General features: G+C 44.2%; 1 protein-coding gene across 1 annotated transcript; it reads left to right on the top strand.

The window, feature by feature from the left end:
* The first annotated feature begins 664 nt into the window (after window positions 1-664).
* On the top strand, window positions 665-49,767 carry SIAH3 (siah E3 ubiquitin protein ligase family member 3). Its single transcript, XM_009682790.2, has 2 exons — window positions 665-1,051; window positions 47,553-49,767. Exons 1-2 carry the CDS (start codon window positions 917-919, stop codon window positions 48,144-48,146), a joined length of 729 nt encoding a protein of 242 aa, XP_009681085.1. The 5' UTR covers window positions 665-916; the 3' UTR covers window positions 48,147-49,767.
* The last annotated feature ends 837 nt before the right edge of the window (window positions 49,768-50,604 follow it).

Genomic DNA, 50,604 nt, shown 5'->3' with positions numbered 1-50,604 from the left:
ATTATTTTTAGAAGCATGCTCTGCGCCTTTTTATGCTCTCATATTTCCAGTATCCAGTAATTACTGTGTTTTGTGTCCAATGGACCTGATCCATCAACGAGTGTAAATCAGGAAAACACTGCTGACTTTAAATGGAGTTATTCCAAGTTACACCAGACCTGAGATCTGACCTCTCCTGATTCTAGGGGGGATGTTATTTGTGTGCTGGGAATGTCTCTCTTGTGAAGTAGCTGAATATGAAATTTAGAAAACAGCAGAGCGGTAAAAAAACAAATTGAAGCCCACAAAATGCAGAGACGTGAATCTATTTATATAGTGAGATCTACTTCTGCTTAACCCCTGGAAGAAACTGTAACTCTCTTGGCATATTTGATTCTTCTGCTGGGCTGCTTCCCTCAGTAAAATACAGCCCATTTAATCTATTTTGCTACTTTCCAGCAGTTTCACTGGTGGGCTTCTTTTCTGTGCTTTACATTTAGACTTCTTCTTAGAGAGCTCTGTTGTTAAATTAAGTCAATTAATAAATGGAGACATTAAGCAATCAATTTTGCCTGCATATCTCCACAGCCTTACGTACGACTGGCTGTAATCACAAGATAAATGCAACGTGCTGATGTATGGTAATGTTCAATAATACATTCTCCACCAGGCTCAATTCATCAGGGAGTTTCTGGAGGGGAGGCATTCGTTATTGGCTGTCTCCGGACCTCAAGGATAACATTTCTGTCCTTTCCATTGGCCGACCCGGTGCTGCAAGCCTCTTCCCGTCTTATTTTGATGATGAATATGAAGGCATGCTAAGCCGTGCCGGAGCGTAGTGCTCGCCGGCTGCACTCCCTCCCCGGGCTCAAGGACTACGGGGCTCTGCCGCTGCTTCCCCTGCCCGCCGCCAGCAGCAGCGACAACAAAAGTTGGGATGCTTTTCTTCACCCAGTGCTTTGGGGCTGTGTTAGATCTTATTCACCTGCGGTTTCAACACTACAAGGCAAAGAGGGTTTTCTCAGCTGCCGGGCAACTCGTCTGCGTTGTCAACCCCACGCACAGCCTAAAGGTGAGTTACAAATATTTGTCCCTTCTTGATCTGGGCTCACCCTCCCCCAGCTGGTGTTTCTCCGCAGGGAATGAAACGATGCTCGAGCGAGAAAGGGAGAGCGCTGTTAACACATTGCAGCCCTGGCAAAGAGGGGGTTCCTAGTGTCTTCCTGCAAGATCTTCTTCAGAGCTAACGGAAAGCAAGCAGCTGCTAAAAGCGGTCTTGGGAAGTCACTGCTCCCCCCCTCTCCCCCAGTCAGCAAAGTTTCCTGGTTCCTTGCATTTGTGTAGCAAATACCCAAATTGCAAGTTTCTAGGAAAAAAAAAAAAAGATGACGAAAAAGTTAGTTTGCTGAATAAACAGTGCTTTTTGTGGAAGGACACCAGCCCGGCACCTGGACCGTCCCTCAGCCCAACACCCAAGCACAGGGTGCTGCTGATTAGAAAACCGGAGGGAGGAGAGATGGGGAGGCAAAAGTGTGTGTGTGGGGGGGGCGGTCTGTGGCTGTTGATCCTGTTTGCCTTTTGGTGGAAAAGGCTGCTTTTGTCTCCTGGTGGGTGTCTGAAGGTATCCCTCCGGCGCTGAAAGCGTCCTTAGCCATTTGCAAGGTGAAACTATTTTAGGCAGGAGAATACATTTGCCTTAATGCAAAACTATTTATAGACCCCATAAAACATTTCTCTTATTTGCACATTTCTAGATTTTCACTGGCAAAGTGGCAAACACCTCTGCCTATGCCAAAGCCCTAATGTTTTTAACCACATGTAGCGAAGGACCAGCAGGGGAAGAAAGCAACCGGGACACTTTAATTACTTTATCACGGTAATGAATGACCAACTTTAATGAAATGAATCTTGTTGTGCTGGAAGTCCTTGCAGACCTGATTTGTGGTGCTGCTCCACTAGCCTTATGCAAGCTCAGAAATGATTTACTCTCAGGACAACTCATCCTGGATTCTGCTGAAGTCCCCACGGGGAATTTGAAGGGGTTACAGGGGGGATCTTCTCCGAGCTACAGGGAGATCCACTGGTGGGGTAGGTCCCTCCTCAGAGCATGGAAACAGCATCCCGGCTCTTCCACCTTCATATCCAAAAAACAACACCCCAAAAAGGGCAGATATCTCAGAGGTATTTTTCCAGTATCAGGCAGTGCTAATGGATCGAGACCATTTCTAACACAGTGGCAGCTCCGGCAGGGTTTCCCTCCGTGCCTGCTCTCAGCCCGGCGGCGGTGCAGAGGAGCCAGGGCAGGCGCTCCAAGGGGACTGCTCGGATGCCGCCTCACTTCTCATGTCAGCACTCTCAGCGCACTCCTCTGCCGCCACCAGCACAAGCTATTTAAAAAACCAGCAGCCCTATTATTATCTTAAGGGATCTGGCCATCCAAATGGATAAGCACTTTGCTGAAAGAAATAGCCGCGTTCTTAAGTGCATAAAGAGATTTTTTAAACAAATGCTTCTGTACTTGACCCCTTTTATGTGATTGTCTCCTGCTACTTTCATCTATCATTTCAATTATTAAAAAAAAAAAAACCTAAGCAGAAAATGGTCATCATAGTCATTACAATTTCAGAGTCAGTGGCACTGTCTGATGAGGCCCCACAAGCAGAGAAAAGGATACCCACTAACTGCTCTCCTGGTATCTACTCTTAGACCTGATTTTAATCAGTTCAATTTCTCTCAGGTTGCAAATTCTGTATACTAGGAGATGCAGGATTTTATCTTCAGATGTACTGAAATAAAATGATGCTTCAGTGCCTCTCTGTTAAATACATAGGGCATTTCACTATAAGGGCAAATCCCTTGTGACCAAACTCTTCCCTGCTCAGATCCAAAACTCAGTAGACAGAAGAACAGTGTCCGTACTGACTTTGCTGTTCTTGAGACCAGGCTCTGGAGGCAAAATTCTCTTGGAAATAAATGGGAGCTTCTAGGAAAGGGTCCTACCTGTAAGTGAGGTATCTGAGGGAATCTTCTCCCTCATGTGATAAGGTTTCAGTGGGAAGCCCGTTGCACATGTTTTCCCATATGTGCCTGTTGTGACACCAGGCAGATGTGAACGTGGACAAGAAACCTCCACGGATTGAAAAAGAAAATAAAGTGTGAAGTAAAATACGTTTTGAAGGTGCTTCTCAGTTACACAGTTCACATCCAACCTGGTAAATAAGGAGGGCTTTAGGACAGGTTCACTCTTGCAATGTCTTGCTCGGTTTCCCAGCAGCTTTCACTGTTTCACCGTTGTTTTGTGAAACTAGCTGTGAAAGGTTTTGTGAAAGGTGGTTGGATTCCTTTGTGCTGAGCGCCATGCAAAAGTCACCCATTAAAATCCCTCACGTACCAGTGCCAGAGAGCGGTAGGAGCCTGTGGCTAACTCTAGATATCTCCAAGTAAGACACCGAAGTCTGAACTAGTCACCCTGCCTTCTCTTCCCTGGCAATAGAGAGGTAATCATCTCTGGCAGGCAAGGTGTCCTGTCCTAAAACTGGTATCTGAGACAAGGCAGGTGAATCTGCTTCTCGTAGTGCCCACTTCTCCCCAGGGATCACACAGGCAGGAGGCTGTGGTCAGTCCTTCAGATGCAGTGGACTGGCATGGAGACATCTCAAGTTGGGGCAGAGGAATCCTCCCCAGACAGTCCCGTTGGACTGAACAACATATGAGGAGCCACGAAAAAGGAAAAGTCTGAATGTTTGCCTATGTGGTGGTTTTCAGTATTATGACTACTTTGATGTTTCATAGTCTATTATTTCTAGCTGGGTCATTTCAACTGTAACATTTTGTTGACAGCCCCCAAATCTATCTTCACAATTGACAAGCGAAGTAAAAACTATATTAGGGTATGTGGTCGATGAATACAAGCCTGCTAGGAAACAAGAGCTAGGAACAATGTTATTTCTCTCCCTTCCCTCCAAGGGAACACAACCACAGTTTTGTGCTTGCACTAAAATTGTAAGCCCTTTGCAAAGGGATTATTTTATTATATACCCTCACAGCACCCAAATGAGCAGGTTCCTGGCTGAGTAGAACAAATAATAAATGACAGGCATTATATTTTTGTGAGTGCTTATGCACGCTGACATCCCTCACAGAGGTCAGGTCTTCAGTCAGTGCCAATGTTCATAACTCCATTAAAGTCAAATTGCACCAAGACCTCTATTCTCACCCCTGTCCGTCAAAGGGAGCATTCAGTGGCAACGGTAGGATCCAGCCCTTGCTAAGGGACTGTGGTTGCCGATTATATGTGTGAATCAGCAATCTGGCATCACACAAAATGTTCACAGAGCAGCACTGGGCAGGGGAACCCTAGTACCTTCCAGAGAAACGTCGTGCATGGTGTCGCTCTCACGGTCGTGAAGTGAAATCAAGAGGAGCCTCAAGTAGAGTTAAAGGAGTCGTTGAAAGCCCATGCCAACCTGCCGCCACTGAGATCACCACCTGGGCCCATGACCGAGACAAGAGCCCTGCCTTACCTCTTCCTTTAGGAAAGGCCCAGAAGTTGGCAGAGAAACACACGGTTAAAAAGAAACTTATGTCTTTCTTCACACAGCAAGGCTCATTAACTGAGAAGGCTTATGAGCGATCCAGTGTATTTTAAGAGAGAAAACTGTAAGAATGTCAGTGCAGATATCTGTATTGATCTGCTGCTATTTTCCCTTTGTACGACAGGCTGACACAGGCGGCTCTAAACAAGGAGAGACATTTTTGCAACCATCACCCTCGATTTTGCATGCTTGGCTTTGGTGCAAATAGGGTTGAGGTTTTTTTGGTTTTTTTTTTGGAGCTTCTTTTGTCCTTCTTGCCGCTTTTGGCACGTTGTCCTTTCACGATCTTTCCCAAGAATGCTAACAGCACCTTGAGACCTGGCACTAAGCTGTAATCAAAATGCGCTTGCTGAGCAGAGAAAATCGTGTATTTACTGCACTTCTATAGGTCACCTTCATCCTCAATCATATTATATGTATTATCTTGTAACCTGGGTTTCCTTGAGGCGTGCAGTCACCCTGAAGTCTCTTCTCGGAGAGGCAAGGCAAGGCAACGTGAGCTCAGCAGCTCAAAGACTGCTCTCTTGGAGGCTATCACAGCTAGAGGGAGCTGCTCAGAGGAGCGGCGTCCTGATGGCTGAAGGCTTCAGCTTGCTGGGAAAGTTTTACGCGCTCTCAGTGCGTGGAAGGAATGGGTAATATTTGTTGGGCCGCACGTACAGATGGCACAGTGAATGGCTCTCTGTTTTTCCCCTGTTAATAACAGTCCCCCCAAGCACTGCTAGTTGCACCCCGAACGAAGGCGGGTGCCTGTGTCCAACACGTCGGTTCCCAGCACCGCGGAGCAGGAAACCCTGGGGATGGCAAAGTGCAGCGCACTGGCCGGTGGCCACACCAGGGCTCTGAGCTCCTCCGTGAGGCATCTCGCACTTTCGGGAAGCTGGTTGCACATGTCGCTGTGCCAGAAGCCCTCTTCCACCTTCCTTCCTTCTAGGGCCAGGTTACACCACTGGCTTTTTGTGTTAAGCCAGCCCTTTGGCTTAAACTGCTCTTTCACCACTCTGATACTTGTCAGAAGAGTATTTACCAGGAATATTGATTCCTCTTATACATTATAGGCAATAACTTTATCTCCCCTTAGCCTTTTCTGATAGGCAGAACAGACTAAGTCCTTTAGTTTTCTCCACCATCCTCTGATCTTCCTTTTTCTTTCTTTTTCTTTAGTTGGCTTCTTCCCTTGCCCCAGGTCAGGGCAGTCTTACATAATACATTATTGTAGTGTAATCACACCCTAGCCAGGCCCTGACATTTTGCTAGGTGCTGTGTATGGCTATGTAAAAAATATTGTCTTTACTCAAGGAGTTACTAGCTTTGTGCACCCAACCTAAACTCTTTTGAATGTATGAGAAAATGCAGCTTTGTTTTAAAAGCACCCTTCCCGGTCTCTGCGGGACTTCAAGGAGCTCATTAAATTACGAAAAGAACCATGTTTAAAGGAGAACATAAAAAGTTTTCAGCCTTGCATTCAAAAAGTGTCATAGCTCAATTGGTTGGGCCAATTTGTGTTACAGCCACTTTTTAAAGCAACACGCAAATAAATCTGCTCTGAGTTAGGGAAGGGCTTTGAATCCTCTTATAACAATTTGCCTCTGTGTGCAGTGGCCAGCCAAATAGCATTGTAATCCACTTTATTCCCGGCAGACCTTAGCGCGGGATTAAAGTGCTATGGTGCATTATACCCCCACGAGATTTGTTTATTTGTCTGGTGTGAGGGAAGAGAGGGCCTCTGAAACGTACTGCTGACCATCCCTAGCCGCCCTCCACCACCATCTCAGCAGAGACACCCAGCATAGCTGGACCACCGCTGTGTTAATGTTGAGCACAGCAAAAGCCGCAGCAGACTTTAAAAATCCTTCTGTAAGGGCACAGCGTCCCCGCAGAAGGCGGTGAGCAGCGCTGATTTGCTGCCTCTCCTTCGACGCTGCCTCCGCCAAAACGGGCTGCAGAAGCTAAAGCTGGAAATCAGCTTAACAGCAGACACTCAGGAAGCCTCTGTGCATTTGTCCACAGCCATCTGCAAATGTGGCCGTAACGACTCACGCGCAGCCCTTTTCCTGCACCGAAGGGATGCGAGAGGACGCTCCGGCGGCTCTCCCGGGGACGGCAGTCTGCTCATGCCGCTGCCTCGTCCCGGCCGCTCTCCTCTGCTGCAACCCATTAACCTTGAGTTTAGAGACCCGTGCGCGCACACGTGTGCATGCACGCCCCGCGGAGGGTGCAAGCGGGGCAGCGTGGGCTTCGTTTTAAGCGTGTCACACAGAGGCTACAGTCGAAAATGAGGGCAGCTGGGGGCTTAAATTTGGTCTCCCTGAATGACAATTGCGACGTCTCCTCGGAGCAAAAGAGAGGAAGGGGACGGATCGCCGCCTCAGAAGTTTCCACCTTAATATTCGGAAGGTTCCTTCTCCCCCCAACCCCCCCACCCCAACCTGCCGTGGAAAATTAATTACCTCTCTTAACTGACACCGCCTGTCATGATGTGGCTCTGCAGATGGGACTAGAGTGGCTAAGTATTGAGTTCGTTCCTACCTAGGGATGACACGTTTGATTTTGAGGGTGGAATGGCTGGTATGAATTTTGATAACAAACGCAGCCTGATTGCAGGACATTTCGAGTCAGATGTTATCAATGGGAGACAGTGCGGTTATTATAATGTTAGAGAAATACCTCTCCCCTCAACAGGGCGTTTGACAGCAGGGGTTAGAAGCAGCTATCAGACACAGCCACATATTGCTGTCTGATCCACCCACTCTGATATGGCTCGGTATATCGAGAATTTCTCAGTGCAGTGCTCTGAGTTGTACATAACGGCCCAAATACCTCCCTCAGGAGAAATGCTGCCCCAAAATAATCGCTGTTGCTAACGCGCGGGGTGCAGAGGAAAGAGAGATGTTTTAATAAAAACCTTGATTATGTGAAATGAGTCGTGAGGACTCGGTGTGGTTCCCAGCAGACGTAAGTCACACCCAGAAATCTCCACAATTGACATTAATTAGCACACTTTGTTGCTTGCCTCAGTAGAGAAGCCATGCATTGAATATGGCATTGCGAGCCCCAGACATTAAAAAATCCTGGGTCAGGTTCCCAAGCATCATGAAATTTGCTTAAAATTGCAATTTACAAATAAAATATTTTTGGTTTATTTGTTAAGATTCTCTTCTAGTGTCAAAGGCGTCACAGCTCACTTTTTTTCTCCGTAGTTGGGGGCACTTAGAAACTTCTCAGATTCCATCTGAGCTGCTGCAGTAACCAGAGGAATCTGGAAATCAGGGAAATTAAAGGAAACACAGCAGATCCCAAGAACTTTAGTAAAGGAGCTGCTGCTGTGCCCTATCGCCCCTACATCAGGGATAAGGCTCACTCCTGGCGGGAGGCAAGAAACATCTGCACTTGAAAAAGGATAGGGGCTTTTTCATGAAAGACTGTGGTGATTCTGGTACTGGAAAATGCCAACTCCTCATAACTGAATGCTTCTGTGTGAACGTACCATTTTTGGGGACGGTAGCACTGGAGAAGGCTTCACCCATCAAGCGGAAGCGGAGCTGCCAACTCTGTTCTTCCTATGCTGCGGAAAGCCCAAAGTGATGATCCCTGTCCTACTTGGCTCAGAGCTGAGACTTTGGATCTCCCCCCGGTGCTCCAACACCTTCCCCACCCAATGGACAATCAGTGTCCCTTGGCCAGGCACAGAACAGGGTACACAAAGCTGAAAGACGTTTGGGCAATATGCTGGCCCCATATCAGGTGTGATTTTTTGAAAGGAGGCCATAAGGCGATTAGAGCTGGGCAGGTAAATTCAGCTGATCTGGGTCTAATGCCAACTTTTGGTGGAGCTGGGGGGGGTGCCTGGGTCTGAGCTCTTCGTCCGGATCCTTCTGAAAATGGGAGCAACTTCCCAGCCTATCGCTGTGTGCGCTTTATTTGGAAATGAAAAGCTTGAACGTTGAGACATTAAACACCTTATCAGACTGCTTTATTTTTTCTTTCTTTTCATAGCTTGTCTCTTTTTGTTAAGTGTCTTTTCTCTGGAGCTATTGTTCCTCCTCACCCTGCTTGTTCCCAGTCATAAGAAATTCTTAAAGCAAAAGAGTCTCCTTGTCAGCCTGTCACTTACCTAATTTTGGCCTTTTTCACTCCCGCTGAAGGAAAGCATCACTAACTTCACTGCAACTTTGGATCCCTTATTTGCCTTTAAGCTCTTTCCAAAGAAATCACGATTGTTCAGTCCTCAAATTGCTCAATGACATCAATTTACCTATTGACAGATGAAGTCCCCTTACAAAGCAATTGCCAGCAGACAAGGAGAGCTACAAAGAGCAGAGAAATCTTGCTGTCACCACTTGTTGATGCAGATGGCAAGGAAGCAAAGTGCTTTATGTGCCTGGAAAACTTTTATCATTATAGTGATATCACGACAGTGGTGATTAGGTCAGGTCTTGCTGAAGGTGTGACTGCTGCCTGTTGTCCACCCAGCGCTGTGAGACGTGATTACAACTTACTCACCAGAGTAGGCAAAAGAGAATATTTCTCCTCCTCTTTGGTGTGGTGGCTCAGATCTCCTTTCAGCGGGGATTTCAGCCAGTAGTCTGGACTGTGCATTGTGAAGGTGGGCACACGTCCCTTCTGCTTCCCATCTGACCGGAGCAAACAGCTGGCCGCAGTTGGTTTTTGTGACCTCACATGAAGCTTTTACCCCTAAGGATTTTCGAGCACAGGGCTGTAGGGCTGTGCTGAATGGTAAAATTTCAGTGGTGCGTGGAGACCTCCTAAAAATGGCTGGGTGGTCTGCTGCTGGTAGCCACCTGCAGCAGCCATCTCAGCTCTCCCACAGTCATCTCATTTAGAGTGGGGAAGAGTGTCCTGGCGCTGCAGATGAATGGCCTGACACATATGCAGTGTACAACTTGAAGCCATTTTATTTATTTAGAGGCATTTCAGAGCATCTTATACAACACTAATGGATTTATCTTTAGCTCTCCCTTTTAGTGCCAGCAACAACAAAAAAATGGCATTGGGGGAGAGTGCCAAACACCTCCAAATGCTTTGTATGCTTATTTTGGTGTAATTTTTTTTTAAGTAGAAAAATTTTTGAAAAAACTCCGCAAATGAATTAACCAGCTATTTTCACACCAAATTATGTGCTTTAGGTTCTATTCTTTTCTTCTGAAGAAATTCATTCCAAACTGATCCAAACTGAATTTCTTTTTTCTTCCTGTTTGGCCTCCCCACTGAAAAATAAATCACTTGCACAGTTTTAATGGCGTTACTGGTATTTTGCACAGGAAAATATTGAGCTAGAAAGTGGTTGGAGAATTGCCCATCATCCCCCAGAAAATGTGTGGCAGAGACACAGATCCTTGTGACTATCTTAAAAAGAGGATCACACTCTCTCTTGCATGAAGTGTCAGCTGAAATGGAAAGAGAATCAGAGAAATGGAGCACAAATGAGACAGTAAAAGATGAAATCAGTAACCTCCCCTTGCACAGAAAACAAATAAACACTACAGACAAGCAGGGAGGCGGCTGCTATGGAGCAGAACAACACATCAGCAGAGGATGAAAATGTTCTTCCACTATTAGGGACTACCATGTGGAAAATAAGCAAAGTAATAAGTGTGAAAATGGAGTAAATCACTACCACAAAGGGATTACATATGGCAGCTGGGACAGACGAAGGTTAAGGTCACCTTCAGGTTTTTGCGGAAATGAGAGTTTGAAGTGGAAGGAGTACGATGGCAGAACTAGCAGTGTCAGACTGCATAATATTGCAAGCTATCCCTATCAACACGTGTATGCGGGGCCAGGTATCGGAGTAGTACCGTAAACTCTGCATGATCGCTCCTGGCTTCAGTGTTAAGCATGTGCACAGATTCAAAAATATGTATGTTTTGCAGGATCAGAGTCTTATTCAGATATATTTATTCTAAAGACACTCAAGCCAAATCCAGCTAAAGATTGTATGAAAAATCTGCAGGAGTCCAGCAAACTCATCCACTTCATTTGAAGAGAGCAGAGGGGATTCAAGACATTTTCCTCTGTAATATGGAAATGCAGCCTGGAAGAAGTACTATCTCCCTGCTGCCCTGCATCATCTGCTCGGAAGAAGATGCCTTTTGCATGCAGGGTTCTGTTATGTCGGCTGTTTGGAGCTCTGTGGCACAAAAAGGCAGATACAAATCGCATTAACAGATCAATGAGTACCAGGCTTTGCCTGTGGGGCCATACTGTGAGTTCTCCATTGGTGCTGCTTGAGAGCTCCTCTGAGAGCATGTCCGACTGAGACACAACAACTTGTGGAGTATAAGGCCAGAGGGATGAATTGTCCTTAAAGGAAGCCTGCCTTTCTTGTCACGGACTATCAAGGAAGCTCAGAAGACTAGCTTGGGATAGATACTTCATTTTCACATTGCTGAAGCTCGGTGAAATGAGTTACATCCACGCCCTATAGTTCCTTTGACTGATCCAGAAGAAAATTTGATCAGGATAGCAATGTCTCCTCCTACCCAGAAAATGTTGTTCTTATACCACCAAATATATTCACTATCAGTTTACACAGGTGCAGATAAGACAACCTACTTTCCATTCTCTGAAAGCAAGCTTTGAGGGAAGTTTCACATACTGCAAAAAAAGTTCTGCAACACAACTGAAGGGTGAGGGCTTTTAATTTCTTTCTATCAGAAGGAATTTGTACTCAAGAAAAAAGTAGGGAATAACATTCTGGATTAACTGACAATGGAGGTTTCAGGCAAAACAGCTGGATAGACCATGGATGCTTTCACCATTGCCAGGCAAAGCAGAGAAACAAAGGTAAATGTAGACTCCTTCATCTGGCATAGAATAATCCTTTGCAAATGTGCAGGCTGGGGATTGAATGGATAGCAAGCAGCTTTGCAGAGAAGGCCCTGGGGGTCCTGGTGGGAGAACAAGTTGAACATGTCAGCAGTGTGCCCTTGCAGCAAAGGCCAACCACACTCTGGTCTATGTGACCAGCAGGTCCAGGAATGATTATTACCCTCTGTTCAGCACTTGTGAGACCACATCCAGAGTATTGAGTCTGTTTTGGGCCCCCCCCCCCCCAATACAAGAAAAGCAGTAATATAGTGGAGTAAGCCCGGTGGAGGGCCACCAAGCTGGTCAGGGACTTGGGAGGTTCAAGAACAGACTGAGAGAACTGGGCTTGTTCAGCCTGAGGAAGAGAAGGGTAAGGGGATACAAAGACTGTTCACAGCTATCTAATGGGATGGTATAGAGAAGACAGAGCCAGACTCTTCCCAGAGATACACACTGAAAGGACAAGAAGGACCAAGTATAGGCTGAAGCAAGGGATATTTTGACTAGATATGAGGAAAAAATACTTTCCCGCAGGAGCAGTGAGGCATTTGCACAAGTTGCCCAGAGAGGATGTGGCATTACCATCCTTGAAGATTTTCAGAACTCGACTGGATAAGGCCCTGAGCAACCTGACCTAACTTTGCAGTTGACCCTGCTTTGAGCAGGGGGTTGGACCATGGGTTGCTCGGAAGTCCCTTCCAACCTGAACTGTTCTGACTTTTTAACCCTAAATATAAACAGAGCCTGGCATGCAGGCAAGGCTGCCCAGGTACGAGGGTCTCAAGAGCAATCATTGGACATTTACATCAGCAATGACTGGGACAAACTGTGGGAAATATCTGAAGAAGATGAAGACGGAAGACTGATAGACAGGTGGGACACAGACAGGAGTCTGCAGAGTAACGCGGGAGGCTGACACCAGTGAAAAAGCATTGAGATATTCCAATTTTACAAGCATCTAGTAATTTAGAACTAGTCAGAAATACAAATCCTTACAGTATATCCAAAGCCCAAGGAGATTACTAGCTAATGAATTCAATCTGGATTGGAAGGAGGGGGTCACTGTCACAGAAGAAGGATGGTAAAAGAATAAGTTGCATTTCCAAATATGCTTTGGGATAAGCACCGTTATTGATGCTTAAAAGCAATATGAAATAGATTCTGAAGGGGAGAAATTAGACTGTTCAACAGCTAGCTACAAAGACTTTGCACCGTGGCACAACGGTAAACATGTTCCCGAAGAGCGTTCTGTGAATAATGTGAAGCAAATCACCCACTCAACCACGTTTGCCTTTCATTCTCCTTATGGAACGGAACAGAATAAACTTTCGCTGGGTTTATTCAATTAACTTCTTCATGATTACTTTTCCGCTACTTTTTCCCTAATGCTTCAGACCTACTTCTCGACGTGTGAGCTCTGTTAATTAGCTGTACAAAGAGGTACAAGGCAGAGCGGCTGCTTAGGTGGTGTCGTTTCTGTTCCCTGACTAGATTCTGGGTCTGTTCCCAGGCTTGATGAAGTTTATTTCCTATGCTTTTCTTTTAACAGTGAAGGGGCCATGGGTGCTGTCCAGGTGTTGGCAACTTAGAATGGGATAGCAGCATTCAGAATCAGAAAATAAGAATTTATCTGGCCTTTTTAGACTAGTTCCTTGCTTGCAGGATGGAAGTCTGTGAGTAGCATGCATTTTCTTGTGGCAGCTTAAAATGTTACCCTTCCTACATGACTCTCCTGGCCCTCTGCAAGCTGTCATTGCCCTGGGTTGTATGCCTGCTCCTCACACCATCCCCAGACCAGTTCCTTGGTGCGTTGACCAGAAGAATTTGCATTAGTTTACCGGACTGAAGAGGCAGTTGAAATGCAGGTGCGTGCTGCTTGGCCGTGGAGACATAACTCCCAGCAGAGTGGTGATGCAGGCGCCAGGATCTGTCATGCCTGAGACCACCCTAGCAAGTTTCACCAGAGGATATCTGACAGGAGCCTTGAGGCATTGGTCCTTGAAGAATGTTATGATGGTTTTTAAGATTCGTTGGCCTGGGTGAGGAGTTCACATTTCATTTTCTCTCCTCACGGTCTTGCAAAATGGTTGTGATGTGGTCAGATGCCTGTCTAGCTAATTTTCTCTCCGTCTTTGCTCTAATGAATGTTTTCTTGGGATTCTCTTTCTCTCTGTTGCGTCAAGCAGTATCCTGTGCCTCTATTAACGTCTGTCTCAAGATACATAGTTGGCTTAGACATCTCATTGTGTGTATGAGAGTGGGTGCAAAGACGTGTTTCCCACAAGCACACGCCAACATTGGTAGAGCACAAACACAAAGAGGACAGCAAGGTGGCAGACACCTAGTCCTTAAATAGGGGTGTATTTACTTGCAGGTTATTCATGATTATACCTAGGTCAAGATTTAAAGTGCCTCAAGAAAACAGATACAAATGCTTGTGGCAGTTCAAAATCACCATCCAATTTCTTCCTTAGAGCCGCACTGGAACCTTTCTTCCAGTTGCAGCTTCTGCCTTGACTCTCAGGAGTCTAGATGATATGGGAAATAATGCAACTTTAAAAATAAATGAAACTTCTACTGAATTTCTTTTGCTACAGAAAATATTTCCAAAAGGACACTCAAAAATGTTAAGGTCATGCCAGGTTGCATAAACCTAACCACTGGCTTGTAAATAACTGATTTTAAAGACTAAATTTTCTTTCAGGCTGTTGCTAAAACATGAAGGCACTATCAGAAAACAGATCTGAAGTCAGCTTAATCTCTCCAGCAGCTTCACAAGGCAATTGGAGATAATTTAGGGTTTCAGCTAAACTGGAAACACGAGCTACTGCTGAGGTATCTCTTAATAATTTTTAAGCCTTTAATGAATTTTTAATAGTAAGCCAGTGATTAGAAAAAAAATCCCAATTCACAGATAAATCCAGGCTGCATCTGGGTATTTCATCTATTTGCTGCTTTAACTAAAGTAACTTTTATTTGCCAGACTTAATCAACAGCCTACAGCAAGAGAACTCAGGCTGGTGAAGCAGATGTTGGGGAAGGGAAGACCTTTTCTTTACTCACTCATAGGGAAAACTAATTGATGCTGAAACCAGCCTTTCAGCTCTTGTTGTAATAATGCCTTTTGTTTCTTGACTTTTACAATACAGAACAAGCTTGCGGATGAAGTAGCTTCTGCATTGCTTTTCATGTAAGGGGCCTTGATGCTCTCTCCAGGCAACTAGTGCAGTTGGTTGAAGCCAGCCTCAGTCCTGTCTAACACATATTTACAGCTCAGGAGCTCCAATAAGACCTGTGTCACCTGGTGCTTTCAAGTAGCTGAGAGCTGAAACAAGAGCGAGACTAGTCCTCTGCAGTTGAGTAGTCCTCTGCTCTAATTCCAGTTTAACAGCTAATTCCTTTCCATTGTAGGGAACAAACCTACCTTTTGGTAGTTATATTTACTTTAGTGGGACAATCTCTTTACCAGACTTCCCCAACACCCATCCTGTTAACAAGTGTTCATGAGTTCATTTGCAAAATTAGACTGAACTCTCTAGAGAGCACTCAGTTATCTCTGTTATGAAAGAGCCCAATGCTCTGAGCCCAGGCTACAGCTAACAGTGTGGCAGGCAGTGCTCACGTCAGAGATCTGGTGTGCTCCCCTCTGTACTTAAGTCTGTTTTGACCCTCAGTGTATGAAAACAACCTTTGAACCTACTGGTACAAGCAGGCACTGACAGGCTGGACCTTTTCTTGTCACCCTACCCCCAGAATCTTAGATGCAAGAAAGGGACAGAGCAAGGACACGTTAGAGGCTGAATATAAGCCAGTTTGAGCCTAGAGGCTAAATAGATGCATTAGACGGGTGATGTGCCTGAAATAATAAGCCCTACAAGAGATAGGATCTGTTCACGGAAGCATCCTGCCAAGCTGTTGTGGTTTATCTGCGTTCAAACCTGGTGGGTACCTCCATGTGCTGCAGTGGTCCACCACGTAGCCTTGCCAGCTAGCTGAGGTGCTTTGTGGAGTGTCTCTGTTTTTGCTTTCACTCTCTGTACAATGTTCTCATACATCAGTTACGTGATTTGGGATGGAGACCAACATTTTCAAATCCGATTGCTGTAGGATGAGCTGCTGTATGCGTATGAGGGACCCATCCACAAGACCGGTCCAGGTGCCCTAAATACTGTGAACTGTCACAACCCTGTGATGTCCATGAGACCGAGGAGGATATACTCTTCTGCGCTCAGAATTGGGCAGTAAATGTGTAAGACCTGAAATAAGAATGTTGAAGCTTATTTGTAGCCACTGAAGTTTATTATTTTTTACCTTAATCACTTAATGATGATTATACTCTACTTAGAAAATATAAAGCATTTTAGGAGCATTAAGTAATACTTACAGGGCTCATTAATCCATGGTTAATACGCAACCACCACTGAGAAGGAATGAAGCAATCATGCTGCACCAGCATTACACAGCAGGCTGTCCCTGCCTGCCTTTAGAAGGGAAATGAAAGATGCCCACTCCACCTGAAACTGTGGGAGGAGGTGGAGGGAGACAGAAAATAATGATCTGAGGTAGACACCATGAGGCATGCTGTAGCCTCATAACCTCCCTTGTAAGAAGGTCCTGGATTTTTAGGGTAGATCTGCAGCAAGAGCATGTTGATGCACAAGTTGGCTTTTTCCCTAATAAAGACAGCAAAGTTGGCTTTTGCTTTCAGCTTCCAGCTTCCAGCCAGAGTAAAATTCAACCACCTACATCAAGGTTGAAGATACTTTCTTGGAAAGGTGTATGTGAGCGTAGCAACCTCTATGCCTGTCCCTAGCAAAGACAAACCTTTTGAAGCTTAGACATGTATCATCTATACTTCAGCACACCAACAATCCAATAAAAAAAAGTGAGGGAACATCAGCTAGTCTTCACTCATAAGGAAGGGAGTTGCCTATTGCAACAAGAATGGTCTCCATCTCTTTGGGTTTTCTTGGTGATTCTGCATCCAAACAGTGATGAGACTGTGCTTCATGTAATCCAAGACACGATGGGTTCACAGCGTCAAAGTGGAGGCAGAATTTGCAGTGCTCTCAACACAAGCCAACTAGTCTCTGGGCTTTAATTTCAGGGTGGGTTTGACTCTCAAAGAAAATGTCCTCATGTCACACAATAATTAAAAAAGCCTGTCAGTTCAGTGCATTCAGGGAGTTCTTCCTGAACTGGCAGAAAATTCAAGGGAGTACTACCTGGGGATGGGGTAAATCAAGAACAGTGGAGCATATCAGGGAATAGTAGATGTACACGTACTGCATGGCCAAAGGTAACATTTTCATTTGTTCTACCGTAGAAGCTCGTTTTCCACCATACCTGGCACCATATGAAATGAGTATTGAAGCTGTCACAGTCCCAGATGATTACTTTTGTGCATTATCTTCACATCCAGTTTGCAAGATAAGGCTGAGGCCAGTCATGAGCTGGCCAGCCTGTGCAACCAGGTGAACTGCATCTTGGATGCAGCACAATGTCATAGGCAAATCTCAAAAAAGGCATAAATTTCATTTACCCTGAGAGGCTGCTATTGTTCTAAAGGAAAGAGAGGAGCAGGAGCTGGCTTTCTGGTGGGCTGTCCTCTCAGACTGAGTCCCAAAGCTGAGAAAGAAAAGAAATGCATGTACCTAATGAGGTAAATCCTTCTCTAGGCAACTGTCCGAGTAGTCCTGAAAATAGATTTTACTATCCCTCAATCAAAACTGTATTTTGACCACAGCTCTGAAGTGGAAATACCTACAAATAGCATGGCTGGCAGCAAACGGACCTCATCTCCTTCCTGCTTTGTGCTAACGCAGGCATATCCTGCACATCTCATCTAATGCAGAAACAATGGCTGGCGAAGCAATAAATGCCATACCATGATGTGATGCTCCTGATTTTCCAGGATTTTTGTCTAAACATTGATGTTATTTAATTATCATAAAGCAGCTGCCTTACAGCATCTAAAATACATCTATTTACCTTAACTTTACAGTATGGTAATTAACTACCAGTGACTTATTTAAAACATATTTACAGAGGGAAATGTCAGAGATGCGTCACTTTCTCGTGCCCAATAAATATGTGGGCAATAACCCATTTGGTATTTAATTAGCTTATTTATGAGCTCACCTATGAGAAAAAATTTTTGAGAGATTCTGTTAGCTATGACACTTGAGCAGGTTCTCAAATAGAGAGAAAATGCACCAGCTGCAGGTCAGCAAGAATTTTTTGCTTTATTATAGTGAAGTATTTTGGTATTCGTACAGGCTTAACATGGCTATGGCCTTCACATCATTTTTAAGTTAAACTATTAACCACACAGAAAATCAATATGCAGTAGAACAAGGTTCATTAAATGGAGCATAAATCAACCCATCTGTAGACACAGTGGATATCAAAGACTTTCATAAAGCTCCTGGCCTGTAATGAGCAAAGAAGAAGAGACTGTTATCATGAACAACACATTTCTGTGCGGCCTAAAATGCATCTGGGTTCAGTAATAATGCTAACAAATATATAATTGCGAGGGAAGGGAGAATATGGGTCTGTCAGGACCTGATATCAGTGTGGTCCTTCAAAGGTTCCTTCTGCCGTCACTTGCTAGATGAGGTGGGAACCACACAAGTTAAACGGTTCCTCCATTTCTGCAGCATGCTCAGGAATATCATCCTCTTGGGACTCTAGAGTGCTGATCCTTCAGAAGAGGGTCATACCACCATCCCAGAGGATTGCCGAGCTGCCTCTTAGTCATTAACCCCCAGGAACCACAAGGCATCACGTTCCTGTCTTCTTTGGCCTAAACGAAGTGCTAGGTGCAAGACTGAGGCTCTTCTGCTCCTCATCATCAAATTTGTGTCCTCACAGCAAATTTTGTACATCACTGAGGACACACATCTGGAAACAGCCAGCAAAACTGGCAGCAGGGGCAAGGGAAAGGAGGCGTCTGATTTGAAACTTTGCGGGCATAACAACAGGGGGAAGCTTTGGTGAAGGCAGACAGAAATGTTTTTGCCTCCCAGACATAAATTCACATATTTTAAAGCTAAAAGAAGTTATTATGGCAATCTCATCAGGCCAGCTGAACAAGCGCCAAGCCAAGATCCCTTCTCAGGAGCTTAGGGCCATAAATTCAGCTACCTGATGTCTTTCAGAAAGACCACTATGATGGACACAATGACTTTCATTGGTGGAGAACACAATATGTTGTCTATGGAAAAATATGATAGTTTAAGAAATGATACTACCAGCACAAAAAAGGTCTGCATTTGATTATCTAGGAAGGCTGAGATTTGTGGAGGGGTTATTTAGTGTTTTCTTTTTTCCGAAGTTAAAGAAATAGCAGCAACTTGAGATTCTGTGCAGAAGCATGGAAATTTAAGTACCCCCTCCCTCCTGCTCAGGAGAACTTCCCTATTCCCCACAGAAACACTGCTACTATTGTACAAACTGAAGTAACTTTACTGGGGGGAGGGGGGAGGGGAGAAGCGATGAAATAACCTCACAAAAATCAATCACAGCTAATCGACAATAGAGATTTGTATCGATCTCTCAGACCCCCCCCTTCCTCGAACAGCTCTGCAATAGTCTTGCATTCCCTTGACATTTACCACATCAACTTGTCCCTTCCACAGCAGCTTTCCTCCATGTTTCTCTCCCTCCTTCCCCAGCAATTTCAGCTCTCAGCAATGCAGTTATAGCCTCCATTGACAGCCAGATCCAGAGAGCCCTTCAGCAGTTCTTGCCCTCTGAGGCTTCATGAAAGTCACCCCAAGTTTGCAACCCCACCTCGGTGGGCCTTCAGCACTCTTTAAAAGCCAGTAACATGTTCAGTCACCGCTTACACCAAGCACCAGTGTCCTAGCTCTCCACACTTTCTCTTTTCAACAGTAGCTGTGGCATGCTCCCCACAGTTTGCCAGATAGCTCTTTTTCCTTTCATTCTCAGGTAGGGAAAATAGATTTTTACTATCCCTCAATCAAAACCATATTTTGACCTCAGCTCTCAAGTGTTGCAGCACAGAAGAGGAAAAGTGGCCTGATGCATTCAGCTATTTTTCCCAGCCAGGAGCCAGCAGAGAGCACCTTTCCCTGCAGAGCATCTGCTTCTTGGGCTGCTGAAGCAGCTCTGCTCCCGCTCCTTCTGGGCCATTACCGGGGATCAACTGTGAGCTTTCTGCTCCCTCAGCCTTGGGGATACAGGGCTAGCAATATTATAACGCTTTAATGCCCTACTTTTGTTCTAACTGAATGCTGAAGCTTCTGTTTCTGGTGACTGGATTGTCTTACTCTTTTTTTTTTTTCCTGCAGTAGAGAGGCCATGGCTCATTGGTCTGGAAAATATCATGCCTGCCTTTGGCAAATAGCCAGGTTTTCAGAAAATGTTTCTCAAGCAGAAACTCCAGTTCTCCTTACAAATACTGTTACCTCTATTTTAGAGCTGAAATAACCAAGGCCTTTTTGAGGTTAAAGAAAGGTCTGCAATGCAGAAAGAAGAAAGTCCCAGTCTCCTCTCTTTTCAATAAGGAGGCGTTCTCAGTTATCCCATGGAACAAGAGATGAAACCTCTTCTGAAGTCAGGGAAAGTCTCAGGGGCTCAGCACTTACAGGTTCACATCTTGTATGAACAGAAAGAAGAGATCTTTTGAGGCTGATGAAAATGTATTTGATTTTGAAGGCATGGAAAGCCATTAATTATGCAGTTCTCAGAGATAATCTGTCCAGACACCTGTTATATATAGCGAGTAGAGATACAGTGCTAAGAAACTGCAAAGTAAACATAAGCTGATTGCATTCACAGCCCAGAAAAGGTGCCCGTTGAAGGACACATACTACTCCCTATCTCACCTTAAAGTGCATGAACCATGAAGCTTGTGAGGACTTTTCAGTTCCTGGTCGGGCTGTAGTACCAGACCCAGTAACCTAGAAAATAATTAAGAAAGTTACTTTCACATATATGTTGCATTGTTCCGAGATTACATTAAACTTGTCATCCAAATCACAGAAAAAAACGAAGACGTTGTTGAGTCTCCAAGGGCAAATATGCAAATTTCATGCCAGATGCCTTCTATTGTCCCCAAAGCAAGTGCCTCAGCACTGCCTGTGGGATGCTGCCTTCCAGCTTTGCCTTTGCCGATGGCCATCACTGAGGGAAGACCTACAGCAAAAGGCTTCTTGCTGATTATTTAAAAGGATGAGGGAAGTTTTGACTTAATTATTTAATTTGTGCTAGAACTTACTTAGGACTAAATTACAGCTGAGGTTTGCATCCAGATTTCACAAATGGGAATGCACTATGCTCGTTTCCTGCGATTGTTGCTGCCTTTGAAACAAAAGTAGAGAACTGGACTTTTCTGGAGTTGAGATCTAAACTAGAATAAAGGCAAATGAGGAGAATTGAGAGGTGGTTTCAATACCTAAAGGGTGGACTTGGTTTTGGCCCCTTCCCTTTGGTGAGAGGGGAATTTTATGGGCCTTCATTCAGGAAAAGGGTGCTGAACCGAGCTTTACCTGCAGCGCCGCAATCTTCAGTGCTGGCTAGAAAACACATTTCTGAAGGATCATGGTTAGACTGCAAGGCTCTTCCCACTGCACATAGCAGAGATCAGGTGGGTTCCCAGAGGACTGCAATTGGCTACTGAGAGGGCTCCACAATGGATTCAAACTACCTACCACAAATGCCTAACCTGAACAGGATGAATATTTACATTGACTAATTGCAGTAGAAGCTGGCATCTGCGGATAATAGGTGCCCTGGACTGAATTTGGGTACTAAAGCATCTGTGACAGTGAAAGTAAGTCTTTCTGCTAGGTCCTTTGATTTTACCGGCGACACGATCTGAATTCTTACCAGGCATCTACAGGGAAAAAATCTCCACGGACATTGCCAGCTGCTGGGATATCCAGCATTTTCATTCACGACAGATAATAGTTTCCTGCTTGTCAAGTGAGCTTAATTTTGCCACTCTTGGGCTTTCCTTGACCTTAACAGTGGGAAGAGGGGGAAGAGTTACTTGCTCGATAGTACATTAGGGTGATGTAACCAATGATAAGACATCCCGCAAAATGAGGGGGTCTGGCATAATGCTGTCAAAAGGGATGCAATTGGAATGAATTGGACTTGTAAGGTCATTTTCCCCTAGGGCAGCAGACGACAGTCTGGCCAGAGAAGCTCGTGACAGTGACCTGGTAGCGGCAGCTAGGAAGGTCAGTGTGGCTCTTCAGTCATTTTGCAAACAGAGCTCCTTGAAAAGCAATTCTCAGACAAGTAGTTAAATCTGCATTCCTTTGATCGCTCAAATTCACAGTGAAACTGATGATTGCACAGCTTGTACTTTTCTTATATCTTTTTTTCTCCTTAATATAGCAAAATAGTCTGCTATTAATGGACATGCATTAAACTGCTTGGCACAGCGTGTTCAGCACTGAGATCAGGAAATGATCATGTCAGGGCCATGGCTAAGGAAACCTGTTGAAGTGTCTTGGGGCAGAATGAAAACCTAGTACTTGGGTATTAATTATCTGGAATTTAATGAGACCAAAAGCCAGGGAGCAATTAAATATCTCTAGATGGAGAGGGTAGTTTCATGATAGACTTCAGTGATTAGGCTAGCTTAAAAAGCTCCTGCTCTCTCATCTCAGTCTGTTACCAACATCACCATTTTGGGGGATGTGCTATAAATCATACTGCTGAAATGATCTACACTGTACAACCTTTTAGGGGGTGATGTTTCAGCTGCAGCATTTCAAGAATAGGCTTCGCTTTCTGCCAAACTGGAGTGAAGAAGATGTGTGTGCATACGTGTGTTTGTGTGTGCGTGTGCACGCACGTGGGTTTACATATCTCTGTGTAAATGCATTGCAACAGTGATGTTTGCGCACACAAAGTACAGTTTCAGAGCCTGAAATTCAAATGCTATATCCATACTGCTAAATGAGAGACGGGGAACAAGCTCCTGCCTGAAGCTAAATGCCATTGCCTTCTTCAACGGGTTAGGGTTAGCTTTTGCTGCAGCAGCTTTGTCTTGCAGAGATGTAGTTGGAGTGGTCCAGAGCAAAGCCAGGGAATAAACTAATAATTCAGCCATGTGGCTGATCAGAAGTCCAGCACTTGGGTTCACTACTTGCTTTTCTTTTGCCGGGCACAGCCATATATCCGTTTGCATTAAAAATATCTAGCTCCAGATGCTGGCTTTGTGTTTACAGCCTATCTGCTCAACGTAATCAAGCCATTTAACTGCAATGTCTGCAGAATACTTTGGTTTGGTTTTTGATCTCCTCAATTTAGCGCACATTTATAAATAAAAGCAGTTCTTTTTGTGCTAAGTGTCACTTTGAATAAATCAATAGGAATTTTTGATGATAACTTTCTTCTTGATTTATGTGGAGAAATTTGTGAAAAGTTGCTGTGTAAGAAGTCAGTGCTTTTAAGAAAAAGACATTTAAGAAGTCAGTGCTTTTAAGAAAAAGACATTTCGTGACACAATTCTTGACGACTACATCATCTATCATACAGAAGTCTATTTTGCAATAGCCAAAATCCGGTGCTACATTCTATTTCGTCCAGTGCAGCTTTTCTTCAGCGTTCGTGTTTCTCTCTGAATACAATAACCATATCGCTTCAGTTATTGCCTGTCGTAGCAAAGAGATCAGACATGCTTTCTGGCTTCTCTATGCAATATATCAACTGTGGTTATGTAAAATGTTGCAATAAACTGTTACATCAAAAAAGACACAGACAAGAGGATTAAAACACTATGGCATGACACATATAACATGAAATTAGAGGTACCGTACCTGACTAGGTATACACGAGTATATGTTAGTTGGCGTATGGAGCCTAGGAAAAGATTTGAAGAATTGAAGATCATTTTAATTTAAAAAATGAATCAGACTATAACCATTCCGGGCTTGAGTAGAGCCTGATCATTTTCTCTTGGCCATTGACCAGGCCAAGGGAAAACCCATGCCATCCTGCTCCATTAAGCGTTTTGTTCTTTGAAGCTATAATGAGATCAGACACAGCTCAGGTTTCCTTACTTCTCTGTAGGCTTGTAGCAGGGCTGGTGTCTGTGGAGAAGACATAACGATTTAAAAGCTCTAATTTTGTTGCCCTCTCTGCCATCTAAACTCATGCTAATGAGATTAGGAAAGTAGTTTCTTACTTAGATAGGGTCGATTTATCTCAGAGGAAATAGAGAAAGGAGACACTGAGGGTGCCAGTGCTGGCTTGGTGCTCAGAAATGCTAGTATGTAGACTAGGAGACTTGTTGACGCAGTGTCCTTCACCGCATTCAAAGGCAAGGCAGAGTGACCCATTTTAGTCATTCCTATTTCCTTTGCATTTATCTGGAAACAGCATGGCTGCCACATTCCCTCAAGCGCACTTGATGCGAAAGGAGGGTGCTGAGGTTGCACCTGATCTATCACATGGCCTCACCTCAATGCAGTGGAGGATGGCAAGAAACACAGAGCTTTGAGCAGCTAGCTGGTAAAGTGATGACACAACACATTTGCCTGTCGGGTCTCCTGAGTGTTTTCATCCTACACAATCAGACAAGGAGAAGTTTACACATTTGTAAGGAAGGTGGCTTAAAGGTCAGAAAATACCAGGACACTACTAAACCCTCAGGAGCTCTTGTGAAACAATAATAATCCCGTTTTACCCAGTGGAGGAAAATAGGTACACCTAGATTAAATGCTAAAGCAGGGGAGGGGACTAGCACAGACTAGCACAGGGGCACTAACAGACCATGCCTGTTTATCTCTTTTTCACTATTAGGACAGCCCATACTGACTAGCTTATATGCAGAAGCCTGTAATGTTAGGTAAGATGTTAGGTAAGATGAATCTCACTTTTTCTCTGAGCTGCTTTTGAAACCTTCCTGTGATCTCAAAACTTTAAAATACAGCGTATAAAACTTTAACTAGATTTCTATTTTTGAGATAGTAGATAACTCTAGCCTTGCAGACTGGAAGACAGCATCTGTTTCATAGGAGGGATCTCCTCGCCTTCCAGATCTTCAAAGGTATTTTGTTCTGTGACTCTTGTATAAGTGGAAATACAACGCTGGACGTATTTTTTTAACCCCACTACCTTTGTGGGATTAAAATGCCCCCCACGCCATCAGAACACAATGGAAATGCTTCATTTGCATTAACTGGACGGAAGATGAAGATAAGGAGGGAGAATATGAACAAAGAGACCATACATTCTTCTACGGGTCATGCTGGCTTTCTATGCTGGAAAGAAGAGACTGTAACACGCTCCCTTTCTGAGTCAGGCATCTTTTACTGTGACTCTCTAAGCAGCATATACACAGCTTTAAAGTGTAACATGGTTATTTATTAGTTGGTATGAACAAAAGACAGCTGGGATTTAGCATGTTACTAGGCTAAACACTGATACGCTCAGCCTCCCTGGTAAGACAGCTGACAAGTCTTTGCTGGCCAGGCAGTCAGCAGTCAGGTGGGGCAGGGCGGGTTTTTACTGCTCCTTGTGATAGATCCGCAGTGCTACTGACTTTCCAGTTTCCTTTAGGACTTTATATCTTCCCAGGGTGGTGTTTTTCTTCTTGAATTCTTGAGCTGCTACTTATCCCCATCTCAGCTGTCCTACCTTTGTTTACCTTTTCACTATTCTTATCTTGTATGTCTCTGCTCTATAGACTTTCTCACAGGTCTTTCTCCCAACTTAGCAATTTTCTCAGCAGTCTGAGCAAAGGTTATGTACCTGGGTTGTATCAGAGCTGGGTGTTGCATCCCTAGATTACAGACAGCTAAATTTTTAGGAGAGGAGGTTACAAATTTGTTGGGTGTAAGTGATTTATTATGTGCAGATCTGCAGGCTATTTTTTGCTGGGTGCCAAAATCAGCAGTGGTAGTGAGGATGAGTATTGCTAATGTTGGGTCATGGCACCCTGCCCGCCCACTTTTGATGCCATTTGTAGTGGCCTGCATACCACCAGCATTTTGCGCAGCACAGTTAGGCAACCCCTACATTAGCATTTCAGACCGAACCGCAGTTTAGCTGAGTCAACTTTCATTTTGTTTTTCCCCTCTTCTTCTGCAGCCACAGCCACAGCCAGGCTGACTTTCCGTTGCTATGGGCAGAGCAGAGACCTCCAGTGCCCAGCACCTCCTTTCGAACGCGTTTTTCAAAGCTCTTCGCTCAAAGTGTCTTCTTTTTCCCAGATGACCTTATGAGACTTGTCAGTTGCAAGCTCAAGTGTGGTATCAAAGAGCAGGGCTGCTCTTCTGCAAATGATAGATTATGAGTCACAGTGTTTTCAGTGGTCCCACAGTATATGGGTGAAGGATAAGTTCCCATGATGGATGGTATCTTAGCCAGTGTAGGAGGAAGTTGTGATATTTCTTTTATCTGTCCAGGAGCATGGCTTGTTGAGGACTCAGGGCAAGGTCCATCTCCTAAAATAGATTTACATGCACTTTAATCTCTAACTCCAAGGCTGCAGTTCGCAAAAGACTCACCTAATCACTTAGACACTCTATGAGCCCCTGTGCACAAAGGTGGCACTGAAAATGTGCTTATGTGCCTAGTGTGCATCCCCAGAAGGGCTGGCTTCTTAAGATACCATCTTGCTGAGCTCAGCCATCTCCCACTTCTACCTCTCTGGGTCGAAAATCAGGCTATTCCATGCTCCCACTAAATCCTCTAGTTATCTGTGAGTGTACCCAATACAGAGTGGCAACACGAAGGGCAGGAGAAGACACAACGCCCTGGCAGCAGCTTTCACTCTAGGCCTTATGCCTTCATCCACCATTTGCGCAGAGACTTATAAGTCAGAGGTCTATCCCAGGGGATAGGAGACCTGCATTCAGTCCACCTCTAAACAGTGGGAATGCAGTCACCCATCTTCTGCTTCCCACAGAAGTGCCCTAAAGGTGGAAGGGATCAGGGCAGGATCATGCCCCACCTCTCCCATGGAAGCAAGGTCATCATACAGTCAAAAATGCAAGTGTTTTGGGGCCAGAAGAAATATGACTCTGTATCACAGTATCTTGTGGAAAGTGCAGCCTGGCTTCTTTTAGCTACTGACTGCCTCCTGTAAAATACAATCCACAGAAACTGGGACTGGATCCTAAATTTATCTTCCCTCACGTCAGTACCCAAACGCTGAAAGACTCTAGTCTTCTGTCCCCATGACTCCCATGCTTCTAGCAGCATGGCTGTGTAGCGTGGAGGTATACCGTGGCCTCACTAGCACTGTGCTGGTTTTGCTAAGCTAAGAATTTGTGTTTATATGATTCACCCTTTCTATACAGTCCTTTTCCAAGGTATCTGTTATCTTCAGCACTGAAGAAACAATAAGAGTAGAAGCAATGAGGTTAGCACAACAGTAATGCAGCCATGTGAAAAGTGCACTGCTGCAGCAAATGATACCAGTTCGGCCTCTCAGCATCTGCTGTTTTCCCTAGAGCCAAGGCTCCTTTACCAGCGATGTCTATGAAACGTTGAGATGCCCCAAGTGAAACATTATGTCACCTAAACACAGCTGAGTGTGTTCAACTGAATGTGACCCTTCGCCAGGTGTCTGTAGTTGTGCTGACGGGATTCGGATGTATAATGAGAAGCCAAATTTACTTGAGATACCCTTGCTCTGGAGTGCCAGTATCAGGAAACAAATGACATAAAAGGAGAGTGATGCAGTCCTATGCCCATACTATACACTTAAGATTAATTCCCTGTAACTGAAACAGATTGTTCACATAAATCTCAAGCTGCTTTTAAGCTAGGACATAACCTCAGCTTAATTGATATTCGTGCTTTAAGAAAAGACAAAGAAATCAATTTGGCACGTCTAAAGAGCCTCTAGGTTTTTCACAGAGAAATACTTTTCCTGGTAAACAAGCTTGTCTTTTTTACAGGCTCAGGTTTGTGAACACCGAAGATAGGCCTTTAATAATTGCACGCATAGATGTAGCTCTCCCGGTGAGCCTGGAAAAACAGACACCTTCTGGACGCATCCTTACTGTGTTCCCCTTGGTTTTCAAATGCCCTAGTTCGTGAAAACTTGCACAGATAACTCCTATTCTTTCCCTTGCTGTCTCACTATCCCAGGACTAAGGTACCCATTTATAATTATTTATCATCAGGCACACAATCAAGCTTTGTGCTACTAAAATGTAGATATGCCACTTCCATTCCTATTTTATTGTTCTTTAACCACGTCCACCTACAAACATCTTCGGATTAGAGCTAAAGTACACAAATTAGGTGGGCAAACTCATTTTAACACTGAATCTGCAGGGTGGGTATATGAGCACAAAGCAATATGATGCATGGGAAAACTGTGCCCCGTTTCTGGCTGATCAGAGTTTGGACGGGGTTGCTAGCCCTTGCAAGCACATCCTCCCTTAAAACTCTGAACTAAACATCAAGGAGAGAGAGAAGTCTGCACTAGATTTTGAAATGGGCTTACCCTGGAGGTTGACTACCCGCTTATCATGCCTTGTAACACACACTGCCTCTATGTCCTACAATTTATGTGCAAAGTATTTCTAACATAGGAACTGCATTGATTTCAAGGGCAGTTTGCAGAGTAGTACAACTCTGTAGCTGACAGAGAAGGTAAAACCTGAATGCCCTCTTCTCGCGGTAGAAGAGCTGCGATACAAGCGAAGACTTGAAATCTTTCCAAAAGAGCTGCTGACACAACATGCACTTGAAGGAAGAGATTTTTTTTTACATAGTTCCTTGTAAAAGCAAGCACGTACATGGTGTGTAACTGCATCTTAACATAAGATGCCAACAGAAAAGCCTTTCACAGGAAAGAGCTTATTAGTTTTCCTTCCAAATGACCGAGTGGATCGGAAAGGTGCCAAAAGACAACCCTGGAGGCTGATAGTCCCTGTGCAACCATTAACCTTCAAGGGCCTGGGAAGCAGCCCGTAAACTCTCCTGAGCCGACTTTATGACTCTTGCTTGTACATGAGCCACCTCCAGGGGAGAAAAATTGGGGTATGGCTGCACCCACAATATGCTAGTAGAAAGCTGCAGCAGGCCAAGGCCGGGGCACTGGCTTGCTGCCATCCCTCACTGAGTTTGCTAGCGCTCTCCGCAGAGTTGCCCCATGCCAGCGAGTGCTCCCCTGGGCAGTGGCCATGAACTCAGAGCGACCAGGACTGTTCGCATCAGGCACAACATGAAGGCCACGCTGTTTGAGAGGCGAGTTTGACCATGTGGACACAAGCTGTGCCCCTTGTTCTCAGGGCCAGGGAATGCTTCCTGAAGGCCATCTAGGTTTACAGTAGGATGCTGGCCAGTCATATCTCATGGCTAGGTTAGGGCCGAGCTCAGGAAAGAGCAGCAGCGATGTTAGAAGAGGCTAAATTCATAAATGCACCAATCCCAAAGGAGAACATGGGGGCAACTGGAGGATACGTCGGAGGCAAGGAGGTGCAAGGCCGGTGCAGGGCCAGGCAGACAGATCAGGAACAGACAGGACCAAAGGACCATGGGTGAATAAGAAGCTCAGGAGCCAAGGTAGGGAGCAAGGTATCGAGGTGGGATTCATCCCACCTGATTGTAGGAGCCTGAACATGAGACATTGGCCTCTGAGCTTCGCTTAGTCAGCCTCAGTGACCTTTACACTCAGTGGAGAGAAATAGCTAAGTGATGCCAAAGTCAGGGGAGTGCCAGACTGGACTGACAAGGAAGTTTAGCAGTGATTCTGCCATATTACAGCTTCAGATGGTTTCATGTAATCCTGATGTTATTTAAACACAGGCTTCTCTAATTTTTCAGAACGCATTCCTGTAACTACAGTCACCTATATAAGGCCAGTAGCAAGAGTCTCCAGCAAAAAGGCATTTGCAAGTCAGTTTAGGTTGATATTGGAATCACTGATGCTCATTTTTGCATTTGACTGTTAAGAAAATGTAGTTTATTTTGCTTCCAGCCTATATTCTGACCTACGCATAAGTGTAAATTTGCTGTTTAAAACCCTTTTTGACTTTGATTTCTCATCCTGAAACGTTCACTTTCCACTCATCTTCTGCCAATGTCACCTTGGTGTCAGCTGCCTGGAGTTGTATTTGCCCCTTCCTGCTCTTTTACTGACCCTTTTACTTTACTGCTCCGGTTGCTTGGCTTGAGATAGCAACCAGTCATTACTGCTGCAGGTGTTTGAGACCTTTCTAAACACGGAAAAAAATAAAATATTGAATGATATTAAGTGAAAATGAAACACAACAATATGACAGATCACTGCAACATTCTTGAATCACAGTGGTGTTTTCCTTAAATCATTCTAATTTCACAAGGTCATCCATGCAACCTCTGTCTTATACTTGGGTAACCAAGGCCAGTACGGGGCCCAAGGCTATTTAGCGCAACACCAAGTCTTCCCTATAACCTGTTAATTTGGATGATCTCTGGTCAGTTAAAGCTGTCGCTGATTGAAATTCTGGACATCTGTGCTGCTGCCCGTTGCCATTTTTGATAAACCGCAGCAGGGTAAAAGGAAGAAAGTAGCATGGGCCTACTCCTCCGTTTACTTAATGTATCTTCAACAGCATTGCTCTGTAATATATCTATTACCAATCAATACTTGATATAATCTCAGTGAATAGTGCTGGAGCAAGCCCAAAAGCTTACATGGCATCCCTGTGCAGGTCTTCGGGTAAAAAGAGACGGTGAAAATACACGAGGAGAAAGCTCACATAGGAAGCAATATGGGAATGTGACTTGCAGGTCTGACTTTGTAATGCTGACATGGCAACCTCAGGTCCACCAGAGATACACAGCAGCCCTGGAAGAGAGCGTTTTTGTGACGAACGAATTGAGACCGCAGCGAAGGAGAGGGAGTGGACGTTTTCCACTATAACTGCACTAGCACTTCATGCAAACATGGATTCTGCGCTGCCTCCCCTGAAGTTAGCTGCTCATAGCAGGGCTGACGAGACCCGGAGCACGGATGAGGTTAACGAACCATGTCCTAAGCTGGTGAGAACCGGGACTACTCCAGTCTATAGAGGCTGAGGATCTGTGTTGTTACTGCTCTGTTTCTCCCATTGCGCTGGAGTGCACTGCCATAAGTGGCTGTAGATGGAGGACAGTGAAGGTATTAACTCCTCCACTGATCATTTACCTTCTGGCCTGAGAGATGAAAATCCAAAGCTGATTGTGGACATAGATGGTATACATGGACAGTATACACTATGGCTCATCACATAGCTTCACACCACACCTTGTAGAGCTCTATGGGGATTCAGGCATAATCCTGTTCTCTGTGCTCCCCTGAACTCACAGTCAGTGAGGCAATCAGCTCTGCTGCTCTGCTATTTAAGAAAGTCCAGACAGGACCAGGTTATCATTCTACTTTCCTTCCATCCCTGTGAAAAGGTGGGGAGGGAGGATATAACCCATCTCCACAAAACAAGGGTAAGGTGCTGGTCTGCGTATTTTCTCTCCCTATAGATGCATTAAGCAGACAAGGCAGGAGACCTCTACAAACTCAGGGCATTGTGATGGTTTTATATCTAATACTAGAGTAAAAAAAAAAAAAAAGCAGCTACTAGTCAACTAGTTACTAGCTAGTAGTTGATTAAGGGGTAGTCAGTTCTTATAGTTCTCATAATTTCTTTTCCTTCAGTAAAGGCCTGCTAAAGGTTTGTTTTCCTACTATGTATTTCCTACTACATATTTGAATGATTAATTTGCAAGGAATTCATCCAAAAATTCCTGTTAGTGTTCGTTATTACTCAGATAAGGAAAGGAGCAGCCCTTCATGGAATACAGTGCGTAGTCGGATGGTCCATGAAGTTCTTTGGTATTTCCCTTAAAACTTGAAAGCTATTTGTTTCCCAGCAGTAAGGATGCTTTTGAAGGAGAGCAGCTTTGTTACCTGGCAGCAGGGACCTGGTCTGCAATCAACATGGGCCTAAGTGCATGGGAGTGAGGTAGATATTGTTGGGACTGAACTGATCTATCCTTTTACCTTCTTTTGATTCAAAACCTCCATGTTGGGCAGTTTAGCTGCAGGCGGCGATGGCCGAGAAAGGGCAAAGCAAGAACACAGTTAACTGCTCCTTTGTCTATATGAAGACTAATTCTAGTCTTGAAATATGCTGTGGCTAGATTACACTTCCAGGTAGTAATGGAAAGTGCAAGTGCAAGTGGAAAGTCCTGCTGGGCTCGTGTGATTCAGGCCTATAGTTCAAGGTCTTGTCATTCATTGGTGAATTTTTCCCACATGTAATTCTAGAGTGAGCCTCTGGTAAAGACAGTGTTCATCTCATTAGCAATTCAATTTTTGTGACAGCCTTGCTAGAGCCCTTAATTTCTTGTGTTAAAACAACAAATGAGATGACCCAACTGTGATCTCTAATAGGTACCATGGGTCAGTAATCTTTCATTTGTTATAGTGCCTCTCACCCGAAGGACGGAGATGAAAATTTGCCCTCATAATGGCAAAAGCTGTAAATTAGTTTTATTTCACTATTAAATCTGGAAGCCTGAAAATTAGGATGACCAGCCTTTAGCTAGGAAGAAAATGTGTCAGCTCAAGGGATTTTCTGCATTAGGCAAATAGACAGCTCATTAAACAGTCACAGAAACCCATTAAACAGTCACAATGGCTATTTCCTGCCACCCCTAGCTTTACACTGAGTTGTGATTCTCCTGCTGCACTGAATTCAGTGGGATTTTTCAAGGCCTAGATGTCCAAGGCTGGCCCAGTCACCCTCGCTCCACTTCTAGTCAATGAAGAGAAGTAAACGTCTCCTGCAGAAGCTGCATGGTAATTTCATTTTATCCCGAAGCTGGGGAAATCCAAGACAGGGATGATGAATTGCTCTGGTGAGGTACATCTTTGTTACTAAGGTAGCTTCAGATGAGTAGCTCAGCTTGGACATGTTTACTTTTTAGATACATACATGTAGGTGAGACAAATCCCATCCAAAAGGTGGGACACAGGTCACAAGTGTCTCCTGCTAAATAGTGTTGGCCCTCTGCTTGCTGAATGATGGGACTGTGGCTTTACAGGTGTGGTGATGACATTCTGAGTTAGCATGAACTTACTGGGGGTTTGGAAACTGCAGGCTGAGACATCATTGCATGGGGGAAGGGTGGAAAGGGGGGCTCTGAAGGGTTTTAAGGATAGACAGAAGCTATGTTGACAGGGGCATAAAGGACCTCTGACCACTCACTGAGCAATTCATCTCACTAAGGCAGCACAGAACTGGCCTAGCAAATATATTTTTAAAAAGAGAATTATTTCCTGCCGGTTTACGGGGCCAAAGCAACTCCCCAAGGAGGTAGGGTGAATGCCAGTGGTAGAAGAGGAAGCAGAGGATAGAGGAATAGGAGTGTCTCTTTTTGCTTTCTCCTGAAACCTCTCCCCTACTCTAATTCACTGGAGCTTTTCCATTCTGCAGGAAACCAGAAACTGTAGGAGGCGAGACTACAGCCAGGATGTCCCTCCTCCTATATGATGGCCTGAGCCCCTGGGCCATGAGGCCATGCCCTCTCTCACACACATGCACCTGGCCCTGAGAGCATGTAATTAACCGGGGCTATACTTGAGTGTGAGAGACAAGGAGAAGCTCTTCCTGTGGTGTCCTACCACCGAGTCATCACTTTTCCCCCCTCCAGCCTGGCGGCCCTTTGGAAGAAGGAAAGGGGTCTGTCCTAGGAAAGAAAGGCTGAAATGCCTTTGATGGGCTGAAATGAGTGGTTTATCATCTAGTTCAACAACACGTCACGCAGAAAGCTCTATAAAAAGCTCTCTATAGGAAGCAGAAAATGCACTAAAAAGAAAACAAAAATTGAAAATTCAAACCCCCCAAATCCTCAAGACCCATAAGCATAACAGAATAGTTGTACAATTGTTCACTTGTACAATATGCAAGGTTTGGGATATTCTGCAGCTAGATGAGTTTATAAGAATGGGTATTAAGGTGCCTGCACAGGGAGGAACTGGCTGAAGTCAAAATACAAAACCTTCCCAAAAGACAAATGAGGGTTGGGGGTGTGGGGGGGGAACACCTAAGTGTGCAAGGAGAGCTTTGACTAACAAACGTGGCACCTCTGCTCTCCTCCCACAATACTACACTTGCACTGAAATAGGAAATCCAAGCACGGACAGAGAAACCAGAGCCGAGAGAAAGTCCGCAGTGCCTCTGCTCTCATAAGCAACCTGTGCTAATTGATTTTTGTCAACTCCTTCCCCAACTTTAAAAATAACTAGACCTCAAAAGCTGTGGCTTTGCTGGGTGATGGGCCAAGGACTGCCGGCTACCATCCAGCCTCGGGAAACAATGAACAGCACCGTTATCCCCTGGAGGCACTCCCCCTTGCCCATGGAGCGCGAGGGTGCAGGCACGGCCACATCCTATTTCTTGTAAGTCAGGGCAGAGGTAGCTGGTGTGGGCTGGGGAGGATGCCAGGGGGGGTCTTACCCCAAAAAAGCAGAGCCAGAAGAGGTACTATCTGGTGATGGGGACAGCCCTGACTGAGCTGAGTACAGAGACCAACTCTACCTCTCCTGGCTAGGGAAGACTATTTTATCTCAGCTCTGAGGCGTTTTGGCAAGCCAGGGTGGAAAAAACAAACACTGTTGCTCTCTGTGCTCTGTTACTTCTGTAAACTCAGGAGCTGTCAATCCCGTGCCTTTCCATGAGCATGCATGTTAACTAACAAGGCTTCAATTTTTTTTCTTTAACAAAACCCTTTAGACTTTCACGCTATTAATAGCGATAATTTTCTTGCTGTAGGTGGAACATTTTCTTCTCTGGCTAAACTGAGCCTTCTTTTCTGTTCCTTTCTTTCCACCTGCATCCTCCCCTTATGAAGATAACTTGTAGAAGAACTATTCTTCAAAAATTTGAGGGGGAGGAAGAAGAAGGATCAGGCTATGATTTGCACAGAATTAGAAGAAGAAATATTTGTGACATAAGCCAAATGTTCCCACGCAAATGTCCCTTTCCTTCTACAAAAGATGTATCAATGAAGTATCGGCATGCCTTACTAAAAAATTAAAAAATTCCCCAGATTGCAGTTTGGTTTTCATGCCTAAAGTTGATGGCTTACTTTGATTTTCTGGATGGTTTTCATTTTTTCCCTTTTCTTAAGATGGATTGCACAAGTTCAAGTCGTGCTCAAGCCCCGGTGAAATAATGTAGAATTTGGTTTTTCTGGTAACAAGAACTTATTCGTTCACCACCGCACTCTCTCTTTTGAAGAGAGGTAAATATCATGAAGTGAATGAGAATAAACTTTGCAGGAGACGTACTTGCACACACATCATTTCATTGTCATTTGTGCTCTGTGAAACAGCTGAGACCAGGGCCCTGCCTGCGCTAGGTGTTGCGCCTACCTGGAGCACAGGACAGTCATTGCCTGCAGGGCTTTCCAAGCAGGTTTGCCAGATGGGCTGAGGAAGGATATGAATCGAGGTGGTGAAGCACTCTTCCCTCTGGAAAGTGAGCCCATGTCCACAGAGTCCCAGATCTCAGCTTTCATCATTATGCCCAGGTAGTTTTTGCTAATCCTTATTCCTTGTGCAGCTGTCACATCATAGGTACCTGAGTCTTACCCAGCAGGGAGAGGGAGGTAGACATGACTTTAAGCCCCTCTTGCATTCTCCCAGACAAAGCCCTCAGGAGAAAGTCCTAATGTAATATTAGAAGCCTCTTAAAGCTGTTAGGTTGCTTTGTGATTACTGCAGAAACATAGGCCATAAGGGGGAAAGCCTGCAACCAGCTACAGCAGGAGCTGTGGGAAGGGAGCCAGTGCCAGCAGCTTTGCACGGCTGGCTCTCTCACCTGCTCAGCCTAGGTGGCCCCAGTCCAGGATCTCAGCTCAGCTGTGGACTGCCTGATGTGAACGCAATTCCTCATTCCCCTGTGACAGTTGCGGGAGTGGTGTGATGCAGCCTGTGCACCAGATCCATGGACAGCATGTGTGTCTGGTTGGGACGGGCTTTGAGGCATGGATCACACCATGAGAGCTTGCTGGCACACTTAGCAGCCACCACCTTATCTCCTCTCCTTCTAGAAGACCAGTAATGCTTGTGTCGTTGTTCAGCACTCCCGGGGTGTGTTCCTGAGAGAGCAGTTAGTGAATTGAAATGTCATATAATTGCGGTAGCTGGAGGTTGTCTGATGGAAGGGAAGCGTTTCTATTGTCTCAGAGTGGATTTGGTCTAATTATCTCACATGACACCAGCAAATCTGCTCTTCTCAGAGACATGCTGTTACTGTAGTAACTGGTAAATGAATATTGGATGATGAGTTATTAGAGCCAGTCTGAACTGGTAAGTTTATGAGCACAGTGGGCAATCATTTCTTCTTTTTTTTTCTTTTCCATATTAATTTTTTTCCTCAGCATGAATGCAAAACACAAAAGCAACAGGTCAGATATAGGGCTCTTGTGAACTCTGCCTCCCCTATCAGACAGAGCAGATGCAGCCTGGAACTGTTTTACCATTTAGCTTTTAATCAAAGCCCATAATGGTTCTGCACTTTGTTAAGTCTTTATATAAAATACAAAGTGGATAAAGGGTGAAGCAAATCTTTAGATCATTCTAAATTTTGGATTGGCTCTTTTTACATATGCAGGCTCTTCACCGTATCACTGAGAGCTGCAACTAGCTTTGCTTCAGGAGAGATCGGGTGAAAAGCAGTGGTTATGCACCACCCCTCTGGTGCAAGAACTGATAGTAAGTGCCTTGAGTTCCAATTCTTTCCCTGTGTCACCAGTGGGGATAACGTCTAAAGGCATCACCCTTACTTAAAACAAGACATAAAATTTCCATCTAGTCCAAAGAGAAGATGGCAAATATCTCCACGCCCAAACACATCAGCAGTTGCAAGGCAACACCAAATACTCTGTACTGTGGCACTGCATTGTGCCTGGTCCCAAAACGGAGCAAAGACAATTTAAGCTGAACATTAGGAAAAGTTTTCTGATGCTACTGTTATTGAAACTCTGATACAAGAGATCTCTAGGCAGGTGGCTGTGGCTACGGTACAGCACCCTGTAGTGCTTTTTAAGAACAAGATAGCCTGAAAGGTTAGGGAGAGCTCTGCAGAAGAGTGGATCAGTCTGACGGGAGGAGGTTTCCCTAGTTGCTGTAAAGGGTCCCCCTGCACCAAACTAGGGATGGAAATGTTCAGATTATATCTAATGAATATATTATGTTCAGATTTTGACTACCAGGAGAAGAGCAAGACAGGGTTTCAGGCCTGCAGCTGCCCGTACTTCCCATCTATGCTGCTAGTGTTAGCTGTCACTCAGGCTCTGGGATCTGGAGTTGCCCCCAGGAGCCGTCTGCATGTCAGCGAAGCTCTCCATGCTGGAGGCAGATTGTCTCCCAGCTCCAGACCGGCTCCGTCAGAAGGTGACTCAGAACTGAGACAACCTTGGTGTAGCTCTTCACTCAGGCAAAATGGCACAGGCGCAAGGAGTCTTGTGAGTTTTTTCATTAGCAACAGTAGAAGTTTGTTGTCCCCTTCTATTGTTCCTTAGTTTTAAAGGCCCTTCAAAATTTCTGAGAAGCCGCTGCTTCTGCAAGGAGATCTCAAACCCAAGCAGCAGAGATCAGAGAGGTGACGGGGATGAGTGTAGTGAGCACAAATGTGAGACAAAGTTGCAGGTGCCCTGCACTGCTCAAAGCTACTCTGGACACTACAAGCATGTCTGATCCTATTCATTCCCGCAGTCACCATCTCTATGAGATCTACTCCATTTACTCAAAGCTAGGTTATCTTTTTTCTATTGTCACAGAGCTTAAATCTAAGATTCATCCTTGATTAAGCCCTTAGAGTAGGCACAGGGGCAGTTACCCTAATGTAGCTGTTATACATGAACTTTCCAACCAGCCAGACCTCTGCAGATCCAAATGCGTCCATTTTATCTCTATGTTTTCCATGTTTATTTTGGCTAGGATATACCTGTGACAGATGCTCCACAGAAATTGCCTATGTATGTATATAGTTTTGCTTTTATATATTCAAGGTAAATTATTCCTCAGAGAAAGCACAGAAAATGATCTCAAGTTAGCTACAGAATAAGACCATGCAGAAAGACAAACACAGCAACCAAACTGATTTAAATGGGGATTTTGCGGGGGATGTCTATGTCCACGGCCCATCTGCAGTTTTGGTTGAGGATTAGGAAGACGGTGCATCTCCCCTCAGCCTGAAACACAGGCGGTGCGTCTCAGAGGGCAGTGCTAAGGGGAAGTTTCAGTGTCCTCCTGCTTGGGGTGGGAATGGGTTATTGAATTGTGGATTAAAAGCAGAAGGCAGAGAACATAACCCCATATACACACCTGCAGTGTCTATGCCTGAGTCTCCCTCACAAGCCATGTACGAGGCCGAAATGTTTTAGTATGGATCCTCTTTATGTTTCATTATAATTATATTATTTCTAATGTATTGAAGTTTGTCAAATGTCTTGATATTTTTCTCTTGCACTTCAAGACTACATGACAGTTTATGTTGGAAACTCTTCTTTTTGAAAAGCAAGCAGGGGGTGTTTTGAGAATTTGAGAATAATGTCTTTCTTTCCATCTGGAATACATTTAAAATATGTCAACATATTTTTGTTACATCTGTAACTACTGCCAAAAACAATTTTTTTCCCCCGAAACAACTCTGAAAATTTGTGGTCTCCTCTAAAATTCAGATTCCTCTTTGACACATAGAAGTATGGTGCTATAGCGTGGACAGGACCTAAAACAGCATTTTCTCTGTGTATGCAGAGGTGTGTCATTAGCATGAGAAGAGCTATTAACACATCCCATGCGCTGTGTTACCCAGTCATGCCTGATTATGTTGCAAAGCGAGATTAGCAAAATGAGCTTGAAGTTGGACTCTCACTGCCATTTAATAGTGGGGAAAACAATTATTTCCTCTGCCAAAGCTGCGGCTATTGTTCACTGCTTAAGAAATTCAGCTGATGCCTTCATAATGAATAGGATTTTGTGTAATTAAAATTTTAAATAAATCCCCAACATGAGACCTGGCTTGGACTTCTTAATTTCGGATATGAAAGTACAGCTTTTGACAAAAGAAGTTGAGGGTTCCCCCCTCCCCGGCTCCTTCTCTTTTCTTTCATTTCAGAGATTTACAAAATCTCATTAGCATACTAAAAACAGCAGAAGAGAAATTAAATGAAGACCACAATTAAAAGACTGACTAGTTTGTTCGTGTTTTTTTACTTTATCGTTCTTTGGAGCATCAGTCTCTGCGTGGTGGGTATAAATAGCATGTAGGCGCTAGTGGGTGGTAAAGCTTTTATGAGGCAGAAAGAAGCTGAGAATTATAAAATTGTTGAAGTCAGTTTCCATACAGATGAAAAGAAGGGATTGTGCCCTGAGAAGCCAGAGAAGAGGAGGATGGCAGTAAGAAAAGATATATGAGTAGCACATTGCACACACAAAGCAAAAGCCTTTTTTTTTTCAGCAGAAACTCCAAAAGTCGCTGTGAAGCTCTTGCCAAGAGGCATCTGCCATGGGTAGGGGGCCAAGGTGGGACCTGGGACCTTTCCACCCTCTTCTGCACGCCTGGACACACTCTCACAAAATTGCAGGCCCAGGGCCCTCTTACCTTCTTTCCACGTGCCGGCAAAACAGTTAACGGCTGGAAACTGTAGGATGTGGCTATAGAAATCCTCAGACTCTGGTGTCCCCAAAGCCAAAAAGCATCAAGATCTCATGGCACATTTCACGGCTGCTCTCCTACAGCCGGGGTAGCTGTGTCCCTTGTTACAAAAGATGGAAGGTATGTAGAAATGAGAAAAGCGATGGCAGGTCGGAGGGCAATGTAGCGGGGGATATCGCATTACCCTGGAGAACTGGACTCCATTCATGCCTCTGCCTGACAAGCCCCGTGTGATGCTAAAGTCCTTTATAGCCAACTGCTCATGGATGGCTGCCAGTCATTTGATCTCTGCTCAACCTAAACCTTGAGTTGCTCAACCTAAAGCCTTAGATCTGATCACTTGTAGCTGCATCTAAGGTTGATGAAGGCTGTGTTTGGAAGATATCAAACGCTCTATGAGGCAATTTTACTCTGAAAAATCAAGTGTTGTGTGATATAAGCTGAACAAGTAGATATGATCAGTATATTTCGATCTTTAATCCCTCTGTGCCTCAATTCTTTGTCCCTAAATTGAGAAATAACGCTGCCATTATACTTTAGCACATCACAGGTATCAACAGATGTCTGTGATGCTCCAACAGATGCAGCCACAGGCATGAGCTCCACAGGAAAAAAAAAAAAAAACAGGACAAAGTGAACTCCTTTCTAAGCGAACTCCTTTCTCCTCAGAGCCAGTTTTAAAAAATAGTCAGGTCTCAAAACGCTCTCAAATTTGGGACTATTTTTACAAGGACAGGAAAAATAAGCTTGTTTTCAAAATGCATGGGCTTCCCCACCACCACCAAATTCCACCCTCAGAGTCTTTTTTTAAATAAAAAGGGTATCGGAATGTTTTAGCCTGGATAAAACAACACATTTTCCCCCACTGTGTTATCCTCAGAAACATCCAAACCAGGTCAGCAAGTGCTATGACTCTATATATAAATATACGTGTGTGTGCCTGTGTGGGTGCATATATAATTTAATATGCATTAAATGTAATGCATGTAATTTAATATGCATTAAAGTTAGCCTGAATCAGCTACCCATTATGAAAGGTGTCACCCCAAACATCTTAAGTTTTACAAAGTTATGCACAATAGGAACCCGGATCTTAGAATGGGAACAACCTTATCTGACAGCACTGTTAGCACAGGTAGGTAGTGGTGGGTTTGTAATAGCAGGGGTGAGCAGAGCCCTTCCTAGTCCCCGGCTGTCACTGAAGTTGTGAACAAGCAGCGTGAGCATCCAGAGCGGTGCTCAGATGTCCTCCATACAACCTTTTTTCCCAAAATGGGACGTTTAGGGACCTCGCACCATAGATAAAATAGAGTGTAATAAGCCCCCGGAGTCAAAGTGTCAAGTGTTTATATTTAATAAATTTGATTTGAATATGCTTAATCTGAAGTATAGTTCTAGGCTGGCAGAGAGCAAAAGGGAGAACATTCATTCATATGGGACTTTGAAACCAGAAATCACTGATAAAGGAGGAAACGATAGATGAACAACACGCAATCTCAGCCATTGAAGGAACTGGGAATTGCATGAGAATTCACAGAGTTTTATCTACTTTAACTGACAGAGCGAAACACTGGAACAAGTTCCTACTAGGGCTCCTATAATTCAGCAAAAAAGCTCTGGCTGAGGAGGAAAGGATTTGGACCCACAAAAAGAGCAGATGCAGATTCCCTCTCAGCGGATCAGGGTGTACAAAAGCTGGATGGGGTAGAAAGTAAAAGTACTGTCTCCTGGTTAGAGCTGGCTGTCATGTCTGACATGTCTGTCAAGCTTTATGACCATCTCTGCCATTTTATGCATGACCCCATTCAAAAGCTCCACTTTGATGGCCTTCAGACTACACCATTGACTTCCCCAAGCAAATAGCCAGGGCCATGGGTGAATTAATGAGTGTTTGCAAAGTTGCATGTGATCAACCAACAAAACACACTTACGCAAATGTAAAGCGACTGGAAAAGGATGATAATTCACAGCACTTGCTTTCCTGCCAGATGCCCTTATCGATTGGATAGAGAGCGAGCAGTTGTCCTCACTCGTAAGGATGCTCTCCTCAGCATGCAGTGCAGTGTTCGCAAACATATAAAAGGCTGATTTTTTGCACATTACATACATTGCTGTAAGTAACTGACTCAAACATCTAGACTCCATTTATAACACTGGGGAACACTGGAAATCGCGGAATGGTGACGTTTAAGTACTCCTTCAAGGAACTTAGCAGAGGTCCTTCTTCTGAGACACGGTGGTGCAGTTCACCCTCTTCATACACCGCAGTCTCAAGGTCTGAGATCTCTCCCAGGAGAGATAAGCAACAGAGAATTCAGGGCTCGAGGGACTCATTTGGGAGCTGGCCCCTGCATGTCCTGTGAGATGGGCGGTGCTGCCTTCCTTTACACTACTTGCACCATAGTTGACCTAAAGTGTTCACCAGCTAAAATATACAAGGTGTCCCTATTTATGAATGAGGAGCAATGCCAAAGCTCTCTCTTCCAGGTGGATGCCCCAACTGTGGGGGCAGGGGCATACTTATATCTTCTCCACCCCTTGTTGGCCCTGCCATTCTTGAGTTTGGGGGTTCACAGTGACCTGGAGTCAGTATAAGTCCCTACTTGTCTCCCACATCCTGCATGTGACTGAGGAATTCCCAAGGGAATACGGGTTTGGATCCTTTTCTAGGAGAAAAGTAAACAGCACACATGGATTTTCTAGATTTACTAGAACTTTTCATAATTTTGCTAGATGGACTAGTGAGCCCTAAGCCTTCCCAGTAGGATAAGCCAGCACAGTGCACTCTTGTGTTTCCTGTGATATGGTTGTAGCTATGCAGGTGCACAATCCCATTTCTCACTTGCTGCTGCATCAGAGGTTAATGAAGGCTGCATTTGGAAGATACCAAGTGCTATATGAGCAATTTTGCTCTGAAAAGTTGTGGGTTGTGTGATGCAAGCTGACCAACTAGATATGGTAGGTACATTTGGATCTTTAATCCCTCTGTGCATCAGTTCTTCATCTCTCCCATTTCTCACTTTGGCCAGGGCTGCTGACACCTTCAAACAGGATTACTGACGTGTTTTTAATGAAAGGAGTAACAGCTGTGCTTCTGTAAAGGGCCTGGCATTGTGCATATGCTTTAGAGATGCTCTGTAGCTTGCGTGTGACAGGATTTACATGTTCCTGTGTTCGGTGCTGGGCTCATGTTCCAGCTACGTGTTCCAGCTCTGCCTGGGTGTGGAGGCACAGAGCTGGACAGCTTGGGAAACTATCTGCCAAACAAAGAGGCCTTCTCTGAGGTGGGGCATCTTCAGGGTCAGACAGCAGCCGTCAGGGCAGTGCGACTTTCATTACACCGATGAACATAGGCGCCGAGACTGGGGAAGGGGACACTAAAACAGGGCAGAGGAATCGTGCCCCAGAAGGTCTGAAATGTCAACTCAAGAGGGAGCCAGTGTGGCTTATCAGATATAGGTGTCTAGCAAACAGCATCTACCTATAGGTAGGTAGGATGATAGGATGTCTACCTCCGAAACTAGCTAGTGGTAATCCTGACCCTGCGGTCCACCCATAGCCTGGTTGTACTGCTCAGCTCCTTTACCAGATCTACCCTTTGACCTTCCCCTAGCTTTCTATTGAATCACCGGTGGCCAGAGGTGTAACAATAGTAAGGAGCCACAGGTTTACACCTGTGTGTGAAGAGGTGTCCTCTTCTCTCTCCCCTGCTACGTTGTCTCCAATATGATACTGAGAAGCACCCTATGGCAGTATAACTCCCTCCTGTCTGAAATGGGCTGCTCTTCTCCTTAGCTGCAAAGCAGAAGATCTGCCTCCAAGGATGGGGTCGATCCCACCTGCATTTTGAGAGTGATGTCCAGAGAAATGTGCTTTTGATCTATTTTGGGATGAACTGAATCGCAGTCTCGAGGTCTTCATGGGCTATAAAAGGAGGTGATGCTCCGACTTAGCAGTCTACTTCTCAGATGTCAAAGTTAGAACGGATGAATGGTACGTAGAGCAATTTGTCCACTTTTTAGAAGAAAGTCTGTAGAAAGCCTGAAGCAGGCCCCAGAAGCCATGCATCCCAGGTCCAAATATAAGCTTTTTTTTTTTTTATTATTCCTGAAAAATACATCAGGTATTTATAAACCTATTCTTTGCAAAATGAATTATTCTTACAAAGAATTACACTATAATAAGTCACATCATTAAAGGAAGATTGTTCTGTGAGCAGCAGAGCCTGGTTTCCTGTGGTTTTGTGTCTCGTGGCTGGATTATCTTTTGTCTAATGAAGAGCACTCCGACTGAAGCCTTTTCTCCTGTTCATAAAGGCACTGTCTCATGTGGATTCTCTGGTGTCTAATAATACTCAAGCTGCAGTTGTTTATGTTATCTCATATCTGACAATGTATTTTTGCCCATGCGGTAAGCTATTCCTCTCTGGAGACCCAAAAGGGTAATCCTTCTCCAGCCTGTGCCACTTTTCACAAAACTGAAAATTAATATCTTTGAGACTTCTATCACACTGTTAAATTTGACTGAAATCAGCCAACAGGCTAAAAGATTATTGAGAAAAGAATTGGACTGGCAGAACAACATTATAAACCTAATTTTATTAGGCAATTAGTTTACAGATGATGAAAAGAAAACATTGGAGCAGATTAAATACGGAAAAAATGCCCCAGAATATTTATTTAAACATCTATATGTTTGATGTGATCATTTTTATGCCTGTTTTGCATTTCAATTTTATAGGTTCAATTCATAATTAAATGCAAAAGAACAGCAAAGGCACCGTATCCCAACAGTCAGGCTTACACCTCAAAAGTGTAAGTGAATATTCAAATAATAGATCCTCTGGACAAGGAAATTTTTAAATATTTCTGTCAAAATATTACAAAATTTAGAGTTTAGAAAAAGAATATTCAAAAATTCAGAAACTAGATTTTGAGGATTACTCTCACCTAGTCAGAGAATAAAAATAGACCATGTGGTGTGTGCTGGAATAGCAAATATTTGGAGCAAACCTGAACAGAAGAAATTCAGACCAAAAATCCTTTGCTGAAATGATTCATGAAAACGTTTCAAAAATGTAATGTGCTGAAGGGAACTGTGATTTATTTTCACACACACACACACACACAAAATCACAAATGAAGGAAAGAAGTGAGATCCACTGACTAAATTGTTCGTTGCAATTTATTTTCCCAGCTCCTGAGCCATTGAAACAAGATTGTCATAACATGATTTTCGGAGAGACTTGTATTTTCTTACCTTGAATGCAGTTCAGATGGATGAGCTACCACTGTACTCCATGCTAGGGTACCTTATCAAATTAGGAGAATGCATTTTTAAATTCAATTACATCCTCAGTGGAGATGGTTTCTCTGACTCTGGTAGTCTTTGGAGGGGAATTATACACAGTCTATAAAGCTTCACATTTCAAAATCTCATTTTCAATGTTATTCAAGAGGTTAATTTAAGATTCATCTTCCAAAAGAGGAGTTAAATAAAATGGATAGAAGGCTGGAACTTGTCGAGTGGCTGAGACGTTTATCAGCTTGTGAGTATGAGTTCATTAGTTTTAATTAGTATAATCACTAATGTTGCATTAACAGTTTGGTGAGAGAAAGTAATTGCTCACACCCACTGTATTAGATTGGGAGATTAGAATTATTTTATGAGGCAATTAGCATTTCAGGGATTTTCTTAAAAGGCTTTTACGATCTGCCATGCCGGTAGCCTCCTTCACCAAAAGAGTTTAAATTAGCCATAACTTTCATCCTAATGGATGCAAAAATTAATGTAGAATTAAGAGGGAGCCAGACCTCTCCAGCAGTCCCACCACGATAAGCAGGCAGCGAAAGCCACAAACCTCGATTAGTTTATAATGACCTGCTTTACTTCCCAGATAATGTGAGTCATTTATCAGTCCTCGATTCATTATCTCTGTTTGGAAAACTGATACTCCTGAATTTTATACAGCAAAATAAACAAAAATGAGGTGAAAAAAGTAGAACAGTAACATAACAGTTTGAAGTAATAATTTTCCAACTAAAAAGCTACATGGTTCAATTATAGTGCTTAAATAGTCTACTATTCCTTATATCAAATGTCAGAGGAAATAGAAATGTTGCTGTTTGACACCCGATCTATTAGGAAGAACCGCGCACATAGCAACATGCATAACCCCGCCTGGCTGTGGTGTCCCCCAGACAGCCGAATGGAGATCCAGGACTTAACAGTCCTGGCTGGCAAGAGACCTCTGCTCGTTTAAGGATCGAGACAGTTCACCCAAGAGATGGCCTTCCAAAATGTCGTGGAAAGCAAAAGTACAAGTCGTGAGGGGAAAAAATGGTCGCAGTAAGAAAACTTTCTCTACCATGTCAGAGCTGTAATGAATGGCATCCAGACACCCATAGAAAGATGTGACAACATAAAATTTGCAACACGTCTAGCAGCTATTGTACTGGATTATGTTTTTCTCCAGTGAAAACCAACTTCTGCTGCACATAAGTGTCGGTGAGAGATAGGCCTTTGGATCTCATCACCTACAGACTCCAGTAGGGCCTAGTAAAGTCCCATATCCACTATGACTTTGGATATGGCAAGGAGAAGGTTGTTAGATGTTAGATCCTTAACGCTGTTCCCCTTGTTTTGAGTACATATATTAAAATGAATAGACATGGGGCAGAAAATCTTAAATCACAACTTTAAGGTTATTTGCTTCCAAGGTAGAGATTGACCATTAGCAGTAGATTTTCTGATTTTTTGTGTTTCTGCTGGTTTGTGAATACCTGCACTGGTGGAAGATGAGAAAACAAGGGTTGGGCCTCAGGTACCGAATTACCACTTGCACAATTGCCCCCTGCTCTACTCCCTGTGGGGTACTCACCACACCGTTCACTGCAGGTATTGGTGGTGGAAGTAGCCCTAGAGCCTGCAGTGCATTGGGATACAACCCCTGCACCTCTTAGATCTTCTATTCCAGGCTGCGCCAAAGCAGACATCCCACGGTTATGCTCAGTTTGTATTTTCAAGCTGTCCTTTGCAATCACCTGTGTAGAAACTTACTATACCTTTTGAGGAAAGATGCTGATGTAATTACAGGGTTTCAACAGGCAGGGCTGATGTATGGGCATAAAAGCCTCAACTTATCCCACCTAACCACAGTGCTTAAGTCAGAAACCCATAGTAAACTGTAATCACTCTCACTTGAGTATCAGGTGAATTTCCTAAATTTTCCTAAAACATATATTTAAGTAAATATTTATACACACACACACGTACATATATTCACATATATGTGTATATATGTATATATATATATATATATGTACATCTATACATATACTGTTACTTCTTACACAAAAATATATCTTTTCCTATAAACGTCCTCAAAGGAGTTCAGAGGGAGACAATGTCCTCCTACATTTATGTGCTTAAAATTCAGGTGCAACTGGACAGATTGGATCTCAGCCTTAGTCACGTGTGCCTACCAGCAGCGCCCCATCTAGGAGGCGAATTACTCCACCTAAGAACCAAATCAACCCCTCAAAGTGCCTGCCTGCCTCTATTGACTGCACAGGCAGTCTAAAGTAAACAGATTTATGTTTCATATGGCTGCGGTAAATGCTTAAAATTAGGTAGGATGAAGCATGACCATCATGCCTGTGCCTTAGGGTGTGTCTATGCGTAGAGTCATTGCAGGAGAGCCGTTATTCTTCCTGAACAACATTACGTGTGCATTTGCTTTAGGTTGAATAAGACATACTAGTTTCTCTTCAACAACATCCACCTGATAGAAACAGAGTGGTTTGTTTCCTAGTCCTCACGTGAAGCCTTTCTGCAAGAGCTACTGCATTTTCAGTTAACCACCCTACCTTAATCCAAATTAACTTTTGTGTAAGATTGTCCTAAAATTGCCATCTATCCACCTTTGAGAACCATTTCAGATTTATGGAGGAAAACACAATTAGGTAACAAATCCATTGAGGGCATCTTATATGCTAAAAATTGACTTTTATATCACAAATTATATGTGTTATAAAGCATATTATTTCAGGAAAAATGCCTCTATTTGATAGTGTGTTTCATTAAAGAGTAATAAAGCTATACATATTTCATTTCCTTGTTCTGAGCTGCAAGAGCTGTAACTATATAAAATGCTCCATGCTGTCCTTGTTTTGTTGTGCTTTTTTTATTTTTAATCAGATTTTTCGCTCTGAACTAATGAAATTGCTCTTTAAGCACATACATCACTTTCATTTAAAGTGACATATCAAGGCTCAGCCAGTTTCTCTCCTCCTGGAGAACAAGGCAACTGCCAGCACCTTTGCTGTGCAAACCCTGGCCTGGATTGCCCTGGTCTCAGTCTGATTTCAAAAGCGATGCGTTCCTGACGGTCCCACCGGTGTCATTTAGGTGGGATTTCAGTTGACCAGCTTCTGTTGGGACTGCACCTTCTATATATCTGCACCAGTTCCTTGTTCACCAGCTATCACACGTCATTTCTCTCTTGTAGTATGTGTCGAACCGCTGCACAGCTGCCCAGGCGTCCACGGAGCAAGACGGCCTTCCTCCCTGCCACCACCACGAAGCGGTGCATGACCCCCAGCTGGTGCCTTGCACGTGTCCGCTCTTCTCTTGCCAATGGGAAGGGCACCTGGAGGTGGTGGTGTCGCATCTGAGACAGATGCACCGCATTAACATCCTTCAGGGGGCAGAGATTGTCTTCCTGGCCACGGACATGCACCTGCCTGCACCCACAGACTGGATCATCATGCACTCTTGCCTTGGCCACCAGTTTTTGCTGGTTCTCAGGAAGCAGGAGAAGTACGAAGGTCACCCTCAGTTCTTCGCCACGATGATGCTGATCGGCACGCCGACCCAAGCTGATAACTTCACCTACCGGCTCGAGCTCAACAGGAATCAGAGACGCCTTAAGTGGGAAGCGACCCCCAGATCAGTACTGGAGTGTGTTGACTCTGTCATTTCGGACGGGGATTGCCTTGTGCTGAACACTTCCCTGGCTCAGCTCTTTTCCGATAATGGAAGCCTAGCAATAGGAATTGCAATAACCACCAGCAAAGTGCACCATGCTGAGGCTGAAATATGAGAGAGAAGAGGAAGAAGAGGAGGAGGAGGAGAAATACGGTGCTTCAGCTGCCTTGTGAGAGCCAGAACTTGTAGACTTTTCGGGGGGGGTCTCAGGTCTTTTATGGTATTTAGTACTCATCCACAGTGGGCATTATGTAAACATCCTGTGGTCACAGTCTCTGTGTAATGTATTTACTGTTTTGTTAATACAATTTTATGAGAAATTTTAAAGAGGCTAATCAATTTATTGCCGCCCTCCAAGCAACACTGCTCAGCCTTTTGAGTTGACACTGCTCTCATGGAAGGTGCTCCTGGGGTGACTCACAGAGACCTTTGGTGTGAATATGCTATGAAAATGTCTTTCCTTCATTGTCTGCCTAATTGCCTGGTATTAAGGAGGCTTCCGTGCCTGAAATAAGGTAAAATATTCCACTAGGGGATGGAAGCACCCGAGTTGCAGCAGCTTCGTCGATCGCAAGGAACTTCAGAGAAAATGGTGCACTGCGATGAATTGACCTCAGATGAACTGAATTGCAGCAGACCTCAGACTATCTGAGGATGTCTGTGACTCCTCTCCCTCCTTCCCTTGGCACTGAGTGCTTACCTCCCCATGCTTTTTTTTTCCTTTCTAGCAATAATGATTTAACTTTTATACTGTAGTCATGACGAAGCCCTCTGATGAACAGCAGTGCCTACCCCAGGGAGCTCACAGTTTCAAAGCTCCCTTCATCTTCAGAGGATGAGGAAGCAACGTTCACCGCCCAGATAACGAACTCTCCAGAAGAAAAATTCACCACCTTCACAAATCTCCGCTCAGCTGGGGCCTAGGAAGCCTCATCCTGCAATAAATCACCAACTACAGCTAGAGGGCAGACACTAATGATTAAATTGTACTCTTGTATCAAGATGGGGAGTGACAGGCTTGGTAGATGGTCTAGCCCCCAGGATGTAGATCACCCATAATCAGTCCTCAGGCATTCACTTTTTTAGCTTCTATTTCCCTAAACATCCAAAAAGAGTTTTTCAGAAAATAAAATATCAGGAAGGTCCCAAGCTGCGTATTGAACTTGCTGTTGAATTCTGGGCTCCTTAGCCCCACAGCTTCTGCTGGTAAATGCTGACTTAAAACAGGGACAGCTAGAACATCTATCTGCAAATTGGCTATGAGATTTGAAACATTCTCCTTTAAAAATGACATCAGTTTGTTTTCTTCTATTTACCTGGGAGGTGAGGATTATCCCTTTGTATTGCTGGGGGTGGTTCACAGACACCATGGGTCACAAAAAGGCATGGGCTCCTGTAAGAGCTCTTCTCTTGGATGGCTCCTCGGGGAGACAGAGATACGTGCTGGCCCTCTCCCGGCATTCGGTCCCATCTGTGGTCAAGAACATTTCCTCAGTAGCAAATATCAGCAGTGAAATCCCACTACAGCAGAGTGATGAATTAAAAGAGAGGGCTCTGCTAGAGAAGTGAATGTGACAAAGCCTGGAAAATTGTCTTTTCCTGGTTTCCCTTTTGCCCGTGAGTAGCTGTGGCCTGTCTGTTACCCAAACATTGAGCAATTCTCTGAGAAACTGCCAGGTAGGTTGTGTCAATTAGTAGTCAGAGAGACAGAGGCTAACTGCCTAAGCCCCTTAAAAAAAAAAGAAAAAGAAAGAAAGAAAGAAAAGAAAGGGGGGAAGCTATTAAGAACAGGACAGTCAGTCCTTTAGCATTTAAAAAGGAATCTCACTGTAGCTACCTCTGGGAAGAGAAAAGCACTGATGCTAATCTCTCTCACCTGCTGCTCTCCTGGGATTTATTGTAAACTGTGCATGAAATAAAGCAAATTTCAATTTTTCCAGGATGAATGCTATGGAGGCATGCATCTGAGTTGCAGGCGCACCTCATCGCCCTACGTGGGCTTTCACGACAGGTCACCGCACAGGGACTAGTCAGGATTTCTTCAACAAGCTGCTCATAACTGCATGGAAATGGAGGTTGAGGAGGTCTGAAAAAGAAGCATCAATCTCCATAGAAATATGCCGGGGGCTAGCCAGCACAGCTCTCAGCTTCAGATTTTGGGGGGAACATGTTGGTCTGTAGCACTTCAGTGGAACACTTCAGAATGGCTTGCTTTTTCCCTGTGGTGTTAAATATTCAGAACCAGCAACTACTGCCCTTTCCCTAAATGATAGCAATAAATAAATCATTGGCGTTTTTGTGGACTGAAACTGGACTCTCTAGCTCCTCTGGCAAATATTCTACTGCTGAATTACAACCAATCAACAGCAATAAAACCCCAAGAAAAACAGTTCCAGTAGCTTAAACTTGCTCAGCTCTTTGTGTGCTAAGGTAAAGCATCCTGGACTTAATGTTACACTGCTTTTGTTTTCTGGTCATGACCAATTCTAGGGCAAGAGATATTCCTCGGGTATTCACTTATTCCAAATTCTTCATTTCTAGCTAGATAGCCCTTTTCGCTCTTGAAATAACTA

Source organism: Struthio camelus, chromosome 1 (assembly GCF_040807025.1).
Source record: "Struthio camelus isolate bStrCam1 chromosome 1, bStrCam1.hap1, whole genome shotgun sequence".
Classification (NCBI taxonomy): Eukaryota; Metazoa; Chordata; class Aves; order Struthioniformes; family Struthionidae; genus Struthio; species Struthio camelus.
This window is presented reverse-complemented; position numbering and strand designations above follow the sequence as displayed.

What these genes read in the sequence shown, in the direction of transcription:
- SIAH3 (XM_009682790.2), top strand. Translation starts at nt 917, where the DNA reads ATGCTTTTCTTCACCCAGTGCTTTGGGGCTGTGTTAGATCTTATTCAC. An exon ending in ACCCCACGCACAGCCTAAAG is followed by an intron (nt 1,052 to 47,552) that starts GTGAGTTACAAA and finishes TCTCTCTTGTAG; the next exon opens with TATGTGTCGAACCGCTGCAC.